The sequence below is a fragment of the Acomys minous genome (genome assembly GCF_964271855.1).
Source record: "Acomys minous genome assembly, chromosome: 6".
Taxonomy (NCBI): domain Eukaryota; kingdom Metazoa; phylum Chordata; class Mammalia; order Rodentia; family Muridae; genus Acomys; species Acomys minous.
Window position 1 is genome coordinate 120,468,176 of NC_140487.1, and position 72,089 is coordinate 120,540,264.

The 72,089-nt window shown below is 40.6% G+C and overlaps 3 protein-coding genes across 3 annotated transcripts in view; all 3 read right to left on the reverse strand.

Moving 5' to 3' along the window:
* Positions 1–3,943: 3,943 nt before the first annotated feature.
* Positions 3,944–13,879, reverse strand: LOC311600866 (arylacetamide deacetylase-like 4 family member 1). Its single transcript, XM_084787978.1, has 4 exons — positions 13,637–13,879; positions 10,220–10,436; positions 7,865–7,928; positions 3,944–4,887 (listed from the first exon to the last, which is right to left on the reverse strand). The coding sequence occupies exons 1-4, from the start codon at positions 13,799–13,801 to the stop codon at positions 4,113–4,115; spliced, it is 1,221 nt and encodes a 406-aa protein (XP_084644104.1). The 5' UTR covers positions 13,802–13,879; the 3' UTR covers positions 3,944–4,112.
* Positions 13,880–21,087: 7,208 nt separating this feature from the next.
* On the reverse strand, positions 21,088–21,935 carry LOC311599024 (transcription factor BTF3-like). The gene has a single exon (XM_084784719.1). The coding sequence runs from the start codon at positions 21,643–21,645 to the stop codon at positions 21,358–21,360; it is 288 nt and encodes a 95-aa protein (XP_084640845.1). The 5' UTR covers positions 21,646–21,935; the 3' UTR covers positions 21,088–21,357.
* A 42,827-nt stretch (positions 21,936–64,762) lies between these two features.
* The window catches only part of LOC311600695 (arylacetamide deacetylase-like 4), a 14,965-nt gene continuing 7,638 nt past the window's right edge, over positions 64,763–72,089 (reverse strand). The window contains exons 3-4 of the mRNA XM_084787698.1: positions 69,231–69,294; positions 64,763–66,981 (exon numbers count right to left, since the gene is read on the reverse strand). Of these exons, the coding sequence (XP_084643824.1) occupies positions 66,207–66,981; positions 69,231–69,294 (839 nt within the window). The 3' untranslated portion in view covers positions 64,763–66,206. The remainder of the gene's footprint in view (positions 66,982–69,230; positions 69,295–72,089) is intronic.

The window sequence follows — 72,089 nt, forward strand, 5'->3', positions numbered from 1 at the left end:
CACCAACTGCCCCCTGTTCACATGTAGTACATAGGCAGCACAGTCTCCACATGGGTCCCATAATATCAGGAATAGGGGTTGTGTCTGATATGGACTCTGTTGCCTACTCCTTTATCACTTCTCCCTCTATCACCACCCTATCTCTCAATTAATTTGCCACAGACTGTATTCTTGCTGAAAAGGGAGACATTTACGTTACTGCAAATGCCTTATATTTTGTTTACATTACTATTTCTAAAAACATTAAAATTTACCCTGAAAAGATGCAAGGATAGGTATCCTGGCCTCACCAATTATGCCCATAGCCCCTGGAGTAAACAACTGGTTTTAAAGAATGTTCTGGATTACTCAGAACATTTTATCTATGCTTATTTCCTGGACTACTAAAATCAATAAAGCCAATTTTTGCTGGTTGTATTCATTGCTTAATTTATAATAGGCATGTCTTAAAGATTTGGAACAAAAATAATCATCAAAGAAACTCCAAAGGTTGATACCACAGAGTGTGTTAGTTGCATGACTCCTATCATCCAAGGATAGAGAATTTCATGCCTCTAACTGGAGAGATACAGCTTCTTTCCACCTAACACACATAACTATTCTAACTTCAAAAGAATCATTTACACTCATTAATTTCCCCCCCCCAAGAATGGGGGATAAAATATCTCAAGGGGAAGAATTTGTTAGCAAGAGGTTTGCCGTAGACAAATAACAAGGTGCATGTGCGTGTTGGGGGTTAACTTTATATTAACTCAGCTTTGAGAGTCTCGCAGTTGTTCTTTCTTGGCTACAAGTAAAGTTTCTCAGGAAGGAGAAAGCCTTTCTGAGTACATGTGGAGCTCTAAAGGGCAGAGGGCAACCACATGATCCATTTAGACGACAAGAACCACCAATGCAAAACACACTAGAAGATATAACAAAGGTTGTTCTCTGTCACCTTGGCACAAGCTGAAATAATTCAGGACGAAGGACTCTCAACTGAGAAAACGCCTCCATCAGATTGTCCTATGGGTGAGTCCGTGTTACATTCTCTTGATTGAGAATTGATGTGGGAGAGCATAGCTTAACCATATGTGGTACCAGCTCTTGGCTGGTGGTCATGGGTGCTGAGAGAAAGCAAGTTGAGCAGGCCGTGGGGAGCAATCCAGTACATAGCATTCTTCCATGGCCTCTGCTTCAGTTCTTGACTCCATGTTCTTGACTTGAGTTCCTGCCCAGTGACTGAGTATGACATAAGTGCTGAAATAAACTGAAATAAACCTGTTTCTCCACACATTATTTTTGGTTACAATGTTTTAGTCACAGCAATAGAAACTCTAAGACAAAGGCAGTGGAGAGTGACTCAGTGATGAAGGAAAGTGAATGCAAATAGACAGCATCGTGGTAAAGAAGTAAGTCTGACCCAGAGAAGGAGTGGCATGTTTTCTGTCATATGTGGATGCAAAATAAAGAAAAGAGACTATAAGAGAAATAAGAAGGAACTGTTGGATGGGGAAGGAGCAGAATGGGAGAAGGCTATGAAAATTATTAAAGAACAATGTGTATGAGTACGGCCATGTCAACAATAAACTCCTTTTATTTACACAATCAACATTTGCATTAATAATTACAATGCATTTTTTTTCTGAGTCAGGGTTTCTCTATGTAGCCTTGGCTGTCCTGGACTCACTTTGAAGACCAGGCTGGCCTCGAACTCATAGCAATCCACTGCCTCCGCCTCCCGAGTGCTGGGGTTACAGGCATGCATGAAATGTTTTTTTAATGATGTTTTACAATTCTTGGCCAGGTCAGCCATGGCTCATCACTTGCTGCTTGCAGTTTCGTAGACAGAATCCTTGAGTAAATGTTACAGATGATCAGTTGAAGTTTGTCCCCAGAGTTGGCCATGGATTAATTGCAGTGGTTAATGAGAAGCATACTTGGGGGAAAGTTTGCCAGGAGACAAGATTGTGAAACTGTGAGAGGTGAACCCCCTTGGGAGACCAACTTCCTTGTAGCTCTCTTGTGCTTTCTGGAAACAGACAGTCATGGGTTTGATTCAGAGTATCTTTGCGAGGACAGCAGATGGTGCCATCTGTACAAGGGGTGCAAGGGACATCCTCCCCAGGGAGATGAAGTGTTCAAAGGGCCACTGTTGAGGCCAGCCTAAGGTAAAACACTAGTTACCAGAACCAGATATTATTATCTAGGCCAGAAAATAATGGAAGCAAGGTACGACTTTCACCTTGTAGTGTCTCTTCAGCAGCCACTACAGGGAAATCTTGATACTAGGACACCTTGCCATGGAGAAGTAAAAGGACCAATTATGTCTCCATGTATAAGATGACTGAGCTGGGTGTGATGGTGCATTCCTTTAATCCCAAGCACTCAACGAGGCAGAGGCATCTGGATCTCTGTGAGTTCCAGACCATCTATGGGGCCAGGTGCAAAGCTTCTGGGTTTTGGCAGAGACTGAAAACCTTAGCATGTATGAGGATTATTTCCCCTTTGTTTTGTTTTATTTTTTAATTTATCTTTTGGTTTGTTTTTGGCCTTGCCATATAAGCTAATATAGACTTGTAATTTATAAAGAAAAAAACTTTTATGTATACCTTTATATATATATATATTTTTGGAGCCTAGCAAGCCTGAAAAATCAAGACACAAGTCTCTGATAAGGAACATGTAGTTATACGGCCAACAGCCTGAACTATAGTACCAACCTCGGAATTTAGTAGAGTCCCAGTTTCCCATCATGAAGTAGCTGTTCAAGAAGAGGGAAGGACAATGGTGTGTGTGGCCTTGACCACTCTTCCCCAGCTCATCCCTGTGGCCTCTCGTGGGAGATCTTTACAGCCCAGAGCTGATCATGAAGAGTATACTGATGGTCAGAATCTCAGTGTGGCATCGAATTTTCCACTTTGTGTGGAGCAGATAATAGTCAGAATGAGATTCTACAGGTTCATGGAGGAGTTTCAGTTGGCTGGCTAGATGGTAAAAAAAACTTAAAGTAAACAAGAATAATATAATCTGAGGTTTAGACAACCATCTCAAAATGAAGTGAACTGTGATGAAAATTATATTCCATTGACTGTTCATCTACTATAGAAAACTTCAGGATGTTAATGATGCCAAGACATGTGATGCCTGCTTTAAAAAAAAATGCTACAGACAGGGGTGAAGCCAACTCAAGAGAGATCCTACATGTACTGTAAACAACAGAGATCAGAGATTTATTCTGCTGTCAGGAAATATCCTAACAAAAAGTAACAAAGTAAATTTGGGTTACAGGTCATTATTGTGGGAAATCAAGCACACCAAGCAGATGGTCATATCACACCCACAGTCAAAAGGAGAGAGAAATAAGTAAGTATATATTTATTTGTTTACTTGTGTTCTGCTCAATTTTAAGACTCTCTACCAAGGGAATGGTGCTGCCTACAGTAGGCGGACAGCTTAAGATGTACAGCCCAGTCCCCTTGGATCACAGTTGTATCAGCTTCTGTGTGAAAAACCCCAAGAAAACACTTTCATGGACACTTGCTTTCAAAGACAGAGAACCCATTTCCTTGAATGAATTAGGATTCCCACAAGATGATGCCTCTAATGGGTGAACTATGGCCTGTAGGATTGTCCTTTCTACTGTCCCAGTGTAGCACGTTCTGGATTCCAGTTCATCTCAGATACTCACAAGAGAGCCTTGACTTGAGACTGTGCCTCTTGCTAGATGAGCGTCTGCTCTTGAAGTTCCAATTAAGTCAAGGCAAGGCTCGCCACTCCTCACAAATGACACTTTCCTTCCATTACTCCCTTCTTTCTCATTCCCTGACGTCCTTTCCTACAAATGCCTATGAAAATTTCCCGTGATTTATCCTAAGGATACATGGGTCTACCACATATTTTTTTTCTTGTTTTTTCCGTTATGGGTTTTGTTTTTGTTTTGTTTGTTTTTGTTTTTTGTTTGTTTGTTTGTTTTTTGTTTTTTTGGTTTTTTTGTTTTTTGCTTTTTTTTCATTCAGCTTGTTTTCAATCTGTTTTTTTTATTGTTTCTTTAGAGTTATTTGTTTTCAGTACTAGAGTTTTAATTGTTTGTGCTAAGCAATTATTTAACTACTGGCTTCACCCTTAAGATTTCATATGCCCTTTATATAACTGACTGTAGAACTCATAAGATTACGTGAACAAGGAAAAGAAAAAATGCCCTTATCAAATAAAAGTATGCACCCATGAAAGCCATCTTCCAGATGGCACCAGGTCACGGGGACCCCTTGGTCCTCCAAGCGTTTCTTGTAGAGCAAGGTGTCATCGCGGAGAACGTCACTCTCACAGCTCACCATGAATGCTTCAGGAAGCTGAGCAATGATCTTGTCATCTGCCAGGAGAGGTGAAATTTCTGAACTGAAAAGATATTTGGTTTCCAAATAGGCAGACTCATTAAAAAGTCCAGGAAATTCGGGCTGTGGGCCTGGGCTCTTGAATCTTTGGGGGATGTTGTCAGAGCTGGCCCACTTCTTATACTTCTCCCAGTTGTCAGGGGAAATAAAAGTACCTTTTCCCATGGCATCAATCCAGGACACGTTAATGGCCAGATACTTACATACACAAGTCATCAAAAATTTCCGAGATAGAAATGGGGCATTTTGATTCTGCTGGTAAGATGGTAACTGAAAATTGATCGCCTGGGTGATTGGGTTAATCAGAACCTGAGCCCGAATTTTGGGAAGGTCTTGTCTGTCCAATAACACCTGGGCGATAATGGCTGCAGCCCCACCCCCAATGCTTTCTCCACTAACTACCACCCGGGCTGGATCTACCCCGTAGGTTTTCAGGTTTTTCAAAAAATGGATGGTGGCATTCAGGCAATCCTGGAAACCAGCAGGGTGATGGTGGTCAGGAAGCTTGCGATATCTAAGGAGGAAAAAAAAAAACATAGTATGCTAGCATTCAGTGGAGGTTATTCAAATAGTGATCTCTATGCTGAGAGGAGACAGAACCTCACTAAACCCTAAGAGTGACCCAAACAAATAAAGATGATGTCCTGGTTACCTTTAACTGCCAGTCTAATAGAGCCTGAAGGTATCTGAGAAGAAAGCTTCCAGTGAGGAACTTCCTACATCAAACATGCATCTGTGTGGGGGGGTGGTTACCTTGATTATTAATTGGTGCAAGAGGATCAATACCACTGTGGACAGCACCATTCCCTGAGCAGGTTGCCCTGGGCTTTTAAGCATGAGCTTACAAGCCACCAAGCAAGAAGCATCCTCCATGCTTCCTGTCATATTTGGTTATAAAGTGAGTTCCTTGGTTATAGATGACACTGTGTACTAGCAAGCAGGCCTACCTTCGAGCTCCTGCCTTGACATTCCTTAATGATTTACTGTGGCTCAGAGTTGTAAGCTAAAATGGACCTTTCTTCTCCTTATTTTGGTCATAGTGTTTTATCACAGAAAAACAAAACAACAGCAACAAAAACAACGCTTTCTACGTGACTTTGAAGAACCTACCTAGAGCAGGCTTTCTCCACTCAAATCCATAGGGATTAACAAACCCCATACAGGATTATGCAAGTTGAAAGCTAATTGCACTGAAAGTGGGAAAACAAAACAAGCAAGGACAGGGACAGAGCAAGATGTGGCAGGGGAGATGAGAGGAGAGGGGAGGGAAACAGGAGAGAAGAGGGGAGTGATGCTCTTGCGTTTCAGCCTCACTCCAGCATTTCCTCCAAGGCACTACTCACTGCAGTCTGGCAGCCCAAAGGCTCTTCTTTGGCTAAACAGAATCAGCTGCTGCCTCACAATAGCCAGGCCTACAGACCAGGACTTTGCAATTCCCCACAAAATATCATGATGCGTAGTTAGGAAGCTTGTGGCATGCACCCGAAGAGCAAAGAGAAATGCAGCACAATGATGAGCATATGCCAGTGGAGGTGTGTGTGTGTGTGTGTGTGCGTGTGTGTGTGTGTGTGTGTGTGTGTGTATGTGTGTATGTGTGTGTATGAGTGTGTATGTGTGTATGTGTGTGTATATGTGTGTGTATGTGTGTGTGTATGTGTGTATGTGTATGTATGTGTGTGTATATGTGTGTATGTGTGTATGTGTGTGTATGTGTGTATGTGTGTGTGTATGTGTGTGTATGTGTGTGTATGTGTGTGTATGTGTGTGTGTGTGTGTGAGTGCACTCATGCGTGTGTTTTCTGTGCTCTGAATGCAAGGGATCTTCAGTGTCTGCAAGGTCTTCTGAGATTTGGAGGTTCAGTTACCTTAGAAACAAGGTAGGAGGAGGTCCCTGAAGGATAGAATCTGAAAATTAGGCTGCTTTCCTCTTGCCTTCTGAGAGAGAGATACATAAATGTTTAATGTGATAGCTAATTATGCTTATAAACTTGACCATACCTAAACTCAACAAAAATTCAAGCAACGTGTACGAGGAGTTGTCTTGATTGGATCTGTTGAGGTAGGAAGACCTACCTCAACTTCGGGCCGCAGAAAAGGCCACAGAAAAGGAACGTCTGCATTTTGCCTACTTTCTCTCACTTTTGCTGACAAGCTTATCTATTCTGTTGCTGAGGCATTCCTTAGCTGGTATTGGAACCTACTTCTCTGAAATTCCAACATAGACTGAAGACTAGCCGCTCTCTAGGAATCTTTTGGGGGCTTCAGCACCAGATTGGGGCTGTTGAGACATCAAGCCTTAGTCTTTTCATTGGGAGACAGCTGGATCATAACCTGTAAGCCACTTGAACACATGCCATTTTTAATGTTTATTCATTCTATCAGTTCTGGTGCTCTAGAGAACCTGGACTTAATTTTCTCCAGTCACAGTATCTGCACTGTCTACCCATCCTGGAGGATGCTAAGGTAGAGGCAGCCTAACTGGGCAGTGTTGGCTTTCTCTCTACTTTCCTTTTAAAGTTTACTGTGCTCCATTTACTCGTGTTCTCTTAGAACAAGAAACATAATTGTAGTGAGCAGCCCCCTCTTCCCCGTCCACTCAAAAACCCCTTTTGTTTCCAGAAACTTAGAGTTGGGTTTTTAAGTCACTCTGCACCTTGCTTCCTGTACATCTGGCATTTGGGTAGGTGAGTCTTCTGACAGTGCACCCAGACCCTTCATAATATCATCCAAACATAACCTTGATCTTGGCCTGAGCCATCTTTCACTGCTCTATCTTGCTCCCCAGGCCAACGCCAGCCTGCTGAGAGGAAGGTTACTCTGTGCTCTGGTTTGAATGAGTACTTTCCCCCATAGGCTCAGATGTTTGAACATCTGGTTTCCAGTTGGTGGCACTGTCTAACAAGGTTGTAGAACCTTCCAGAGGTGGAGTCTTGTAGGAGGAGAAAGTATGTTGTATGTTACTGCAAGTGGGCTTTACGTGTCTATAACCTTGCCGACTTCCTGTCCACTCTCTGCTTTGTGCTTGTGGTCAAGGAGGTGAGCTCCCATCTACTCCAGCTGCCCTGCCTATTGCTAGCTGCTATGCTTCCTAGCCACAATGGACTCTTGTCCTCCTGGAAATACAGACTGAAATTAAATCTCTCTTCCTTAAGTTGTATCTGGTTGTAATGTTTTATTACAGCAAGAGATTCATCACTTTTTTCCAACTTCAATTTATTGTGTCTCTTGGTATTCACAGACTATGCCCTACTGATTTTTTACTCATTTTGAACTATAATAGAGAAGGTGTGGGGTTTGGATCAAGTTGCTGAGAAGTTTTATTTAATTTTTCACTGCCTCGATTCCTTCACGTCATGATGTACCTTCTTGTTTCATGTACTGAATGGCCATGGACTGGTCCAGAGCAGAGTAGGGCCATGTCATCTTGCATTCACTCTACCTCGACTCACCCAGGTACCTGGTGAAGCTGACATCCATTACCAGCTACTTACCCCACTGACAGCAGAACCGAATCTGTCTCCCGGGCCAAAAAGCTGCATATGTTGTGGAAACAATCTGTAAGACAAGAGCAGGTTTAATGCAGCCAATGAGGAGGAATCTAGAACTTTCTGCCACAGCCTTAGGACAGAAGCTTCTGCTGTAAGTAAGAAGGTGACATCTTTCCTGTGTTCTGATTCTTTCCACTTCTTACACTTCAGACACCTCTGGACGGATCTGCCAGGAAAAAGGCAGTCATCACTCTCAATCTTAGTGTCAAGGATTGAGAGGACTTTGTGGCTCATCTGTGGGGAAACTGAGGACTCAGAAGCCTGGAGAATCAAGACTGTGGTGTTTGGAGTGACATGCTGAGACTATTGATAATTGTATAATTTCATATTGAATAAAAAAAATACACAAAGGTTGAATGGGACATTTCATTGAGGAGGGCGGCACATCTGAAGTTCCAGAAGATGGAGCCTCTAAAATTACTGGGCTGCACATACAGGTACAGTGTGAGGCGCAGAACCTGAGAAATGCATCTTCTATGTAGCTGTGTCCAGACCTGGCTGCTGCCATACAGAGGCAGTGGGTAGTCTGTGCACATGTTCTGCTCAGGAGGCCCAAACCCACTGGACCGGCAACCCTGAAGTGGGAACTCAGGAACCAGGATTTTGTAAATGTTGCAAGTAGCGGGCAATTGATAAGTGGAAACAAGGATATGTTTTGGTAAGGATAGGATATGGCAAGAAGTGAAAACAAGTGCTGAGGCCAAAGCACTGAAGGGTCTCAGCTGAGGCAGGAAGCTAGCTCCTTTATTAAAGGCTCTGAACAATCGTGCTTTAGCCTTGCTGTATATTAGCATCTTTCAGGCTTTCTTAAGCACAGACATCTGGAACTGTCTGAGACAGGGACTGAATTGGCTAGCAGGAGAGGACTAGGCATGGGTGTGACAACTAATTGAAAGCCAATATGGAGTCCCTCTTAGTCACAACCTTGGCCCTTCCACCTTTCCTCCACTCTGTCCCACTCACATCCTTCCTCCTCTCAATAGCCTCACGTTGCTCCAGTTTCAGAGTTTTGTACCTGCCACTCACTCTGCTTGGAGTAAATAGAACAGGTGGTGCATCTCTGTGGACACTGAAGCAAAGGGGCACCAGGACATCAGCAACTCATATAAGTAAGATCTCCATGGATGTTTTTACACCATTGAAGAGCTTGTCAGTCTAGGTAGGAGGGGCTTCCAAGAACTTCTAGAATTGAAAAATGCTCCTGGACAGTGGTGGGACCCATACCTGGCTTCTAATCATAGTTAATTTGTGGACACCATAGGATCACCTTCAGTTGTAGAATAGCCATGGATATTTCTGCCACCTTCCATCTGTCCTTGTCTGCATCTATGTTTACTGCTAATTCAACCACTTGTTCCCTTGCAGATTTATCCTTTCACTCAACCACGAATAGATAATTATATCCATGTGTTTACACAGTCAGTCAAAAGTGCAAACAGTAAGGAAACACAGATTCTATAGGCCTTCTCTCCCTCTTAGTGTTCCCATTCTTACTTGGGGAAGAAAGACAGAAAACAAGGAAATATGGGCGTTGGGGAACCAAAGCAAGCTCAGATGGTGTCAAATTCCATAAAGATATTCAACAAAAAAGATGTCATGGCTGGAGTTGGAGTGGAGACCACTCTAGAAAGGCCATTTGTGAAAACATCCAAGATCAAGGGGGCATTCAAATATTCCAAGTCAATTATGGGGGGACACAGTGAAGGAGCATGCACAGAATGCTGAGAGTAATGAGCTCAGCATGTCTGCTGTGCTTAACAGTCTGTGCTGCTGCATAGCAAGGGAAGGAGGGGACAAAAACGTGACTGCATGGGAAAGAATACCAAAAGGCCAAAGAAGAGGCTAGGCTTCAGAAATGTTCTCTGAGGAATGTTTTAAGACCCTGGTGGTTCAGAAAGAGGAATAGTTTAAAACCTGAGAAGTGGAGAAGACGGCTACCATCACGATTTCCAACTGAAGGGCTGGGTAGGTACAGATTGACTGCACTGTGGTAGTCCAGCAGAGCTGAGGGATATGTGTAAGTTTTGGATCTCGGGTGAGCCAATGGCTTTGAGAATGAATGGAAGTCAGGAATCACACCAAGTACTTGACTGCTTGTGACACTGTGTCCCCCCCTGGACTAAGACTTATTATAGAAACATTTCCACGAAAACTGCCACCTTATTGACTGATAAGACCCTCAGATTCAATCTGGCTCCCTTTCTTCGGCTCCCTCCTAAGAATTCCCCCATGGGAATGTAGACATATCTAGTCTTGAGAGCTCCCTCTCCTTTCCAACGCCTCAGAGACATTTCTTACCCAGGCTACCGAACACACCACCTCCTCCATGGTAGAAGACGATGCCTCTCCGGAGGCCAGAGCAGGGTGCCTTGGGCTGGAACAGTCTCACGGGGATTGTTCCAAAATGCAAGTTCTTCACCAGCACACCGGGATTATTCTTTGATGACAGTAGGTCTTGTACAAAGCATACAAAGTGGGGCATGGCAGCGATTTTCATCTTCTCCAGTAAATTCCCCTGGGGAGAGATAGAGGAAAGGACCAGTTGGTTGCCTTCTATATCCATCCATTCCTCTTTACTGCTATTGCCCAATCTACTGTGTGGCTAAACTCAGGACTTTACCAAAGCTCCTTGTGGGTGTAATTGTTTCCTGTAAGCAAGGTATTGCCCCATTGTGAAGCTCTAGAAAATGAGGGACTCGAACTAGGAGAGAAAAGCTATTACACCTTGCCATTAGGATTTCCCAGTAGCCTTTGCCAAACACCAGTGGGTCCCATAGTTTTGGTTTATGCTACCTCTTAGCTCATTTCTTCCATCTGATACCTCCTTTCCTAGGTATATAGGTGCCTTTTTCCTCTTGCTCTACCCATTCTGAGCACATCCTGAGGCTGGGTGGTGGTGGTGCACATCTTTAACCCCAAAACTTGGGAGATGGAGGCAGGCAGATTTCTGTGAGTTTAATGTCAGTCTGGTCTACATAGTGTTTTCCAGGACAGCCAGAGCTACATAATAAGAGCCTGTCTTGAAGAAATAAGAACCGAAACAAGTACAAAGACACAAACAAAAAATTGAGGAAAGCCGCTATTTCCAGCCCCATGGTCACTTTATGACTCTCGTGATACATGTCACACACAGTTCACTGTAAAGTTGAGTGCTGTCCAAGGCCTACCACAGATGAAGTTTCTCTGTACAACCTTTGCAGCTATGAGGTCCAAATTATGTACCCTAAACTAGGTGACTCAGTAACAACTTTCCCCATAATTCCCTCATCCACAAAGCAGGATGAATTTCCATGTACGTCAGGACTTTCTGGGAACCATAAAGTGGATAGGTTATGAATATTACTAAACAATAAAGTTTGCCAATGGTGAGTCTTTTCCATGATACCCTGAGTATCAGCCATGTGCTTGTCAGAAAGTCTGTGGTGCTCTTTAAGTGTGAGGGACACTAAGCCTGAAGGCACTTTAGGTGCTTAGCAACTTCTCTGTTGACTAACTATCCTAGACACTGCCAAAACAACCTTTGAGGCAAGGGGCATAAACCACTTTTGTTGATAATCATTGGTCTGCACCTTGATATTTCTGACCCTCCCATATATCCTGCAGCCCAATGACGAGTCTGCCTTCTTATATGGCATAAAAGAACTATCCAGCCTAATCATGATGGGGCATGGTCTGTGATCAGGCTGCCTATCTACACCACACAAGGCAATAACTCCAGAGAAGTGACTAAATCTGCCAGAAGGTTGAACCAGATTTGGAAAAACTCAAAGAGGTAAAAACATGCAAAACTCTCCACCAAGAGATCTGTGGTGCTCTTGTGCCTTCATATTGGGCTACCTATAAAAATCTGATGTTTCAAGGGAATGGGTCATACCCCACCCTAAATATGACACTTTGGATAGGGAGTATTGAGAGATATCATATTAAAAGACTTTTTGCTTTCCCATTATTTGCTGAGAAGTAAAAATAAATAAGTTTCCTTTGAAAAATATATCTAAAAAAAAAAGGAACAGAGAAAATAAATCTAAACCCCCAAAACTGACTTTAAAAAAAGCCCAGCCCTTATTGCCCATAATTTCCCCCTAAACTTACTTTCTTATGGTGGGTTACCTATAAAAGTCTTAACATCTTTATTGACGTTATGACTCTTTATCAAAATAGATGATAAATCCTCAAGTCTAATCACTTTTTGTCGTTTGTACACAGTAGATAGCCAAATAAGGTGATTAATATAAAATACCGTCAATCTCCAGTTAATCTCTCTTTTGATTTCCAAAGCCCCAGAATAGACACCAAGAAGTAAAGTACAATACCTCTTGCTTCTTCCAAAATATTGAAATAATGACACAAATGTTATGGGAGTTATCAAGCATTTTCTGATTGGACGTAAAACCTGCTCCATGAAATAGACCCCTACATGGCACCGTTAATAAGGCCGAGAACATATGGTTAGATAAGTCATAGGCTCCAGGGGAGAACCTAAGACTGTTTTTGCTAGATGGACATAATGATAAAATGACTCCTGATAACTGTTGCTATACCCACAGATCAGTGTATTCAGCCCTCACCAGAGGGCTTCCCCTTCAAGTGGATGGCAATCGGCCAGAGATCCTCAACTGGTCAATGTGCAGAGAATTAAGAGACATTATTGCGTGTTCACCCCAAGGCCCAGAGGTCTTCACCAGAGAGAGGACAGAGAGATTATAAGAGCTAAAGGAAGTGAAAATTTTCATGAAAGCAATGGTCTGAGAACATACCAAGACACATACAATAGCACATATGAACTTCCAACAATGTGACACCATGTCCAATTCTTCCTCAAGCTCAAAGCAGACTAAAATCTCAGCATGAAAAGGATAAAGGTGGGCAAAAAAAATACCAGTACTATATGAGGGTCTATGGATATATGATCATGTTTGTGTGATGGAAAGCCAGTTTCTTAAATGATATGGCTCCTCATGGGTGGACAACACTCCAGAGCAGTCTAACTCCCAAGAACACAGGAACTTGACTTAATAAAATGAAAATAAAGACAAGAGAAATAAAAGTTTAATGAGTAAGGAGGTAAAAGGAGAGAGAGAGAGAGAGGCTGAAAAATAGCAGGAGTGAGAAGAGAGGTGAATGTTATCTAAATACATTATGTAAAGTTTCTCAAAGAAATTAAAAAAATATAAAAAAATTTAAGTGGAAACAACCCTGACGAAGAAGGTTTTAAGGATCCTGTACTGTAGTTTGAGACCACTGGTTCCAAACACTCAAAATATATCAATTACCACAGAGCCCAGGACATCACAGCATGTCAGACCCTCTCACACATAACCAAAATCTCTATTTGTACTAACAGAACAATAGGTCATGTTTTACCCAACTGGTTATGGACAGATCATTTTATGATAACCTACCAACATAGGACCACCACACACGATTCCTCCCCCAATGAGTCCTTCTCACCAGAAACCTTCTCCATGAATTCCTTCCCTGTTAACTTGTTCCATGCTAGTGCATGAGCTAAGAGAACACTTGGAGCTCATTTAATGGACATAATACAGGGGAGGCACCATATTTAAGAAGTCCTTATCGCGGTGTCTGTCATCATCGCTGACTGCTGTATATTATCAGGAGCTCTTAAATTAAATGAACCATTGTCTAATTCTCTCCCAGGGCTGGGATCCCATGTACCTCTGACAGGACTCAGTCATTAAACACAAAACTTACCAACGTTACTAAGAGATGGAAAAAGTAGTGTACAACGTGAAACTTCACTCGGTGGTGCATGGCAGAAGGGACACGAACAATGAAGATTTCTTCTATGAGAATCCATACATTAACCCCCAGGACCAGGAGGGACGCAGTGGTAAAGAGGATTATCACCAAGAACATGGTGGCCCTGTCCCTTCAGAATGATCTGGGGAAGACCGGCCACCTGGAAAGAGCTTGCAGAATTCTCTTCTTCTCAGGTCCGGGTGCTTTATAACCGACAGAGTGACTCAGGGCCTGCCCCTTCCACTACAGGCAGGTACGGCGCTTTGGAAACATCTTTCTGTAACGCTCAAGGGATTACATCAGATCTCCACCTGGAGAAGTTCCTGCCCAGTAGCAGAGGATTCCTGCCAACTTGTCCTCAGGGAAGGTTGGACCTTTATCATACCTCCTGGAGGCCCATCAGCAGGTTAGAAGAGTGACACCGTGAGGAAGCAGTTGCTGGAATATTATGTCAAAGTGTGGCTGCATCCATGGGAGACTTGAGAAACTTGCAGAAGTCATGTCAAGTGCTCTCTGGCTCTTCTCTCAAGAGCAAATGAGAGATGGCCTTGTGTACCAAATAACAATTGAGGAAAAACACAGAGGACTATATGGGAAAGTTTACCAACATATCGTCCTTTCTTCATGCTTGCCTGATGAGCTTGATATCCGAAATTAGCTTCACAATTACTCTTTGTCTTAGCTGCCTCTTAATTTTCTGCGTCTCACACACTGATATCTGTAGTATATCTGATGTCCCTGGGGATTAGTTAATTTAGAGACAGGGGGAAAAAACCTTATCTATGAGCACGCTTTCCCTGTATAAACCAAGACATGTAGGAGAAACACCATCTCTTTTTATTGGATTCTCAGTGCCAATATAAACAAGTATGGTGATTCTCCCAAATATCAGAGAGACTAGAGAGTGTACTCCAGTCTCTAAAAATAACACGTATGAGACAGAATCATAAGCAAGATGTAATAGGTAGTCAGTCTATGGCCTTTGCTATGAGTAGTAACGCATGCAACTGAGACTCTCTCTGTCTCTGTCTCTGTCTCTGTCTCTGTCTCTGTCTCTGTCTCTGTCTCTGTCTCTCTCTCTCTCTCTCTCTCTCTCTCTCTCTCTCTCTCTCTCTGTGTGTGTGTGTGTGTGTGTGTGTGTGTGTGTGAATTTAGTGGTCTCTCTGATCAACAAATTATAGGGAGATAACTTGTTAAAGACTATGAATGTAAACTGGGCGTGGTGGCGCACGCCTTTAATCCCAGCACTCAGGAGGCAGAGGCAGGTGGATCGCTGTGAGTTCGAGGCCAGCCTGATCTACAAAGCGAGTTCAGGACAGCCAAGGCTAACACAGAGAAACCCTGTCTTGAAAAACCAAAAAAAAAAAAAAGTATATTGTTAAGGTTAGAAAAGGTATTCCCAGGAACCACAAGATAGTTGGATGAAAATTTTAGTGCTGAGAATGAGTTATCTCCCTAAAATTTGTCAATGTGCAAGACAAGTAAATCTATACGACTACCACTACTACTACTACTACTAATAATAATAATAATACAGCAACAATAACTATTGCCAGTAATGTTGATTGCATATCAGACCTAGGAATTAAGATTCTATTGCCAAAGACACTTCACTTTGGTTACAGGTCCTAGAACTAGCTGGTGTTAAACTAGATTTTCTTTACCTGCTAGCTGCCTTTGTAGTACCAGAAGACATTTTGTAGACAACTGGAGGAGAAATGCCAATGGCTAGTCCTATTCCAATACATATTTTACATGCTACATTACCAACGTACCAGGCAGGATGTGCCTGCTGGTTCAACAGTAGTACAACAGCTGTGGGTACAACTAACTGATTTATGATTAGATTTTTTTTTTACATGCACATACACACATGTGCACTACTATCTACGGAGGTTGTAAACCCCTGTGGAGAAGTAATTAACATTGCATCACAAAATGAGTGTGATGTGGTTCTTAAATTGCTTTCTAAAAATGCATGTGTATATATCCACAGTAGAGTATTGCTACTGTCAGTTCCAGCCATGGAGGGAAACTTCAGTTGTTTGTTTCACATAAGCGAATGCTATTATAAAGGCATAGAGATGGTTCCCGAGGATAATTAACTACTGCCATGGAATTGTGGACCAATGCTCAGCCACACAATTCAATAAGATGCAATCAGATATTCATGATATTCCCTCCAAGGCTTAATAAGAAACATCACAGAAAGAAAAGACAGAGGAAGGAGTGGAGTGTTGTCTGGTCATTTCCCCTGAATTGGAACGTTCCCTTCAAGGAGAAAGGAGAGAAGCTCGTACGACATCCTGGACTCAGAAAGTCAACATATTTGCAAGGTTCTTCTCCAGGGCCATATAAACAGGAGCAGTGGGTAGGAGAGGAGGTGTGGCAGCTTACCAAGATGCTCGGGACATGGCTTTTATGAATTATATTTAGGCAGGGGTGAGATTTCCAGTGAGGCAGCTGCTTTTGGTTCAACCACACTTCTGTTAGTGACACCAATAAAGTAGTTCATTAAAGTAAACTTGGGTGAAATGGCTTCTTTGGCCCTACCATTGTGCTTTCCTAGGGTGAATAGATATTTGTTCATTTTCTCCAGGAAAAGTTGCACAACATGGTTGCTATTATTGTATGCCAAGGAAGAAGAAGGAAAAAAAACACATTTAGAGACACGGGAAAGAAAGAATATGAAGATGAAAGTTAGCTTAGTTTATCTACTTAGCAAGTTGATGTGATACTGGCCAAATGAAGGTGTGGGGGAAAAGTCTTGCTGGCCTTACACATCCCCACCAAAGTGTATCACTAAGAGAAGCCAGGGCAGAAAGCTGGAGACAGGAACAGAAGCAGAGGCCATGGGGGAATCCTATTTACTGACTTTATTATACAACCTAGGATCACTTGTCCAGCCATGGCACCCTCTACAGTGGGCTGAGCCCTCCTATATCAACCATCAATCAAAAAAAATGCTCCACAGACACACTCACAAGGCCACCGTAATGGAGGCAACTACTCAATTGAGAATCACTTTTCTGGGTGAAAACTAGGTTGTGTCAACACCAAAGTAGGAGAAGTAACAGTGCTACAAGACAAAGTAACCATGTCTATGCAGACCCAGATGAGGCCAAGAACATAACTCAATTCTAGAGCCTTCAGAGACAGCCTGGTGTCACTGGCACCTGCATTTCAGATGCTGGCCTAGACCAGTGAAAGAAAGTAATTCTGTCACTCCATCAATCCACTGTATTATGGTTTGTCATGTCTTTCTAGTGTTGGGATCTTTTCTTTGTATATCAGTTTAGTGCATTCTGATAAGCAATGATTTTTTTAACCCATGGCAAAGGAAGCTCTGGTGCTGCCAACAACCACATGCATGACCTAGAAAATTGATCCTCCCCCAGCTGAGCCTTAAGTAAACAGCTGCAGCTGTGCTGGCTTATACTCGCTCTCGCTGGGTGAGATCCTGAGTCAGAGGCACCTGGCTAGCTCGTGTCTGGGCTCATGACAAGTAGAATCTACAAGATACTCAAACCTGAAAACCACCACACTAGAAATATAATGATGTGACCAGTCCACTTAAAGTTGCACTCAGCAGTAGCCTGCATTTACTGACGTCGATAATGCTAGAATTTCCCGTTTTATTAGAACAAGAGAATCTCAAGGCTCATAGACACAGGAAACTGAATTCACCTTTGTTACAAGATCATTGATCCCAGAGACTGTGAACTGTAAAAAAAAAAAAAGGGTCTTTGATCTCATTGTGATCCCTGAGATTGTGAACTATAAAATTCTGTCTTTGAACTCACTGATCCCTGAGATCGAACTGTAAATCATTGTTTCTTGTGGTTGAGCTCTAACGTACTTTTAATCCAAGAACCTCCTGTTTATTGTAAACAAGTGGTTATGGTGTGGTTCAGCCAGCCTTCCACACACCTTTAATCCAAGAGCTATCTGCACACAGGATTTATTAAAGTTAACCCTAGGCCAATAAGGGAAGCAAGAAACCAGCTAAGATGGATGAAAGACTAAGAGGGACTTTGAGGAGACGGATATTTAAAACACCTCTTTAGCTCATGAGCTTTACTCGTAGGATTTTAGCTTCTAGCTCCTTAGCTCTGAGTTCTCTAGCTCGTGAGCTTCTAAGCTCCTTGGCTTTGGGACTTTTTGGGCTGTGGGCTAGCAGGCCTTTGGCCTTCTCCTCCTGGCCTTTCAGATGAACTAGTAAACCCTTTGGGCCTTTTCCACTGGGACATGAGCTGAGGAGGAAGGTTAGCTGGGTGCTTTCTCTGCCTCTTTGAGCTGGCAGGCTTTCTACTGCAACATCTGGCTCTTGAGTCTTTATTGGTAAATTAGAACGATCTGAGATTTTCAACTAAAACAACACACTTTCAGATATATAACCTGCAGCCATGCGCACCCCCCCTCTGCCGCCCCCATATAACTATACTCAGCAAGACATCACAAAACATATAGTTCATGAATAGGGGCAGAGGTAATGCCTAAACACGGAATGAAACTCTGCCTTGGGCGTTACTCTTTATAAGGCAGGGGAGACCATGGAGAAGGTGACAGAGACTCTTTGAATTTGCTCCTCCAGACAATATTATCTTGGAGCTATAGGGGCCATATGATGCACGTCACCATTCAAGTCAAGATGGTTACATGGCTCCATTCAATGTACAAATAAAAAGGCTGCACCAATGATCTGATTAGCCCATGGGATTCCGTGAGTGCTAGAATGTTCATTATCGAGCAGGGATGAGGCGGCTTCTAAGCCTATTACATGACATTTTTTTTGTATACTAATATACAGGAGAAAGAATGTTTCAAGTCCATAAACATTCAGGGGCAACCCAATGGAGTTATGACCCCTCGCCCAATTCCATAAACTATTACTTACCAAGCTAGGTCTCTTGACTAAAAGTAGTGACCAGGTTATTTTACTTTATCTTGTACTAAGTGTATAATTTATTTTTAACTTTTATATACTTATATTTTTTTTAAAAAAACCAAGATCTTACTTTGATACTTGGGCTGGCCTTCTATTCAAACTCTTCCTGGCTTAGCCTTATGATCAGCTGGATTATAGTTGTGTCATCCCACCCAGGTACAATGATGTATTTTAGCTCTTTTCCTGATCTCCCTGTAGGGTTTTTAGAGCAATTATCTACACTGACTCTGGGCAGAAGAAAATCTTTAGGACTAATATTGATGGCTTGTCCTGGGAAGTCAGCACTGGTGCTTCCTGACACCAGGTGATAGAAGACAACTTGCCTCAGTCCCATCCCTTGGCCTACAGACGTTCTTGTCTGCTATGGCTCCACTGCTGGGATATATATATCACAGTAGGTATAAAGTGAACTGGGCAGAGCCACAATGAATCTCTGATTCGCTGAGTCAGGGTCACATTGGTGGGAGGGTTGTATATGAAGGGTCTGCATCTTCCTCCCCTCACAGGACAGTAACGCAAAAGCAGTTCCATATCTCAGGAGCTACTACAGAAACAAAGGCTGCCATGGATGAATGAAAGGAGTGCCCATCACACAGATTGCATTCACCTGACTAGGATATGCAGAAGTATGTTAAGAGAATGAATGTGGATGATTCTGACATTACTCAGGCAGTTACTCTTTTTCTTTTTAAAAATATTTATTTATTTATTTATTATGTATGCAGTGTTCTGCTTCCATGTCCATCTGCATACCAGAAGAGGGCACCAGATCTCATTGTAGATGGTTGTGATCCACCATGTGGTTACTGGGAATTGAACTCAGGACCTTTGGAAGAGCAAACAGTGCTTTGATCCTCATAGCCATCTCTCCAGCTCCTCGGGCAGATTATCTTAATGAAGTTGCTCCCCAGATTCATATCCTTCTATGTCAGCAAGTAAACACACTTTCCATCCCAACTAGTAAGGACAGAAGGCCCCTTTTTCTACACGACAGGACCAGCTGTACACTGTCTCAGTCTTGCCTTGGGCTTTCCACTATAGTAACAGTATAATCACCGGACATCTTGTATGTTTTGACATTCTACAGAGAGCCATAGGAATTCATAATTTTGGTGGCATTTGTTTATAGTGTTTGACACTCATGAGTACATGGAGTACAGAACATCACAGAGAGCTCTATGGAGAATGGAGAACAGAAAGCCAACCCGTCTTGTGAACTGTGTACAGTTTACCCTTGTTCATTCAAATGCTGATTTCCCCATCCCACTTTCTGGGTCAAACCAGACATTGAATTGCAATGTTTATTCTAAGTATCTCCAGTTTCAAGTTCATGTAAACATGTCACCATTTGTTCTCTGTGCTGTCAATAAAAACAAACTAGCTAATGCTGAACCATAAGAGAGAATAGGGCGGGACATCCTGATCCAGCGAGGGGAAAAGAAAGAGAAGGAAGGAGAGGATGGAGCCACAAGGAGAGAACAGGAAACATCAAGAGAAATGAACAGGGCCTAGAAGACGATTTAAAAGCAAGTATACTGTGGGAAATCTGAACAGGAAGAAACTCTAAGAATGGAGGTTTAGAATGGAGTAATTATTGTGCAGCATTGTGCTGTGGGCTAAATAAATAGATCCTGGTCTCTCCGTGTGGTTGACGTGCCCTTGACGTGCTTCTCCTTTGTCACCTTGAACACAAAGTTTCTTGATGGAGGAGACAATGAAAATATTGGTAGACCAAGAGAGCAAACAGAAACCTACCCAACTGCCCCCCCCCCCAGAGGGAATGAGATGTCATTCTCTTAAGGTTTCTTCAGGCTGAATTGGGGCATATAATACCTTAGAAGGGGGTCCCCAAAAATTGGGGAAATTGGTTAAGCAAGCCAAGGATTGCATTTGTGGTCCAGTTTCTAAATGTTGAGAGATTCCAGGCTTAATAGGAGTCCTGTGTGGGACAGATTGAAATGCTGGACCAGTTGGGATCACAATCTTTCTACAATGCTGTCCGGGAAGCTGTCCAGGAAGCTGTCCAATTCTGATGGGTAACAAAAACAGAGGCGTCTGAGGCTGGAGCAAGAAGGATGCAGGAGGTCAGCGTGCAGCATGCTGAGAGGAATGGATCCTGTCAGGTCTAATTCAGCCTCAGTGTCCAGTTCTTTTGTTCTGAAAATGTAATTTCTCACAAGCATTATACAGTCCTAACATTATAATTGTATGAGGTGTGCGGGATGTACAGAGCAATTAAGGCTGATTCTCCACTCATCGTATGAGAAGAAGTATAACATCTGCAAATCTTACCTCAAGCCATACTAAGAATGGCCTCTAGTAATAAGTCACAGAGAATCTGTGGCCAACACAAAGCCTTGTCTATGCATTTACAATCATGTCTCTGCCAGTCTCAGAGCTATTCCCATGTAGTGGGATTAGCAATATAAGTTATCTTCTTGTTCTGCAGTTTGAATTCTTTTTATTTTTAACTGGGCAAAGAATTTTATTAACCTTTTCCAAACTTTATTCCCAGGCTTCTTCAGCTTAGTTTGCCCCAAAGAATGAATTGTGTATAAGCAAAAACTGAAAAGAGCTGCAATGTCCAGGGGGCTTGGGATTAAAAAAATATTAGAGATCTAGATTTTATCAGACCCATAAACAAAAGAATTTTTAGGAGCAGCCATGATATAAAATAGCAGCTCCTATAACTTCTGCAAGTGTCATCTTCAGAAGCTGCCTCAATTCAGTTTGCCTCGTTCTTAGAAGCCTCATCAAAATTCTCCACCAGATCTGGAACCGCATCATCATCATCCTCTCCAGTAGCAAGTGGTGCTTTTCCATCCACAGATTGTTTGGGCAGAGCTCCAGCCAGTCTCCTTAAACTAGTCAGACTGTCTGCACCAAGCTGGTTGAGGATGCTGGGGAGCATTTCTGTCTCAGCGTGGCCCGTAATAGTGAAGGTGTTTGCTGCCAGAGATGCCTGACCTTTAGGGTTGTTAAAATGGATCACTGTCCCTTGGTTTGAAAACATGTTCACCTCTTCAATACCAGAGATATTGTTTACCCCTAACTTCTTTAAGGAGAACTGCAGTTTTTAATCATCTGCTGTGGCTGTTCTGTGAACCACCTTCTTCTTTCTGTGAGCAGTTCCTTTCCCCCCCACAATGCGCACTTGTGCCTGAAGCGTGGGGAGTTTTTCCTGGTTCATGATCGTTTCTTTCATCTTGTCAGAGTGGAAATGGGGCCGCACGAGGGACTAGGGTTCGTGCTCAGGGGGTCTCGGGCAGACCAGCTGAGATAAGGCGCACACACGCGAGGACAAAAGATCCAGTTTGAATTCTTTACATCCCAGTTGTCACCCTCTCCTTCAACATCTCCCGATCCCACCTCTCCCTCGTCATCTCCCGATCCCACCTCTCCCTCGTCATCTCCCGATCCCACCTCTCCCTCGTCATCTCCCGATCCCACCTCTCCCTCGTCATCTCCCGATCCCACCTCTCCCTCATCATCTCCCGATCCCACCTCTCCCTCATCGTCTCCCGATCCCACCTCTCCCTCATCATCTCCCGATCCCACCTCTCCCTCGTCATCTCCCGATCCCACCTCTCCCTCATCGTCTCCCGATCCCACCTCTCCCTCGTCATCTCCCGATCCCACCTCTCCCTCATCATCTCCCGATCCCACCTCTCCCTCATCGTCTCCCGATCCCACCTCTCCCTCATCGTCTCCCGATCCCACCTCTCCCTCATCGTCTCCCGATCCCACCTCTCCCTCATCACCTCCCGATCCCACCTCTCCCTCATCATCTCCCGATCCCACCTCTCCCTCATCATCTCCCGATCCCACCTCTCCCTCATCGTCTCCCGATCCCACCTCTCCCTCATCATCTCCCGATCCCACCTCTCCCTCATCATCTCCCGATCCCACCTCTCCCTCGTCACCTCCCGATCCCACCTCTCCCTCATCATCTCCCGATCCCACCTCTCCCTCGTCATCTCCCGATCCCACCTCTCCCTCATCATCTCCCGATCCCACCTCTCCCTCGTCATCTCCCGATCCCACCTCTCCCTCGTCATCTCCCGATCCCACCTCTCCCTCGTCATCTCCCGATCCCACCTCTCCCTCGTCATCTCCCGATCCCATTCACCCCTCATGCCCTTTCCCTCCATCCCCTAGTCCTTAGAAAGGGCAGCCCCTCCTCCCCTAACATTTTCCCTCAGCTTATCTAGTGTCCCCTGTACTACATATAACCTCTTCCTGCGTGGTTTTCATCAGGAGGTGGTTATAAGTTATTATTGGTCTTATACAGAGAGAAAACTAGGATGAACTCAGGGGTGTCCCTCTTTTCCTTTATCTTTCGTCTGAAGGGCAGGAGATAGGAGCTGAAAAGAAAGGAAGTGGGATATAGAAATACAGAGGGAGGATAGAACAAAAGGTAGAGGATGGAACCTACTCCTTAACTCAAGGCCTTAATGTTACTCTCAAAGACGGTTATCTCTAAGTCATTGGGATAGAATTTTCTGTATCAATGCAAATTATAGTCATGTCAAATACTAGTCTGATTTAGGACAAGAATATATACCCTAAGTCTAACAGATAGATATGATTCTACAGACATATAAGGTAAAATAGTTAAATCAGGTATTCAAAAGCCCCAGAGACCCACAGACTATGGCATTTAAATATTATTTTTTTTTAAATTAACTGTATTACCTGTATTATCTGTAGGCCCGGCTAGCAATCAATCAAGACACAGACACTTGTTATATTTTAAAATAGCCTTAGTTAACCAGGGGCAGATATCAATCCTCTAAACTACCTCCCATAGTGGGGCAGGCATGGGATCCCTGTCTCAATCCCATGCCATCTGTTTCCAATAACTTTTATCAAGCTACCTCCCAAATACTAGCTAACAATCCCAAATACTTGCTAATGTTCTTCATCTGGGCTGGATTCTCCATCCACGCCACTGGCCATGTGTTTCTCCTCCATCTAACCCATGGCAGCCTTCCTCTCTTCGCTTCAGGTCTCTTGCCTTTCTCCTCATGGCAGCCTCTTTTCTTCCCAGAATTCCCCTCTCCACCTATCTCCTCTGCCCTGCCCAGGTGGGATGGCTTTTTATTAAGCAAAAAGTGGGTCACACAGACAGCAAGCAGCATCAAATACATCAGACCATCCCCCAATTTTTAAAGAGTTTTTTTTTTATTATTCTAAAGATTCTTTGATAACAAGACAAGTTAACTCCTGATAACACCCAATTGACCTCAAAGAAGATTATGAGCATCAAAGAACCTCCTTATGGAGTTGGCTTCAAATGTGGCAAACAAGCTACTGGGCAAAATGTCCTCATTTCTACCACAGACAGAATTCTGCCTAAAAATGGGCAAGATTAGATGTAGGCAGAGTTGACGGCCGAACTCTGCCAAGACAGGATAAGCAAGTCCTCAATAGCTCCTATCTTGTGAATAAATCTGGCAGAGATATTGGGCTAGAAGGCTGAAGATGAGGCTACAACATTATAGAGAGTGTTGAGTGATTGTTCAGGTAGTAAACTGTCTCAGGCTTTTTTTTTTTTTTTTCATTTTGGAAGCTGCTAACCTGCACTACCGGTTCACCCAGGCATTTATTCCTTCTCACGTCTCTGATGGGGGTTAAAGACCAGATAGTTTAGTCTTACAATCAAGTTTAGTTAGTTAGGGGATAAGATCTTTTTAGATCAAGATAAAGGAGCTAAGTTAATAGAGATGTGACAGGATAGATACTGAATTCCATTCAGAAATTTAGACCCAACAAGATAGGAAAGATGTTTATTTCTTTTTTTAATACATTTTTATTAATTTATACATATTACATCTCAGTTGTTAGCCCATCCCATGTATCCTCCCATTCCTCCCTTCCTCCCACTTCCCCCCTACTCCCCTCCCCTCCCCTAAGTCTGTGTCTGAGGGGGACCTCCTCCCCCTGAATATGCTCATACGGTATCAAGTCTCTCCTTGGTGACCTATTATCTTTCCTCTGAGTGCCACCAGGCATCTCCGTCCAAGGGACATGTTCAAATATGGGGCACCAGAGTTTGTGTGAAAGTTAGATCTCCTTCTCCACTCAACAGTGGAGAATGTCCATCGGCTAGTCCGGGTAGGGGTTCAAGGTTTTTACTGCCTATTTTTTCCTTGGCTGTTGCCACAGTTTGCGGAGGGCCCCAGGGCCCAGACTCGCCTGTAGTGTTCCAGGACCCACTGGATCCTTCCATTTCCTCTTTCTCCCAGGCTTCTCACACCTAAAGTTTCAATAGGATGTCCTCCCCTCTTACCCACTATTCTGGTAGGTACAGTTTTTCATGGGGACGTACACCTTGGACTAGTGTCTCGATATAAGTGAGTATATACCATTTAGCTCTTTTTGCTTCTGTGTGAACTCACTCATTATGACAATTTCTAGTTCAATCCATTTGTCCACAAATTTTGGAAATTCCTTGTTTTTAATAGCTGAGTAGTATTCCATAGTGTAAATGTACCACAGTTTCTTTATCCATTCTTGTATAGAGGGACACGTAGGTTGTTTCCAAGTTCTGGCTATTATGAATAAGGCAGCTATGAACATGGTTGAGCATATATCCCTGTTGTGTAGTAGTACATCCTCTGGGTATATTCCAAGGAGTGGAATAGCTGGGTCTTGAGGAAGCCCTATTCCCATTTTTCTGAGAAAGCACCAGATAGCTTTCCAAAGTGGTTGTACTAGTTTGCATTCCCACCAGAAATGCAGGAGTGTTCCTCTTTCTCCACACCCTCGCCAGCATGAGGTGTCAGTTGAGTTATTGATCTTAGCCATTCTGATGGGTGTAAGATGGAATCTCAGTGTCGTTTTGATTTGCATTTCTCTGATGACTAAGGAGGTCGAGCATTTCTTTAAGTGTTTCTCAGCCATTTGATATTCCTCTGTTGAGAATTCTCTGTTTAGCTCTGCGCCCCATTTCTCTATTGGGTTATTTGGTTTGGTGGTGTTTAATTTCTTAAGTTCTTTATATATTTTGGATATTAGACCTTTGTCAGATGAAGAGTCGGTGAAGATCTTTTCCCAGTCTGTAGGCTGTCGCTTTGTTCTCTTGACAGTGTCACCTGCCTTACAGAAGCTTCTCAGCCTCATGAGGTCCCATTTATTAATTGTTGATGTTAAGGCCTGGGCTGTTGGTGTTCTGTTCAGGAAGTTGTCTCCTGTGCCTATGAGTTCCAGACTCTTCCCCACTTTTTCCTCTAATTGGGTTAATGTCTGTGGTTTTAGGTTGAGGTCTTTAATCCACTTGGACTTGAGTTTTGTGCATGGTGACAAATATGGGTCTAATTTCATTTTTCTACATGTAGACATCCAGTTAGACCAGCAAGACCTGAAGATAAAAATGGAAGATATCATAAAAGAACGCACGGAAGAAAAACGTGATGGAGAAGCATCAGAAAAGAAAGCAAACATCTCAGAGATGGCCTTATCTAACAGATTGCAAGAAATGGAAGAACGAAGACGAAAGATGTTTATTTCAAGTTTGACAAATACAAATAGCCAAATCACTATGAATGTAACATTTATATAACTCATGATTGTCTCATGGTTCTCCCTGCTGTGTGCAGTTTGTTTTATTCATGTGTAATAAAATAAATATATATGTTAAAAATATTGGGAATGGAGGGCTCTTCCTTACTCTGGTGTGTTCCTCTGGCCAGACACCCTAGGCTCATAATTCTCTACACCAGCTTACAGCATTCAAGTTCTCCAACTCAAAGGGCCCACTACCAATGGGACTCACCCAACAGGCATCATCCTTGGGTATCATTATCTTCTCTTGGTACCACTCAGCTAGGTTTGCAACAAATCAATGGCAAGGTACATTCCATTGTACATCTAGCACTTAATGGAATGCTTTCAAGTTAGCTATGGCCATGTACTCCAACATAAAGTTTTTATGCAGAAGTAGTGTGTTTGCTTTTCATATCCATGAATTCTTTTTGCTCACTGTCTTCTTTTTAGTCCCTGACTACTGCACATCTAAAGTAGTATAAACAACCTTCTGGCCATATGATCCAACCAGCCCAAGACCATAAACAGAGAGGACCAGTGTGAGCTTATGACCACAGTATCAGCTTGCTATTGTAGAGTATAAAGAAAGCCAGACTTAGCCCTAAGACAAGACTCTAAAAGTGCACCACTGGCCCTCCCACACAGAGGCAGATGTTCCTGTCCTTACTAATTAAGAATGACAAAAAGGCATGTAACTGTCTGCTTACCAATGGTCTAACACTGTGTTTACTTATTCCGTTAAAGACACCCAACACATCTGCAGTCATTGAATGAGTAATTTCAGGATCATTGACAGTCATTCCCCCAAGGCCCACCTTGCATCTGAATATTTTAGATGGGGTAATGAAGTCAGGGTGTGAAGTTATTTTGGGTCTTATTCAGAGGCCTTGAGCTATGCCGCAGTCTGTGGGGCACAGTGCTTATTCTTCTTTACTATATTGACAGGAAGGAAGGTTCAGGGACTTCCACATGGCCCCCATCACAACAATGACCCTCCTCCTGTAGTCAGAGAGCAGGTGGGAGGTTTCTACCTGTTTCTCAGTGTACCTGTGCTGTATATCATTCTGGCACAGAGATGTAGGAATCATTTATTTGTGTTCCAGTGGGTCCATTCGAGGAAAGTTGTCAACTGTGTTAATTCAGAATATGCTTTAAAAAAAAAAACAACTAAAAAAACAAAAAAAAAACACACACAAAAAACAACAACTTTGGGGTGGGTGTGAAGGTTTCCTTTTCTTCTGAGCATACCTGACCTGTAAAATGATTGACAATCCCTTCTGGAAAAGATTTTAAGAAGTTCTGGAAAGAGTGCTCAGTAGGTAAAAGCTCCTGCTGTCAAATCTGATTGCCTGAGTTCTATTTCCAGGACCTATATAGGTTGTCCTCTGACCACCACACACATGCTATGACAAAATGTTCCTCCCCCTTAAATAAATAAAAGAAGTAGAACTATATATAGCATAGCATATTATAATTATATAGGGAAGGCGAAATTCAAGGCCCTTCCTCCAGGGGACACAGCTTCTACTTGAATCTAGAGGCTCCAGAACTATGAACAGAATTGGGTGAGAAGGCATGGCTCTTGACATCAGTGCCTTATTTTAAGCATCTGGCTAAGATGCTTTTCCTGTTATTCAGATGAAACAATTCTATAGTAAAGCCATTCATCCATTTTATCCCTGTGACATCATGGTAGATCAGCAATGGCAAGCCTTCTAGGAGCTGAATATTTCTCATTGAGAGAAGAGTCATTCTGCTTATGATTGAATGTACATCTTTGCTTTGCCTTGCTTTGCTATACTGGGGTTTTAGCAGACTGATTGACAGTCTGTGGACAGCCTTGACTTGTCCTTCATTTAAGTAGAATTGATTAAATTTCTCTCCATTTATTTTGATGTTGGCTATAGGCTTGCTGTATATTGCCTTTATTATGTTGAGGTATGTGCCTTGTATCCCTGCTCTCTCCAAGACTTTAAACATGAATGGGTGCTGGATTTTGTCAAATACTTTTTTGGCCTCTAAGGAGATGATCATGTAGTTATTTTCTTTCAGTTTTTTTTAATATGGTGGGTTAAACTGATGGATTTCCATATATTGAACCACCCCTGCATGCCTGGATGATATTTTTGATGTGTTCTCTTGGACTCGGTTTGCAAGTATTTTATTATTTTTGCATTAATGTTCATAAGAAAATTTGGTTGGAAATTCATTTTTGTGTGTGGAAACTTTTTGTAGTTTGGATATGAAGGTGACTGTGGCCTCATAGAATGATTTTTTTAATATTCTTTTTGTTTCTATTTTGTGGAATAGTTTAAAGAGTATTGTTATTAGTTCTTCTTTGAAAGTTTGAAGAATTCTGTGCTGAATCCATCAGGTCCTGGGCTTTTTTGGTTGGGAGACTTTTGGTGACTTCCTCAAATTCCTTAGGAGATATAGGACTATTTAACTTGTTTGCCTGATCATGATTCAATTTTGGTAGTTTGTATCTATCAAGAAAATTGTCCATTTCATTTAGGTTTTCAAATTTTGTGGTATATAGGCTTTTTAAGTAAGACCTAATGATTTTTTTTTATTTCCTCACTGTCTGTTGTTATGTCTCCCTTTTCATTTCTGATTTTATTATTGGAATACTCTCCCTTTGCCTTTTTGGCTAAAGATTTGTCTATCTTGTTGATTTTCTCAAAGAACCAGCTCTTGGTTTTGTTGATCCTTTGAGTTGTTTTCTTTGTTTTTATTTTATTGATTTCAGCCCAGAGTTTGATAATTTCCAGCTGTTTACTCCTCTTTGGTGAGTTTGGTTCTTTTTGTCCTAGAGATTTCAGATGTGAAGTTAAATTGGTTGTATGAGAACTCTCCAGTTTCTTTATAAAGCACTTAGGGCTCTGAACTCTCCTCTTAGCACCACTTTCACTGCTTCCCAGTTTGAGTATGTTGTTGATTCAGTTTCATTGAGTTGTAGGAAATTTTTAATCCCTTTTTAAAATTTTGTTCCTTACCCAGATATCATTGAGTAGGGAGTTGTTCAGTTTCAATGAGTTTGTAGGCTTTCTATTCTTTCTATTGTTGTTGTGGGTGAGTTCCAGCTTTAATCCATGGTGGTCTGATAAGATGCAAGGGATTGCTTTGATCATTTTGTATCTGTTGATGTTTGCTTTGTGACCAAGTATATGGTCAATTTTTGTTAAAGGTCCATGAGGTGCTGAGAAGAATGTGAATTCTTCCATGTTTGGGTGAAAAGTTCTGTATATATCAGTTAGGTCCATTTGATTCATGATGTCTATTAATTTCTTTGTCTCTCCATTTAGTTCCCACCGTGGTGATATATCTATTGGTGAGACTGGGGTGTTGAAATCTCCCACTATTAATGTGTGAGGTTCAATGTGTGATTTAAGCTTTAGTAGTGTTTCTGTTATGAATGAGGGTGCTCCTGTATTTGGGGCATAGATGTTCAGAATTGAGACATCACCTTGGTGTATTTTTCCTTTGATGAATGTGAAATGTTCTTCCTCATCTCTTTTGATTAGTTTTGGTTGAAAGTATATTTTATTAGATTCTAAGATGGCTACTCCAGCTTGTTTCTTTGGTCCATTTGCTTGGAATATATTTTTCCAGCCCTTTACTGTAAGGTAATGTTTATCTTTATTGATGAGATGTGTTTCTTTTATGCAGCAGAATGATGGGTCCTGTTTATACATCAACTCATTCGGGAGTTGAGACCATTGATGTTGAGAGATATTAATGACCAGTGGTTATTGTTTCTATTATTTTGATGTCAATATTTGTAGGGTGTGTGTGTGAGCTTCATTTCTTTTGTTTTTGTCGATGTGCTGTTATTTATTTTCTTTGTTTTACTGTGTAAATTTACCCTCCTTGGCTTGGAGGTTTCCTTCTAGTATCTCCTGTAAAGCTAGATTTGTGGTTAGATACTATTTGAACTTGGATTTGTCATGGAATATCTTGTTTTCTCCATCTATGGTGATTGAAAGTTTTGCTGGGTATAGTAGTCAGGGATGGCATCTGTAGTCTCTTAGAGTCTGCATGATATCTGTCCAGGACCTTCTGGCTTTCATAGTCTCCATTGAGAAGTCAGGTGTAATTCTGATAGGTTTGTCTTTATATCTGACTTGGCCTTTTTCTCTTGCAGCTTTTAATGTTCTTTCTGTGTTCTATACATTTAGCATTTTGATTATTATATGGTGGGAGGTTTTTCTTTTCTTTTCTGGTACAATCTATTTGGAGTTCTGTAGGCCTCTTGTTATATTTATGGACATTTATTTCTTTAATTTGGGGAAATTTTCTTCCATGATTTTGTTGAAAATGTTTTGTGGATCTTGCAGTCAGGAGTCTTCTTTTTCTTCCATCCCTATGAGCATTAGGTTTGGTCTTTTCATAGTATCCCAGATTTCATGGATATTTTGTGTTAGGAGCTTTTTAGATTTAACATTTTCTTTGACTGCTGTTACCATTTCTTCAGTCATATCTTCTATCCCTGATATTCTTTCTTTGATATCTTCAATTCTGCTGTTAATGTTTGTTTCTGTAGATCCTGTCCTCTTGCCTGGGTTTTCCAATTCTAGGATTATCTCAGATTGTGTTTTCTTTATAGCTTCTATCTCTATTTTTAGGCCTTGAAACCTTTCACTTATTTCATTCCCCTGTTTTATTGTAGTTTCCTGTATTTCACTAATTTCTTTAAGTGATTTGTTCAATTCTTCCCTCTCTTTCTTTGCTTATTCCTGTTGTAGTTTGAGGGATTTATTTTCCTCCTTTAAAGCCTCTATCATTTTTATAACCTCATATTTGAAATCTTTCTCTTGTGCCTTGGCTGTGATGGTATCTCCAGGGCTTGTTGATGTGGTGGGTCTGCAGATTTCTGGTGATGTCGAATGGTCCTGGGGATTGTTGCTTGTGTATGCAGACCTCTTCCCATTGTGATGTCTCTTGTTGGAGCTCTTGTTGGCTTCTTGAACACCCAGAGCTTTCTGTGGGTTTTCTGGGTGACCTGAGATCAGATCCACTTGTGTTCCAGATTGTACTGTCTGCTCAGGACTAGGACACACAGACTCTGGTGTTTTTGTGAGCCAAGGCTCTTTCTGCACCCTGGGAATTCAGAATTTGCCCTCCAGCCAGGGGTGTGCATGAGCTCTCTGGCTGTCCCTGCTAGCCAGATGTGTGGTGCTATCATTCAGACCCATGGAGATCTGTCTCTTTTCTTTGGCTTTTCTGGGTGTCTGCAGGTTGGACCCAACCATGCTCCACACAATTTGGAACCCTCCCACCTGTGGGTTACTCATGCTGGTATTTTGTGGGTCTTACATCAGTTCTTAGGTTGCTGAATGGTCACTGTTATCCTGCTGCTCAAACAAGGTGTGTGTTAGACTCCACCATCTTGGATTCCCTCTAGATGTTTAATTTCATTGGGAGTTGGTTATAAGTTATTATTGGTCTTATACAGAGACTAAACGAGGTTGGACTAAGGGATATCTCTCTCTTCCTTTATCTTTCTTTCTTAGGCTCGGAGATAGGGCCAAAAAAGAAAGAAATGAGAATATATAAATATATAGGGATGATAGGACAAAAAGTAGATTATTGAATTGACTCCTTAACTTAAGGCCTTAATTGTGCTCACAAGGTTATTTTTAATTCATTGGCATAGAAATTTGTATATTGATGAAAATAAGTTTAATTTGATTCATTGGCATAGAACTTAAATTTAAGATTATTCTACACACACACACACACACACACACACACACACACACACACACACACATATATATATATATATATATATGTTTCTACTCTAACATGAGGTATTGTATTCATATCACTCGAGTAGAATACAAGGTTTACCTCAAATACCTTGAAAGAGCTATTACAAGCTGTTTAGGGTAAGTAAGTTAGACAAGTTAATTGTCAAATCATGGTCATGTCATTTAGCAGTCTATTTATATCACAAGAATATACAACATAGGTGTAACGGATAGGTATAATTCTATAGACAGATAAGGCAAAATAGTTAGATAAGGTATTCAAAAAACCTTAGAGTCCTACAGAATATGGCATTTAAAGATGTCTTTATTGTTTTAAGGATTCTTTGACAATAAGACGGGTTAACTCCTGGTAATACTCAGCCTACCTAAAGAAAATGATGAACATAAAAAAAAAAAAAAAAAACATCCTTCTGGAGATGGTTTCAAATGTGGCAAACAAGCCACTGGGCAAAATGTCCTCATTTTGACCACTGACAGAAGTATGCCTAAAACAGGCAAGCTTGGATGCAGGCAGAACAGACGGGCAAACTCTTCCAATATAGGGTAAACATATCCTCAATAGTTCCTGCTCACAAATATGCATGTCAGATACATTGGGTCAGAAGGCTGAAGATGATGCTCCAAGATTATAGAGAGTTATGGGTGACTGTTCAGGCAGAACACTGTCACTGTCATTTTTTTTAATTGGAAGCTGCTAATCTGCCACTCCTATTTACTCAGGTAATTAATTATATTCCTTCTCAAGTCTTTGATGAGGTTGAAGACCAAGTAGTTTGGTCTTATAATCAAGCTTAGTTGTTTAGGGGTTAAGATGTTTTAAGGTCTAGACAGATGTTTTAAATTGATAGAGATGAGATATGATAGATATTGATTTACATTCAGAATTTTAGACTCATCAAGATAGAAAAATGTTTTCTTCAAGGTTGCCAAATACAAATAGCTAAAATACCATAACTGTAACATTAATATGATTCCTGATTGTTTCATGACTTTTCTTGCTCTGTGTAGTTTATTTTTTATATGTATAATAATATAAATATACATGTAAAAAATAAAAAATATTATTAAAGAAAAAAGATGGGAAGAAAAACAATCTATTCTTAAACAAATGCCTCATGCTTTCATCATTGTGCATTAGCCACATTTTGAAATTCTTTTGATGCATGAAGGAGGGTTTTTTTTGAGAATTAGTGGTTTTTTTGTTTTGTTTTTGCTTTTGTTTGTTTGTTTGTCTGTTTTAGCAAAATCTCAGTTGTTCAATTTTGCCAGTGAAGACTCAGGAGCCATGCGCTGGAGTGAAAGTCTGCTAGCTCAGAAAAGCAGAGCAAGCACCTAGCTGACATTTCTTTTCAGCCAGCATCCCAGAAGGAAAAGGTAAGTTCTCTGTCTCCACACTGTCTCAAAAACCCTCACACAGAAATGTTTCTTCTACTTTCTGTGTGTCTCTCTATCTTCCTCCTGATTTTCTCTTAATCTCTATGATTTTTTTCCTATGTTCACTCCATGCCAACTGCCTTTTGACCTATTGTTGACTTTATTTAATCCTGTCTTAAGTTAAACGTATGTGCTGGGGATTAGACAAGCTACAACTGTAAACAGGATTTTACAGTAAACAACACAATCTCATGGTTCACCCTGTAATCAAATATCCTAGCATATTTCCCCCATTTTTCTAAATAAAAAAGGAAAGATTTAACTCTAACACAGAAAAACTATTTATATTAATGAAGCTATTTCTGTCAAGCTTTCCACAATTCCAAACTTGATTGTATTTGGCAGTCTTAAGGTTAAGTATTTTTTCATTATTTTATTTATTTATTTTACGTTCTAATCAAAACCCCACCCCTTCCTCTTCTCTCAGCCCTAACCTCTCATCCATTTCCCCCATATCCCCCCCCCCACCTGGTACCAACCCACCCTGGCACATCAAGTGGCATCAGGACTAACTGCCTCCTCTTTCACTGTGGCAAGACAAGGCAGCCACGCTAGGGAAATGGGATCCAGAGGGAGGCAGCAGAGTCCAAGTCAGAGTGTAAGACCCCCTCCCCTGTGCACCCGCCATAGCAAGCATAGCAGCAGTAACGCTATCTTGCAAGGCAAGACTAGAATAATAGGTTCCCGGACCCCCTCCCCTGTGCACCCGCCATAGCAAGCATAGCAGCAGTAATGCTATCTTGCAAGGCAAGACTAAAATAATAGGTTCCCGGACCCCCTCCCCTGTGCACCCGCCATAGCAAGCATAGCAGCAGTAACGCTATCTTGCAAGGCAAGACTAGAATAATAGGTTCCCGGACCCCCTCCCCTGTGCACCCGGCATAGCAAGCATAGCAGCAGTAACGCTATCTTGCAAGGCAAGACTAAAATAATAGGTTCCCGGACCCCCTCCCCTGTGCACCCGGCATAGCAAGCATAGCAGCAGTAACGCTATCTTGCAAGGCAAGACTAGAATAATAGGTTCCCGGACCCCCTCCCCTGTGCACCCGGCATAGCAAGCATAGCAGCAGTAACGCTATCTTGCAAGGCAAGACTAGAATAATAGGTTCCCGGGATAAGATGAGGCCTGGGGCCTAGAGGAGAAAGATAAAAGCAGGCTGAGATAACAAAAACAGTTGTCCTTGTCAAACAAGATATTTATGGTCGGCCACCTGGCCCAGAGAACAGGTAAACTCCCCTGTTCCTAGAGCCCATCTGATAACCGGGCCATAACCTCGCCTCATTTAAATTTACCAATCAGAGCCCTGTAACTATGCTTCTCGCTTCTGTACCCGCGCTTCCCGCTAAAATCCCTATAAAAGGCCCCCGAAAGACTCGCTCGGCACGCCAGCCTCTCCAGAGACTGAGACGCCCGGGTACCCGTCCCCCTGCAATAAAGCCTCTTGCGTGTTGCAACCGAAACCTTGGTCTCGCTGGTTCTTGGTGGGGGTCTCCACGTTAAGACCACCGTGCTGGGGGTCTTACAAGAGACCGTCTCCACTCCAATTTAAAATAAAAAATGTCCTTAGGAGCCTGTTGAAGTGAGAACACATGCATAATCTCAGAACATGGAAGACAGAGGCAGAAGGATTTTGATTTCACCTTCAATAGAAAACAAGGCATCCTTAGTAAGCTATGGAGACACACACCTGTCATCCTGTAACTGAGGGGGAAGTAAGAGGATCATGAAGCCTGGGTTGGGCAGGAAGACTCCGTCATGACAAACTAAAATAAAGCAATGTTTGCTTATCCTTGCCTGTAGTCCCAGATCATAGGAGAGAGGCTTAGACAATAAGGTGACTACAAAGCCAAAGGCCAGCCCCAGATACAGGGACTTCGGGGCTAGCTTGAGTTACAGAGTGAGACCATGTCTCCAGACCCAATGAACTATGTTCAAGCTAGGAGCAATGGCTCAGTCCTACAATCCTAGTCCTGAGGAGGCTGAGGAATGAGGACCAGCCAGTGGATGCCTGCTTAAGCTATACATTGAGTTCAAGGTTAATCCGGGGAGTCACTGAGAACTTCTCTCCCTTTAAAAGTAGAAAAGCTAGAAACCAGGTATGGTGCTACATGCCTTTAAGCCTAGAACTTGAGAGTCAGAGGCAGGTTAATCTTTTCAGTTTCAGGCTCACCATGGCTACATAGTGGGTTCTTGTCAAAATAATTTTACTTAATAATAATAAAAATGTTCACACTAGAGATATTGTCTAGTTGTAGGGCGACTGCGAAGAATTTGCTTGGCTTAATCCCCAGTACTAAGAAAGCAAACCACACAGGAAACATTTAACAAGCCACCTTCACAGCCTGGTAACTAACTTCTAACACCTGGAGAATTGTCTCTGAGATGGAAGCCCTGACCCAAAGCTCATTCAGCTTTTTGTCAGCATGGCTCCTGCACCAGAACTGACTTCTTCCTTCTAGGAGAAGAAACAGTAGAAACCCTAGTTCTACTTGGGTACCACTTTTACCACAGTTGTCTGTAGATCAGGGAAACAGGGATGGTGTAGCACCTAAGAAACCCTGCCTTGACTAGTAGGATGTGATAATCAAAAACAAAAGTTGGTTGTGTGAAGCAGCTGACTGCCTTAGTATTAACACTAAGAAGCTGACTGTGTTACACCAAGATCCTGTGTCATAAAAATAAAAGAAAAGAAAAAAGAAAAAGAACATGACTGATTACTGTTCATGCCTATAATCCTAGTACTTTTAAGGCGGAGTTTGTTGTATCTCTATGAGATCCCAGCCAGCCACAAACCATCCATCTAGTGGCCAACTATCCATTATAAATGCTTCATAAGTAAATTTAAAAAAAAAAACAAAACAAAAACTGCCATGTGAAATATTGTACAGAATGTGTTTATTTGCAAATTGAGACAGGATTTATTTTCTTTCTTTTTAAAAATTCATTTGATGTACATTGGCATTTTGCTTGCATCCATCTGTGTGAGGGTGTCAGATCCCCTGTAACTGGGTTTGCAGACAGTTCTGAACTCTCTTGTGGGTGCTCAGAATTGAACTCTGGTCTTCTGGAAGAGCACCCAGCTCTATTAACCATTGATCCATATTCCCAGCCAAAGAGGGTTTCTTGTAGCTGGGAGAAGAGCGACTTGCCAGATCCACGTGCATTGGGAAGTAACCAATTCCCAGCATTCCCTGAGCAGGCTATACAACTGAAAATGACTTGAGATTTCTAACATTCATGCCTCTATCCTCGGAAGCATGGCATCCCACAACTAGTTGTATGCTGTGCTGAGAATCCAGCATATCTACTAGGCAGGCATTTTCAGAAGTGAGATATCAATCACAGCCTGAGAAGCTTTTATTTTTCACATAGTAGACATCTATTCTCATTCCTAGTTTATGCCTTCAAGTCCTGTGTGTTATTTTTAAACAAAATCTCAAGTGTTTGACTTTAATAATAGAGTCTTGGGAGCCAGATGAAAGGGGGAAAGCCTTCTAGCTCAGAGAGGCAGAGAAAGCACCCAGCTGACCTTCCTCCTCATCTGATACCCCTAAAGGAAGCTCTCCTCCCCCATAGTATTTCAAAACCCCCTCAGACTCAATGTCTCTCCTTTTTCCTTCCTGTGTGTCTCTCTATCCATCCTATTGACTTCCTTTTACTGTTTTTTTTTCCTACATTCACTCCTTGTCAATTGGCTGCTAGTTCCAACTCTTCATCTATCATTGACTTTATTTAATTCTGTTCAAGCCGAAACATTTCATATTAAAGGGCTGGGCTCTAGAACAAAAAGAATCAGACTAACCTAAGAGGAGTAGACTGCTGGAAATAATCAAACTCAGGGCTGAAATCAATAAAACTTTAAATCCCTACCCAGATCTAGCCAATGGTCAGAACATTCTCCACAGTTGAGAGGAGAGTGGGATATGACTTTCTCATGTACTCTGGTGCCTCACATTTGACCATGTCCCCTGGAGGGGGAGACCTGGTGGCACTCAGAGGAAGGACAGCAGGTTATCAAGAAGAGACTTGATACCTTATGAGCACATACAGGGGGAGGTAATCCCCCTCAAGAACAGCCATAGGGGAGGGGAATAAGGGAAAATGGGAGTGAGGGAAGAATGGGAGGATACAAGGGATGGGATAACCATTGAGATGTAACAAGAATAAATTAATTAAAAATGTCTCAAAAAAAGAGAAACATAGAAAATGATTCAAAGGATCAACAGAACCAGGAACTGGTTTTTTAAAAATAAAATCAATAAGATAAACAAATCCTTAGCCAAAATAACTAAAATGCAAAGGGAGAGTAATCAAATCAACAAAATCAGAAATGAAAAGGGAGAAATAACAACACACAGTGAAGAAATCCAAGAAATCATTGGGTCGTACTTCAAAGGCCTATATGCCACAAAATTTGAAAACCTAACTGAAACGGGCAATTTACTTGATAGATACTAACTACCAAAATTGAACCAAGATCAGATAAACAAATTAAATAGTCCTATATCTCCTAAGGAAATTGAGGAAGCACTCAAAAGACTCCCAACCAAAAAGAGCCCAGGGCCTGATGGATTCAGCACAGAATTCTACAAGACCTTCAAGCAGGGGTTAATAACAATATACTTTAAACTGTTTCACAAAATATAAACAGAAGGAATATTAGGAAACTCATTCTATGAGGCCACTGTCACCTTGATACCTAAACCTCAGAAAGACCCTACAAAGAAAGAGAATTACAAACCAATTTCTCTTATGAACATTGATGCAAAAAAAAACTCAATAAAATACTTGCAAACTGAATTCAAGAATCCATCAAAAATATTATTCACCATGACCAAGTAGGCTTCATACCAGGTATGCATGGGTGGCTCAATATATAGAAATCCATCAATGTAATCCATCATATAAGTAAACTAAAGAGAAAAAACACATGATCATCTCCTTAGATGCTGAAAAAGCAGTCAACAAAATCCAACACCCATTCTTCTTTAAAGTCTTGGAGAGAGTGGGAATACAGGACACATACCTCAACACAATAAAGACAATATACAGCAAGCCTATAGCCAACATCAAACTAAATGGAGAGAAACTTAAATCTACTTCACTGAAATCAGGGACAAGACAAGGCTGTCCACTCTCGCCATATCTCTTCAATATAGTACTTGAAGTTCTAGCTAGAGCAATAAGACAACTAAAGGAGACCAAAGGGATAACAATAGGAAAGGAAGAAGTCACTATTTGTGGATAACATGATAGTATACATAAGTGACTCTAAAAATTCCACCAAGGAACTTCTGCAGCTGATAAACACCTTCAGTAAAGTGGCTGGATACAAAGTCAACTCAAAAAATCAGTATCCCTGCTCTGTACAAACAACAAATGGGCTGAAGAAAAAAATTAAAGAAAATGTACCCTTCACAATAGTCACAAATGGTATAAAGTATATTGATGTAACTCTAACCAAACAAGTGAAAGACTTATATGAAAAAAACTTCAAGTCTCTAAAGAAAGAATTAGAAGAAGATATCAGAAGATGGAAAGACCTCCCATGTTCGTGGATTGGGGGAATCAACATAGTAAAAATGGCCATCTTACCAAAGACAATCTATAGATTCAATGCAATCACCATCAAATTTTCAAGACAATTCCTTACAGACCTTGAAAGATCAAATCTCAACTTCATATGGAAAACCCAGAATAGCTAAAACAATCCTGTGCAATAAAAAGTCTTCTGGCAGAATCTCCATAGTGGATCTCAAGCTGTACTATAGAGCAACAGTAATAAAAGTAGCATGGTACTGACATGGTAACAGGCTGATTGACCAGAGGAATTGAATAGATGACCCAGAAATAACACCACACATCTATGAGCATTTGAAATCCATACAATGGAGAAAAGATAGCATCTTCAACAAATGGTGCTGGTCTAACTGGATGGCTATATGTAGAAATATGCAAATAGACACATATTTATCATCATGCACAAAACTAAAGTCCAAATGAATTAAAGACCTCAACATAAAACCCGTACACCACAAATCTGTTAGAAGAAAAGGTGGGGAAGAGCTTTGAACTCATTGGTACTAGGAGACAACTTCCTGAACAGAACACCAACAGCCCAGACTCTAAGGTCAACAATTAATACACTAAAAAGCTTCTGTAAGGCAAAGGAGTAGGGACTACTTCTGACATGGATTCTACTCTGGTGGGGTGGCCTTGCCAGGCCACAGAGGAAGACATTACAGGTAGTTTAGAGACACTGGATAAACTGAGGTCAAATGTTAGGGGAGGAGGACTCCCCTTGCTAATGAATAGGGATGAGAAGGAAAGGGGATGAAGGAGGAGATGGGATCGGGAGGGGTTGAGAGACTGGGTGGGAGAGGGAGGTGATGAAGGAGGAGGCTTCAGTCTGGATGTAAAGAACTCAAACTGAAGAACAAGCAGGTAACTAATATTGTTAATCCCACTACATGGGAACAGCTCTGAGACTGGCTGAGATATGAAGGTTTATGCATAGACAAGGCTTCATGTTGCTCACAGATTCTCTGTGACTCACAATTAGGGACCATTCTTAGTGTGGCATGAAGGAAGATTTGCAGATGTCTTACCTCTGCTCATATAATGAACGGAGAACCAGCTGTAATTGCTCTGTACATCCTGCACACCTCATACATTCATAATTTTAGAACTGTATAATGCATGCGAGAAGTTATGTTTTCAGAACGAAAGAACTGGACACCAATGCTGGATCAGACCTGACAGGATTAAATCCTCTCAGCAAGCTGAATGCTGACATCCTGCACCCTCCATGTTTCAGCCCAGGTGTCTCAGTTGCTGCTACCCATTAGAACAGGACAGCTTCCAGGACAGTGTTGTAGAAAGTTTCTGATGCCAATTGGCCCAGCAGTTCAGACTGTCCCACACAGGACTCCTATTAAGCCTAGAATTTCACAACTTATGAAAAATGGTTCACAAATGCTATCACTGGCTTACTTAACCATTTTCCCCAATTTGGCAGTGGGGTGGGGGGGGGCTTCAAAGGAATTATTCGCCCTAAATCAGCCTGAAGAAACCTTAGGAGAACAATGCCCCATTTTCTCTAAGAAGGGTTGGATAAGTTTCTGGTTACTCTCTTGGTCTGCAGATGTTTGTTTTCATTTGGAGTTGGTTATAAGTATTATTGGCCTTTTACAGAGAAGAAACTAGGTTTGACTCAGGGATGTCTCTCTTTTTCTTTATCTTTCTTTTGTAGGTAAGGAGATAGGAGCTGAAAAGAAAGAAAGGGGAATATAGAAATACAGAGGGAAGACAGAACAAAAAGTAGAAGATTGAATCTACTTCTCATATCAAGACCCTAAATGTTACTCACAAATAAGGTTGTTTTTAATTCAATGGTATTGAATTTTGTATATTGATGCAAATCATGCTCATGTCAAAAGCTAGTCTAATTGTATCACAAGAATATATGCTCTAGGTCTAATAGATAGAAATGATTCCATAGATAGATAAGGTAAAATAATTAAATAAGGTCTTCAAAAACCTGAGACCTACAGAATATAACATTTAAAGATATTTTTATTATTCTGAAGATTCTCTGACAACATTACAAGTTAGTTCCTGACAACACCCAGCCTGCCTCAAAGAAGAAGATGACCATCAAAGAACTTCCTTATGGACCTGGCTTCAAATGTGGCAAACAAGCTACTGGGCAACATGTCTTCCTTTCTGCCACAGACAAAATTCTGCCTAAAAATAGGCAAGCTTAGATGCAGGCAAAGTCAATGGCCGAACTCTGCCAAGACAGGGTAAGCAACTCCTCAATAATTCCTGCCTCGCAAATGTGTCTGTCAGATATATTGGGTCAGAAGGCCGAAGATAATGCTCCAATGTTATAGTGTTGGGTCACTGCTCAGGCAGTAAACTGTCTCAGTCACTTTTTCATTTTGGAAGCTGCTAACCCAAACTATGGGTTCACTCAGTTATTTAAATGTTATCTCCTCTCAAGTCTCTTATGGGGTTGAAGGCCAGATAGTTTAGTCTTTCAATTAAGCTTAGTAGCTTAGGGGTTAAGATGCTTTTAGATCAAGATAGATGTTTTAAGTTAATAGAGATGAGATATTATAGATATTAATCTCCATTCAGAAATTTAGACCCAACAAGATAGGAAAGATGTTTATTCCAAGTTTACCAAATACAAATGGCCAAATCACTATGAATCTATATAATTCCTGATTGTCTCATGGTTCTTCCTGCTGTATGTAGTTTATTTTACTCATGTGTAATAATGTAAATGTATATGTTAAAAAATAAACATAATATTTTTTTCAAAAATAAAGAAAAGTTTTAAAGAGTCAAATGAAAACCAAAGGATCATGAGACTAGTGGCAATACAGTAGTCTCTTATTTTTTGTTTTCCTCTGTCCCATAGCAGGTGGCTCTTCTGATATCTGACAGAGATTTTAGAGTTTTCTTTAACAAGCATATATGGGTTTAGAAAAGGGAGAGCCACACTCAAACCCCAAAGCCAGCTTTAATTTTTTTATTAAATTGGGATAAAATAAATGTATAAAGTTATTGTGTAATTCAAATTCTATGCCTCCCATATCTGGTTGCAAGTCTTGTTCTGAGAATCTCTTGTCTCAAATTTGTGTAAACACTGTTCCTCAAATGGTCCCTCTGATATGTCAATAAAGCATCTTACAGCCAACCACTGAGCAGGGGAGAGAATAGGGCTTGACTTCCTGCCAAGCATGGGAGAAAGAGTTAGAAAAAGGAAGTAGGAGATTCAGCCACAAGCAGAGGTGCAAGAGAGATGAAGAAGATTCAGCCAGAGCAAAGAAAGAACTAAAAAAACAAGTAACTTAGGGATTTTGGCAAAGATGTAGTCAGGATAACATAGAGCATTAAGAACAGACTTAAACTGCTCAAGACTGGGTTGTAAAGCTCATTATAATCAAACATAAAAGAGTCTTGATTGTTGATGTGATAGCCCTTTTAAGAAAGAAACGAAGAGAAACAAACACAGTCATGCAAAAACAATTTTAACAAGGCTATTTGCTACTTATGTCTGTAGAGGGCAGCAGAAACAAGCTGGAGGTAAGAGATAACACTCGACCAATTTACTTTTTCTTGAGACATATTCTCTTGATGGTATTTTCTCTTTCTTCAGATCTTTCATTTGTCCTGTGGTTTCTAGATTTCTTAGAATACTTTCATTCTCATGGAAAGATAAAATCAAAATCCTGCAACAAACCCAATTCTGGGGAATTCCTTTTTTGGAAGGTTATATCTTTCCTATGGCAAAATGTTTTGTTTGTTTGGTTGGTTGTTGGTTGGATTTTTTTTTCAACATAAAAAGTTGCAAAAAAGTATTATTTTCAATATATGTTAAAAATATTCTTTTAAAATTTGAAACTAAATAAACTTTAATATGTATGGATAACTATACCTATATTACCCTTTCTCTTTACATATAAATTCAAGGTTTAAGTATATTTGTGTTTATATCATGAAGGACATTGACTATGAATTTCAGCCAGTCTTCTACAAGCAGCTTTTAAATGTAAAACATTGTAATTATTATGTACATGCCTCTGCCTCTCAAATGTTGGGATTTTAGGCATATGCTTCCCAAGTGCTGGGATTAAAGGTGTGAACTACTGCCTGGCTATGGATTCTTTTTAATAGTTTTTCTCATAAGGTTTTCATGGTTTAATTTGGCTTGCCATTTCTCCTTATTTTTTAGAGTTAGGATTAAACTTTCAAGTTTTAAAAATGTATCATCTATCATTCTTGCTGATTTATTCTGAATTTGTTTCCTGGAAAGTTTTAATATTCTAGTCTTAATAAAACATGATACAAATTGTCACTATTTCATTATTTTCATACATTTTGTCTATTTTGCTTGTACGAGCTACATAAGATTTGATATATATGCTAAGTTTTTGCCAGGTTTTTACATTTCTATCCATGCCTCCCATTAGTAGATATCTTTGCCATTATCTGAATGTTAGTGGTTTCCTAACGGAGGATATAGACTTCCCTTTTGCTCTCCTAGTTGTTTGTCTAATAGACAAGAGTGCTGCTGATTTTGTGGTTCTTTCCTCATTATTGGCCATTCCATCCTCCAGTCTATAGGCTGCAGCTTCCCATTAGTTCTTGGTTCTATCTGTAGTTAATGAACCAAACAATAAAACATGCATTAGCCAAATGCTGTGGCCATCCCATTGGTCCCCACTGTTTAATACATGCCTCTGTTGGGGTAGGGCTGAGCAGTTTATGGATGGGTATTATACATAACTGAGCAGTTTTCTTAATGTGGAAAGGCACATACCCCTTCACTACCACATCACGGTCACGGAGGAATTCAGATAGGTAGTAGTTCCACGGTAATACCTTTCCTTCCATGGCTAAACCTATGAGGGAGACTACCTTTGAATGGATCAATTCACCGGGGAGCCGATATGGTCACAGGGTGGATGGTAATAACTGAGTATAAGGTTCTCTATACTTCATAACATGTTCAGATTTGTTTCTCAAAAAAAGAATATTTCTCTCCATATATGGAAAGTGTTTGCAGTAGAAGCCAACAGGCAAATGTTGGTGGACTCTTTTTTGCTTCATGAAGAGTGCCTAGTTGTCAGTTCACCAATAAATATGGTATCTACAATTAGGGTATTACCAGGTTCAATATTAGTCAGGTTTGCATGAGCAGAGATGAGCTTACTGGCAGTCACATAAGCTGTCTTTTGATCCTGTCTCCATTGGAAATTAGCTGCCTTTCTATTAACCCTGTAGAGGATTTTTTTATAGTAATCTCTAAGTATAACATGTGATTTCTCTAGTGTGCTGTATCTGAGTTCTGTCTCTGGGTGGTGAGTTTAAAGGCATGTGCCACCACCACCACCACCTTGTTCACTGTAACTCCTGCATTTAGAAAACAATTAACTTAAAGAGACCTGCTTGGCTCTGCTGGGATTAAAGACATGGTCTACCACTGTGGAAAGATATATTTACTGTTCATAATTTTGGTGGCTGTGAAATCTAGCACCAAAGCTCAGACATCTATTGAAGGCCATCATGATTCATTATCCATGGGCAAAGGGGAAAGTCAAGAGAATCTGAAAGGATAAAGTACAACTAACAGCTTCAAGTGTTATCATTACTGAACCAACCCATTCATGAAGGTCAATCACTAAGGACCTCATTACATGTTGGCTCTGAGAGAGGAATTTGCTAGCGCATTCTGGAAATACACCTAGAGTGTATCAGAGGCTGAGCTCCTCCCCCCGCCCCATAAACTGTCACCTGGTCTGCCTGGCCTGGCTCTACAGTTGGGGACATACACTAATGTACTGATTATTCTTACATCATTGTGACCATATACCTGACAAAACAACTTAAGGGTGATGTTGGCTCTGAGTTTCAAAAGATTAGGGTTCATTAAAGTAGGTAATGTATAACAGAGGAACTCACTTTTTGGGTAGTAGATGTGTGATAGAAGCTGTTGACATCATAGTAAATTAGGAAGTAGAGACAGCAAGAAAGTGAGTCACCAGGAATAACAAAACCTGAAAATGAACAGCAGGTAAACTATATCTTCTGGCTAGATTCTCACTTCCAAAAGGTTCCTCAGCTTTTCAAGGTGCATATTAGGCTAGGTAATAAGTGTTTAAAACTTGAGTTACAGGGCAATTGTGGACTCAAGCAATAATATTCTATGCATTGTTCCCACAGGCATAATCACAAATGTGAAATGCATTTAATCCAACTTTAAGAGTCTTCAACATCTCCAGAGTTCCAACATTTTCCAGAAGCCAAGTCTAGAGTATCTACAGAGACTTAAGGCAAGATCTTTACTGTAAGCTCCTGAAAATTGAAATGAACTTTCATACTTTTTTTTCTGGTGGAATGTTTTAATTACATTTTTTTTAGATAGGCATCTATATTATTACACATAAGTAAAATAAATGACATACAGAAAGAAGGACCATGAAACAATCAAAAATTATGTAAAATTACATTCATGCTGATTTGGCTATTTGTATTTAGCAAACTTGAAGAAAACATCTTTTCAGTCTTGGTAAGTCTGAAACTCTGAATGTAAATCAATATCTATCATATCTCACTTCTATTAACTGAAAACACCTATCTAGACCTAAAAACTTCTTAATTCCTAAACACTTGAGCTTAATTATAAGACTAAACTGTCTGGCCTTCAACCCCATCAGAGATTTGAAAGAAATAACACTTAATTACCCTAGTGAATCTGAAGTGCAGGTTAGCAGCTTCCAAAATTAAAAAATTATAGAGACATTTTGCTGCCTGAACAGTCACCCAAAACTCTCTATAACGTTGGAGCACCATCTTCAGTTTTCTTGCCCAATATATCTGACAGACATATTTGTGAGGCAGGAACTACTGAGGACTTGCTTACCCTGTATTGGAAGAGTTTGGCTGTCAAATCTGCCTGCATCCAAGTTTGCCTATTTGTAGGCATACTTCTGTCAGTGGTCAAAATGAGGACATTTTGCCCCATGGCTGGTTTGCCACATTTGAAACCATTTCCATAAGGAGCCTCTTCTTTGAGGTAGGCTGGGTGTTTCCAGGTGTTAACCTGTCTTGTTGTCAAATAATCTTTAAGACAATAAAAACATCTTTAAATGCCATATTCTGTAGGTCTCTGAGACTTTTGAAGACCTTATCTAACTACTTTACCTTATATATGTATAGAATCATTCTATCTGATAAATCTAGGATATATATTCTTGTAATAAACATAGACTAGTATTTGATATGGCCATGATTTGATCAACTAACAATTACCTTGTATTACTTAATTATCCTAAACAGCCTACAATATCACTTTCAAGGTACTGGAAATAAACCTTGTATTCTACTTGAGTTGTATAGGCACAATATCTCATATTAGAATAGATATATATATATTGTGTGTGAAGAATAAACTTAAATTTGATTTCTATCTCAATGTATCAAAATTAAACTTATTTTGCATCAATATACAAAATTCTATACCAATGAGTTAAAAATTATCTTATTTGTGAGTAACAATTAAGTCTTTAATTGAAAAGTAGATTCAATAATCTACTTTTTGTCCTATCATCCTTATATATTTCTATATTCCCCCTTCTTTCTTTTCAACCCCTATCTCCATACCTATAAAAAAAAAATAAAGGAAAAGAGAGATATCCTTGAGACCAACCTCATTTTCTCTATATATAAGACCAATAAAAACGTATAACCAACTTCTGATGAAAATAAGCATCTGCAGCCCAAGAGAGCAAACAAAAACCTACCTAACTCCCCTTAAGGGAAGTGGGGAATCATTATCTTAAGGTTTCTTACAGCTGACTTGGGACGAATAATACACTTGTAGGGGCCCAAATAAAATTGGGAAAAAATGGTTAAACAAGCCAGGAATAGTATTTGTGGTCCAGTTTCTAAATGTTGGGAAATTCCAGGCTTAATGGGAGCTCTGTGTGGGACAGTCTGAAATGCTGGACTCATTGGGATTGGAAGCTTTCTTTGAGGCTGTCCCAGAAGCTGTCATGTTCCGATGAATAACAGCAACTGAAGCAGCTGGAGCTGGAACATGAAGGATGCAGGATGTCAGCATCCAGCATGCTGAGAGGACTGAATACTGTAAGGTCTCATCCAACTTCAGTGTCCAGTTCTTTTGTCTGAAAACATAGCACAAGCATTATACAGTTCCAAGATTATAAATGTATGAGGTGTGTGTGTGTGTGTGTGTGTGTGTGTGTGTGTGTGTGTGTGTGTGTGTGAGAGAGAGAGAGAGAGAGAGAGAGAGAGAGAGAGAGAGAGAGAGAGAGAGAGATGCATAGAACAATTAAGGCTCTTTCTCTGTTCTTTGTATGAGCAAAGGTAAGACCTCTGCACATATTTCTTTATGTCATACTAAGAATGATCTCTAATTATATGTCCCAGAGAATCTGTGAGCAACATGAAGCCTTGTCTATGTATAGACCTTCCTATCTCAGGCAGTCTCAGAGCTATTCCCATATAGTGGGATTAGCAGTATAAATTGCCTGCTTGTTCTGCAGTTTGAACTCTTTACATCCAGATTGCAGTCCCCTCCCTCACACCTCCTGATCCTATGCCCTGCCTCATCACCTCCTGACCAACTCCCCTCCCTCATCCCCTTTAACTCCTTCCCCTCGTCCTTAGAAAGGGGAGCCCTAATATCTGACCTCAGATTATCAAATGGCATGTGTACTACCTCTAACCTCTTCCACTGTGGCCTGGAAAGAGCCACCCTGCCATGGGGGAAGTGAACAACATTAGGAGGCCTGAGTCCTTGTCATAAGTAGTCCCTATTCCGGGGCTGGAGAGATGGCTCAGAGGTTAAGAGGCCTGGCTGCTCTTCCAGAGGTTCTGAGTTCAATACCCAGCAACCACATGGTGGCTCACAACTATCTATAATGTGATCTGATGCCCTCTTCCGGCCTGCAGGTGTATAAGCAGGCAGAGCACTGTATACATAATAAATAAATAAATAAATAAATAAATAAATAAATAAATAAATCTTAAAAAAAAAAAAACTCCATGCTCTTCCCAGCATGCTAAAAAAAAAAAATAAGTAGTCCCTATTCCCCATACTGTGGGACCCACAAGGAGACTGTGCTGTCTATCTCCTACATATGAGCAGGAGGTCTAAGTCCATATGCTACATGGGCCTGGGCTGGCACATAATTCTTTGTATTGTAATGTGGTTAACCTGAATTAAGTTGCTAACATCCACTTATCAGTGAGAATATGCCATGTGTGTCTACTTGGATCTGGGATACCACACTCAGGATGATCTTTTCTAGTTTCTTTGCAAATTTCATGATTTCCTTGTTTTTGATAGCTGAATAGTATCCATTGTGTAAATGAACCATAGTTTCCTTATCCATTTTTCAGTGAAAGGCCATCTAGCTTGTTTCCAGATTCTTGCTATGATGAACACGGCTTCTATGAACATAGTTGAGCAAATGTCCTTGTTTTATGGTGGACTCTCTTTAGGGTATATGCTCAGGAGTGGTATGGCTGGGTCTTGAGGTGGACTTAGTCCCAATTTCCTGAGATAACCAGATTGATTTACAAAGTAGTTGTACAAGTTTGCGCTCCCACCAGCAATGTAGGAGTGTTCCTCTTTCTCCTCATCATCCCAGCAGGTGCTGTCAGCTGAATTTTTGTTCTTAACCATTGGGATAGTTGTAAGATGGAATCTCAGAGCCATTTTGATTTGCATTTCCCTGAAGACTCGGGGTGGTGAGCATTTACTTAAGTGTTTCTCAGCCATTCAACATTCCTCTGTTGAGAATTCTCTGTTTCATTCTGAGCCCCATTTCTTAATTGGGTTATTTGGCTTGGTGGTGTTTAATTTCTTGAATTCTTTATATATTTTGGATATTAGACTATTGTCAGATGTAGGGTTGGTGAAGATCTTTTCCCAATCGGTAGGATGTCATTTTATTCTGTTGACTGTTTCTTTTGCCTTACAGAAGCTTCTTGGTGTCATGAGGTCCCATTTATTAATTGTTGACCTTAGAGCGTGGGCTGTTGGTGTTCTGTTCAGGAAGTTGTTTCCTGTGCCAAGCAGTTCAAGGCTCTTCCCCACCTTTTCTTCTAACAGATTTAGGGTATCCAGTTTTCATTTGGACTTTACTTTTGTGTATGGTGATAAATATGGGTCTATTTTTATTTTTATACATGTAGCCATCCAGTTAGACCAGCACCATTTGTTGAAGATGCTATCTCCCCCCAACCTCCATTTTATGGATTTAGCTTCTTTGTCAAAAATCAAATGCCCATAGTTGTATGAGTTTATTTCTGGGTCTTCTATTTGATTCCACTGGTAAATCAGCCTATCTCCATGCCAGTATGATGTTGTTTTTATTACTGTTGCTCTATAGTACAGCTTGAGATCTGGGATGGAGATCCTTTCAGAAGATCTTTAATGTACAGGATTATTTTAGCCATTCTAGATTGTTTTTTGTTTTTCCATATGAAGGTTAGATGTAATCTTTCAAGGTCTGTAAAGACTTATCTTAGAATTTTGATGGTAATTGCATTGAATCTATAGCTTGCCTTTGGTAAGATGGCCATTTTTACTATGTTGATTCTCCTGATCCACAAACATGAAAGGTCTCTTCATCTTTTGATAGCTTCTTCAATTTCTTTCTTTATAGACTTCAAGTTTTTTTTCATATAAGTCTTCCAGGGAAGAATTAATTGAGTCCCACAGGCAAGGGCCCTCGACCCATAATTGCTCACCAACAATCCACTCTCAAAGACCAGTGAAGGACACCAGAAGCTACCTCCCAACAGCAGAGACAACAAGATGACTAAAGGCTGGCATAAGAATGCAAACAACAAAAACCAAAACAAATTGGCATCTCCAAATCCCAAAGAAAGCAACCCTGAGAACTCAAACGCAATCAAAAATACAAGAAAATGAACTCAAGTCCTTAGTAATGAGGATGATAATGGAGGAAATGAATAAAATCCATAAACAAATGCAGGAAGATGCAGTCAAACAGGATGAAGACATAAAAAGGCCTACAGAGAGGCACTGGAAGAAATTCAGGAAAATATAATCAGATGAAGGAAATCAATAAAACTGTTCAAGATCTGAAGGCCTATAAAGAAGCACTGGAGGAAAATCAGGAATAGACAAACAACCATATGAAGTAAATCAATAAAATAATTATAAAAGCACAGACAGAAGAAAAACAGGAATAAGAGAACTTAGAGAAGAAAGCAAGCAACAAAGAAGTGAGCTTCTCTAATAGAATACAAGAGATGGAGGAATGAATCTTGAGACTAGAAGACACAATCATAGAACTTGAAGCAACCATCAAAGAAAATGCTAAATCTAAAAAAATTCCTGACATGAAACATCCAAGAAATCAATGACACCATGAAAAGATGAAACCTGAGGATAATAGGCATTGAGGAAAGAGAAGACCCAGAAAATATCTTCAACAAAATCACTCAACCAGTTCCTTCTAAAGACTGGTATACATTCATTCCCAAGCACTCACGACAGTCTTTCCTGTCACAATTACTCTAAAGTATCCAGCATTTTTCCATAAGACATTAATATCCTTTAAATCAGTGGTTCTCAACCTGTGGGTTTCATATGTGTATATATATACACATGAAGCTAGATTTTGAAGAGCAAAAGTGCTACTTTTATCCAAAGTAAGATTGTCTAGGTGCAAACTAATATATCATTTATGTTGTGAAGGAGGTTTCTCCAAGGTGAAACTTAAAGTATGATGGGTTTTTAGACTAGGACCATCCAGAACACCTGGGGTGTAGTAAGACAAACCAGGTAAGCATCTGGGTAACCTAGGTAAAAGGGGTCCAATTGTTGAAGGTAAATAGGGACTGAGAGTCTGAATATATTAAAGTACAAAAGAAGGCATCTTTGAAACCTAAAGTTGTAACCCAAAAGGTGTTGGATGATATCTGCTTCAAAAAAAAAGTTAGAGTTAGAATTTATAGGATTTTTAGAAACTACAACCTCACATGACCCTCAGGTGCTGTACCACTCCATGGAATCCATATGACTTTTTATAGCTACAGTAGCATTACTGCATAGAAAATCCCCAGGAGGAGCCAGTCATCTATCAGCATAAGTCTATAAGTTCTTTCATGCCACAGGCTTGAAGTCAGTGGCTCTCATGTTTCCTAATGCTGTGACCTTTCACTATAGTTCCTCATGTTGTGGTGACTCCCAACCGTAAAATTATTTAGATGCTATTTCATGTCTGTAATTTTGCTACCATTATGAATCATAATATAAATATCTGATATGTAACCCCCAAAGAGGTTACAACCCACAGGTTGAGAACCACTGATTTAAAGGATATTAATGTCTTATGGAAAAAATGCTGGATACTTTAGAGTAATTGTGACAGGAAAGACTGTCATGAGTTCTTGGGAGTGAATGTATACCAATCTTTAGAAGGAACTGGTTGAGTGATGCAAGGGGCCTATAATAGAAATTATAGGGATAGCAGTTTTTCAGTTTCAGACATCTCTCCACTATAGGGTAGAGGACTAGGTATAACAAATGCTACAGGGTCTCTAAGCTCTCAAAGAATCTTAAATGAGTCTTAAGTTAACATACGATGTCTCTACAAAGGAAGAGAATATGACAACTAGTTAGGATCAGAAAGGAATGAATGAAGGTATTTGTCTATTATAAAAACTTAAAAGGAGTACAGCTGACTGGTTGGGATTTGTCCTCAATATTGGTAAAAATGGATGGAGAGTGGAAATCTAACCAAAGAAAGTGTTAACTCCCATATCCCAAAGAAATATACATCTAGGGTTAATGGAGGCACATCCATGAGATGGAGAACACGAGACCATGTATAACTTCAGTGAAAAAAGTAGGGGAGAACTTTTCATTATTTGGTGCTCCACAGTTCAAGAACAACATCGGGAGACCTGGTTGTTTTCCAGGTTTGACCTTAGTCTGAAGTCTTTGGCTGGTGGCTGGTTTTCCCTCACAAAGAGAGTCCTTCTCACTTCTAGTGACCCCTCACTTTGCAGATGGGACATAGCCTAGGGGTTGGCTGACAGCTCAGTGGCTTTGAACACTTCCAGCTGAAATGTTCTAGGTGCAAGGATAGCAGAAAAGAGGCTTTGACTACAGGCTGGGTTAATCCTCTTAAACTGAATTGAGTGGCCATTACACGATCTGAGATCTAAGATGTCCTGCGATAGGCAAGAAAGAAATGGTTGCAAGGATCATTATTTAAGCTTGTCTCTTCTCTATTTCTTCCTCAGTTCTTCCTCATGGTTCATGGTTTTTGAAGACATGAAAGTTATGTCTAATGAAATTTTTAAAAGGCTCAAAGAGCTCAGGCCCAAGATTTTGTTTATTAGCTGGCTTAGAAAATATACAGTCATGATGGCTTGGCCCTCCAGGTTCTGGGAATCCATATAAGTGTGCTTGTACCTTGTTTCACCCAGCTGAGTCTTAAAAGAAAAGGGTTTTCTGGAAGCTTCCTATACTATTTATAATAACTTATGGTTAGTCAGTTTGATTACTGCATTTTTTTCATGTCCTTTAAGACAGGTACTCAGTTTCAGTGGGTCCTTCCCCACTCTACTCCCTTTATCAATTGCCCACTAGGAGAAGCAGACCTCTGTTAGGAGATATTGCTGTGGGATTGGGCCAAGTTATAGTTGAGTCCTATGAACATCATCAGCCCAGAAATACTTTTCTTAATCATGCAGCAAGTAGTCAAGGTGGCATAGACATTTTGATAAGCTTCAAAAGTTTCAGGAAGTCCCTGAAACTGACTAGATACATGGGCCCCTCCCTACTGCTGAGAGACAGTCTCATGCTAGCTGAACTGTCTAAAAGAGGCTCAAACCAAATGATTTGCTTGGAAAAGACACACTGCAACTTATCCAGATGCCTGTAAATCATGCAGGGAGCTCCAGTGTTCTAGTTTTTATGAGCTGTGTCACCCATGTTGGGGAGGGCTTTTGGTGATACAGCTGTCTTCGAGTCATTGCTGCTCCCATAAGTAACCCAAATAATATTCATTAGTCTACCAAGTTAGATTTTGTTAGTATCCTGACTTTGGTATGTTTTAGGTTCCCTGTCAGGGATGAACAGATATTTGTTCATATATATATATATATATATCACACAACAACTGCTGACCTCAACTTGTGAAAAGACACTAATTTTGTGATAACGTGCTGAAGCAGCCAAAAGAAAGGAAAGATACTAAGTATGGATTCGGGTTCTCTATCAAAGCAGACTGGCTTCTACTACTGACCAATGGTGATCTGTTTCCAGTAGAGACCTACATTATAGCTCAATGGCAGAACAGTTCTAGGCAAAGATCCATACATGGACCACAAGGTGGCGCTCTCCACACTCACCATAACCTACCAGGTGAAAGTGTGAGCAAGCCACTTAACCAACAAGGGCACTGAGCAGTGAATGAAACACATACCTTGTCAAAGACATGAAGCAGGAGAGTAGGGTGGAGAATGAGATTCAGGAGGCCTTAGCACAAAGTCTTACAAAACATGTGGAAAACGAGTTGATAAATGTGAAAGCTGAACTACCCCCATCTCCCTTTCCCCAGCCGAGGCTGACTAAATCTAGCTCACTGAGGCAATCACAAAACCATTTCAGATGAGTTACAGCTCATTACAAGGCTGAAACACATACCCCAGGATGGAGATCTTAGTTGACAATGGTTCTGGTGATACATGAGGTTGCATATAGAACAAGATGAGATTTAGCAAGTAGAAGAAAACTTACACTATGCAAATGAGCCAAACACCCTGTGTTATACAAATGAGTCCCAAACCCTGTGCTATGTGGCTAAAAGCTCCAATCCTTAACACAGAGGGACCATGGAGCTACTAAACCTTCTCTATTGCCCCAATCTGTGTCCTCCCCGAGAAGTGTGTCATTTCCTAATAAACTCTCCATGCCTCTTCTATGATCATCACTGGCCACTTCTTCATTCTAGAACTTAAGAATGAAATCCCCCTGGAGGTGTCCACTGAAACCTCATATCCGATTATATTGGTCAGCAAGCCAAACAAAGAGGTGAGGTTTATTTTTTTTTTAATTCCTAAAATTTCTAATCATTCCAGGGGTACCTGAGAGAAGCCATTACAAATGCAGGAATAATCCAGAAAGTTAAACATCACAGGGCACCCACCACTTGAAGACTCCTGTGGCAGGGATGATCTAGTCATGTGCCTAGGTTAAAAGTTTACCCTACTGAGGGAAAGAAAACTCATGCATCAAGCACACTGTAAAGTTATGCATCACATATGTTCCACAGCAGTGCCATGATAATCACTAAAAATCTCAAAGGGGCCAGGAATGACTTTCTCTTCTCTTTCTGGTCTTCTTCAGCAATCACTCTTTTTCCTTGTTTCTCCATCATGTTTCTTGCTTCCTCACTTCATTTCTTCCTTGTCCTTTCTTCAATTCCCCTTAGTTTTCCCTGAGGTCCTTGGGTATAGTACAAGTATGGCAGGAAAGGACCTGTCTGGGCATTTATTATTGGACACTGAGGTCCATGCCAGATGGCATCAGGAGTCCCAGGTGTGTAGACTCCATCTGGATGGCTCTGAGTAGTGACAATGCAGGGATCCCAGAGCTGAGATATATCCAGCCACAGATCTGCCACTTCATTGAGCTGCCCTGTAATGCTGGGACCTCATGTGCCTCTCTCCCTGTTCACACCATTCCTCGTTAACTTTGCTCTAAGCTGCATGTCTGTACTGCCATACCCCACTTACTTTAGATGTGCGTTGTTCCTTCTTCTCACTGTAGACTGTTCCATTCCAGAGGGCATGTACTTAAGAAGAAGGCTACCTACCCATTTGTGACTCTAACCTGGATGGTAACCTGGAGGGTCATCAGGGAGCCCAAAGCCATTTGTGTAGGCAAGTCTGTAGAGAGCAAGAGAAGTCCTGAGTGACTGACTGTGAATTGTTTGAAATGAACACTGCCATGTCAAAAGCCACAATGCCTCAGACTCAGGGGAGTGGCAGAGCCTTCCCCAGGTGAGGCTCTGGGGGATGGCAACACCTTCCTGTGGGTCATGTTAGAATGTTGATAGTGTGTACAAAAATAAGCCCACCTTCACTTTATTCTCACCCCCACGTGTACTGTCTGAAGACAGCTCACCTACAGAGATTGCTCCTACTAAGATTAAAGTGGCCTCTTTGTTCAGCTGTACATAACAACCCTGCTTCCTTGTTTACATGTTTGTACTAATCCCACTAATCCTTGTTCAACTGTAAGTAATAAACATGCTGAGTTTCCAGAACTCTGTGGCTTCTCCATAAGAAAGCCTAGTTTACCTGATGCAAGCTTTTCTGCATGTTTGTCCTTTTGCCATTCCTTCAGTACTCAAGTCAAGTCAATCACTGGAACCATGCACAGTATATCACAAGCCTGTTGCAGGCTATTTGATCATACTGGGAACCCCTAAATTGTGTTGTTTCCTGGGGAAAAAAACCTGTTTCTAGTTGTGGTGTGCCTCAACCCTAATACACACCTTTAATCCAAGAGCATTCTGCTTGAGTGTTGTTGTAAATAGGATTAAATAAAGTTAACTCTAGGTCAGGAAGTAGAGCAAGCAACCAGTTGACAGGAAGTGACATGGGGAAAAAAGAAGAGAGTAAAGAGGAAGTCAGGGGGATGGATAGGGAGAGGCATGAAAAGCAGAAGGTAAGAACATTCAGTTTTGATGGATTTTTTTTAAGAAGGCATGGGAAAGGAGGTTGCCTTTTCCTACTGGGACACTAGCTGAGTAGGAAGGTCAGCTCAGTGCTTTTTCTGCCTCTTTGAGCTAGCAAGCTTTCACCTCAGCATCCAGCTTCTGAGTCTTTATTAGTAAAATTGAACATTTGGGATTTTGTTTAAAAAACAACAGAAATCCTGTCTTCGTTGAACCTAGACAGTTGGATCTTCTAAGAGCCTCTTTGGAGAAAAATCTTTTTCCGTATTGATAAAATAAATATCTTCAGAGATGCCCGCAGTAGGGACTTGCAGCCCAGTGTCTAGTGATCCTCAAAGAAATGATACTAACATTCTAACCTTCTATAGGCTACTCTTGGTTTACCAAAACTGCCAGAGAGTGTGATGAGGGTGTGAATGGTGCAGCCTCTCATGTCTTCTAAGTTCCTTAATTGTACACTACTGAATTTGGGGACGCTCTAACCCATGAGGTCTTCTTGAGGATTGTGCATACAGAGCAGAGAGATAGACTTCCTCCCACTCCAGAGGGCTTTGTTTTGGGCCTTCCTCACTTAGAAAGTTTATTTCCTCAGCTCCTCATCTATATATAATTCATCCTCAAAAGCTAAAATCAGCCTAATTCTGGTAAGCTCAAGAAATAATTAAAGGCTTACTGTAACGCTATCTGGCTTCAATGTAGCCTGAGCCATCAATAAGTCACAAAGTATGGAAGAACCTATACTTGGCCCTGGGTACTTGTACCTCTGAGGGGATACAAAGACTCTACATGTGCAGTTCAAAATTACTCAGTGTCCCAATGTCAAGTGTGTGTCCTCCCAGGTCACTCTCTGCTCAGGATTTCACCACCACAGCAGGGACCTGTAGACTCAGGCGGATAACGAAAAGCCTTCTTGGCAGCAATGGAAAGTCACATTAAGAAACTCACCAATTGTGATAAGATCAAAGAAATTACTCAATAAAGAAATGCTCTACTTTCTCAACAGGTTAGTCTGTACCTTCAGAAAATAAGGGTTACTTCAGTTTGCCCTCCTCTGACTTTTATGTCTTGAACCTAAGGCTGCACGAAATATAGCTATGTGACATTTCCACTTTGCTGTACTAAGAATGCACACAACTTTCATGTAATTGTGTCCTGTCTGTTTGTGGACATTGTTTTAAGTGTTGCTTTGAGTCTAAAACATCATGGGACAAAAGTCAATCTGCTCCTTAGAATCCCTGAAGGTAGCTGAGTAGCAAAAATCTGTAACCTCTTCACCTTTACATCCATTGCACTTATTGATGCAAAAAGTAATATTTTGGGTCATGCCTAATTTAAGTGTGTGTGTGTGTGTGTGTGTGTGTGTGTGTGTGTGTGTGTGTGTAAATACAAGCCTTTCAGGATGATTTTAACCTCTAATTGTGGCATAAAGATATAGGAGATAGTGTTCATCTGTTTGTTTCTTTTTGCAAAATATGATTTTTTTTCAAAATCCTTATCTTAGCCAAGTTGGCTAGAGAAAAAAGGTGGTCAATTAAAAATTTTAGATTTATTTTATGTGTATGAGTGTTTTGCCTGTTTATATGTATGCATACCACATGCATGCTTGATGCCTACAGAGGTCAAATGCGCACATCAGATCCCCCAGAACTGGAACTGCAAACAGTTGTCAACTCCTAAATGATTGTTGGGGGTTGAATCCAGGTCTTCTGTAAAAGTAGCTAGAGTTCTGAACCTCTGAGCCATTTTTACAGCACCCAAAAGTTGTCATTTTAAAACCAAGTCATTGCTTACTGCTCAGCCAGCTTAAAGGCTATGTGTCAAAAGAAAATTCCACATCTCCATGCTTTAATGTGCTTATGTGCAGAGAGAAGCAAGTAACCCAAGAGAGGAAGATGAAAAAATAAACAAAAGCAAGGGAGCCAGACTTTTATCCTGCCTTTGGTTAAAGAAAAAATAGTCTTAAGAACCGTTTCCATATTTTGCCTCGGTTCTGACTATAGCTTCTGGTGTTTTTATGGGGAGATAAGCAATTACATTAAAAAGAACTGTATTCTCAGAGGACATCTATGTTGGGATAATATCCACTTATACATGAGTATATACCATGCGTGTCTTTCTGGGTCTGGATTATCTCACTTAGGATGATTATTTCTAGTTCCAGCCATTTGCCTTCAAATTTCAAAATTTTCTTGTTTTCAATAGCTGAATAATATTCCATTGTGTAAACGAACTACAATTTCTTTATCCATTCTTTGATTGAGGGACATCTAGGTTGTTTCCAGTTTCTGGCTATTACAAATAAAGCTGCTGTGAACATAGTTGAACAAATGTCCTTGTTGTGTGGTGGAACACTTTTTGGGTATATGCCCAAGAGTGGTATAGCTGGGTCTTGACGTAGAACTTTTCCCAATTTTCTGAGACTGTGCCAGATTGATTTCCAAAGTGGTTGTACAAGTTCACACTCCCACCAGCAGTGGAGGCGTGTGCCCCTTTCTCCACATCCTCACCACTATGTCTTGTCACTTGAGTTTTTTATCCTCGCCATTCAATAGGTGTAATATGGAATTACAGAATTGTTTTGATGCCTAGGGATGTTGAGCATGTCTAAGTGTTTCTTAGTCATTTGATATTCCTCTGTTGAGAATTCTCTGTTTAGCTCTGTACCCAATTTTTAATCAGATTATTTGGTTTGGTGATATTTAATTTCTTGAGTTCTTTATATATTTCAGATATTAGCCCTATGTCGGATGTAGGGTTGGTGAGGATCTTTTGACAATCTGCAGGTTGTAGCTTTGTTCTGTTGACAGTGTCCTTTTCCCTTTTCATGAGGTCCCATTTATTAATTGTTCATCTTAGAGCCTGAGCTGTTTTATTTCTGTTCAAGAAGTTGTCTCCTGTGCCAATGAGTTCTGTGCTCTTTCCTACTTTTTCTTCCAACAGATCCAGCATTTCAGACTGTCACACACAGGACTTCTATTAAGCCTGGGATTTCTCAACATTTAGAAACTGGACTACAAATGCTATTTCTAGCTTGTTTAATCATTTTCCCAATATTATTTGGGCCCCTACAAAGGTATTGTTCATCCCAAATCAGCAAGGAGAAACCTTAAAAGAAGGATTCCACATTCCCTTAAGGAGGATTGGGTAGGTTTTTGGTTGCTTTTTTGGGATATAGACTTTTCCCCCATTGGGAGTTGGTTGTAAGTTACTATTGGTCTTATTCAGAGAGAAAACAAGGTTAGACTCAGCGATGTTTCTTTTTTCTTTTTTTTTCCTTTATTAATTTATTCTTGTTACATCTCAATGGTTATCCCATCCCTTGTATCCTCCCATTCTTCCCTCCCTCCCATTTTCCCCTTATTCCCCTCCCCTATGACTGTTCCTGAGGGGGATTACCTCCCCCTGTATATGATCATAGGGTATCAAGTCTCTTCTTGGTAACCTGCTGTCCTTCCTCTGAGTGCCACCAGGTCTCCCCCTCCAGGGGACATGGTCAAAGGTGAGGCACCAGAGTATGTGAGAAAGTAATATCCCACTCTCCACTCTACTGTGGAGAATGTTCTGTCCATTGGCTAGATCTGGGTAGGGGTTTAAGGTTTACTGCCTGTATTGTCCTTGGTTGGTGCCTTAGTTTGAGCAGGACCACTGGGCCCAAATCTGCCTATCATAATGTTCTACTTGTAGGTTTCTAGGACCCTCTGGATCCTTCTACTTTGCCATTCTCCCATGCTTCTCTCATCTAGAGTCCCAGTAGAATGTCTTTTTTCTTTTATCTTTCTTTCTTAGGTTTAGAGATAGGGGCTGAAAATAAAGAAGGGAGAATATTGAAATATATAGTGATGATAGAACAAAAAGATTATTGAGTTGACTCATCAACTTAAGGCCTTAATTGTGCTCAGAAGGTTATTTTTAATTCATTGGTATAGAAGTTTGTAGATTGATGCAAAATAAGTTTAATTTTGATACATTGGGATAGAATTCAAATGTAAGATTGTCACAAACATTGTATATGTTTCTACTCTAATATGAGGTATTGTACCCATACCTCTCAAGTAGAATACAAGGTTTACCTGCAATACTTTGAAAGTGCTATTGCAGGTTATTTAAGATAGTAAATTATGTAAGTTAATTGTCAGTTGATCAAGTCAAGGTCATGTCAATTACTAGTCTATTTTTATCACAAGTACATACATCCAAGGTGTAACAGGTATGATTCTATAGATAGATAAGGTAAAGTAGTTAGATAAGGTCTTCAAAAACCTCAGAGTCCTACAGAATATGGCATTTACAGATGTTTTTTATTGTTTTATGGATTCTTTGACAATAACACAGGTTAACTCCTGGTAAAAACCAGCCTACCTCAAAGAAGATGATGGTTAGAGTTACAACAAAATACTTTATACCCCTTGTGGCTATCATGAAGGGTACTGTTTCCTTAATTTCTTTCTCATCCCATTTGTTATTTATATAGACCAGGGCTACTGATTTTTTTTGACTTGACTTTGTATCCAGCCACTTTCTGAAGGTGTTTATCAGCTGCAGAATTTCCTTAGTGCATTATTTAGGGTCACTTATGTATATTATCATGTCATCTACACATAGTGATGGTTTGACTTCATCCTTTCCTATTGTTATCCCCCTTGATCTCCTTTAGTTGTCTTATTGCTCTAGCTAGAACTTCAAGTACTATATTGAAGAGCTATGGAGAGAGTGGACAGCCTTGTCTTGTCCCTGATTTCAGTGGAATAGATTTAAGTTTCTCTCCATTTAGTTTGATGTTGGCTATAGGCTAGCTGTATATTGCCTTTATTATGTTGGGCTATGTGCCTTGTATTCCTGCTTTCTCCAAGACTCTAAGCATGAATGAGTGTTGGATTTTGTTGACTGCTTTTTCAGCATCTAAGGAGATGATCATGTGGATTGTTTTTCCTTCAGTTTGCTTATATGATGGATTACATTGATGGGTTTCTGTATATTGAACCACCCCTGCATACCTGGTATGAAGCCTACTTGGTCATGGCGAATAATATTTTTTATGTGTTCTTGGATTGGGTTTGCAAGTAAGAACCAGCTATTCCACTCCCTTGGAATACACCCAAAAGATGCTCTACCACACAACAAAGACATATACTCAACCATGTTCATAGCAGCCTTATTCATAATAGCCAGAATCTGGAAACAACCTAGATGCCCCTCAGTCAAAGAATGGATAAAGAAACGGTGCTACATTTACACTATGGAATAGTACTCAGCTATTAAAAACAAAGAAACCTTGAAATTTGCAGGCAAATGGATGGAAGTAGAGACATTCATCCTGAGTGTCCAGACAGATACACTCATACTCTCCCTCATAAGTGGGTGTTAGCCACTTAATTCAGGTTAACCACATTACAATACAGAGACTGATGTGCCAACCAAGGTCCATGTGGGATGTGGACCTAGACCTCCTGCTCAGACATCCTGCTCAGATGTAGTAGACAGGCATTACAGTCTCCATGTGGTTCCCACAATATGTGGAGTAGAAACTACTTCTGACATGGATTCAGGCCCCCTAATATTGTTCACATTTACCCTGGCCAGGTGGCCTTGCCAGGCCACAGAGGAAGACGTTACAAGTAGTACTGAGGACACTGGATAAGCTGAGGTCAGACGTCAGGGGAGGACGGCTCCCCTTGCTAATGACCAGGGGAAGGAGGGAAACGGGATGAGGGAGGGGATGGGATTGGGAGGTGATGAAGGATAGGGCTTCAGTCGGGATGTAAAGCATTCAAACTGCAGAACAAGCAGGTAACTAATATTGCTAATCCCAAAAGAAATATATAAATAATAATAAAAAAGAAGATGATGAGCATCAAAGAACCTCCTTATGGAGTTGGCTTCAAATGTGGTAAACCAGCACTGGGGAAAATGTCCTTGTTTTGACCACTAACAGAATTCTGCCTGAAAACAGGCAAGCTTGGATGCAGGCAGAGTTGATGCCAAACTCTGCCAAGACAGAATAAGCAAGTCCTCAATAGTTCCTGCCCATCAAATATGTCTGTCGGATATATTGAGCCAGAATGCTGAAGATGATGCTCCAACATTATAGAGAGCTATGGCTGACTGTTCAGTCAGCAAACTGTATCTGTCATTTTTTTTCCATTTGGAAGCTGCTAACCTTCACTCCCTGTTTACACGTGTAATTAATTTTATTCCTTTTCAAGTCCCTGATGGGGTTGAAGACCAAATAGTGTAGTCTTACAATTAAGCTTAGTTGTTTAGGGGCTAAGATGTTTTTAAGTCTAGATAGGTGTTTTAAGTTGGTAGAGATGAGATATGATAAATATTGATTTACATTCAGAATTTTAGACTCACAAAGATAAGAAAGATATTTTCTTCAAGGTTGCCAAATACAAATAGTCAAAACACTATGAATGTAGCATTAATATAATTCCTGATTGTTTGGTGGTTCTTCTGGCTGTGTTTATTTTATTTTATATATGTGTAATAATATAAATGTATATGTAAAAGTATTAAAATAATTAAAAAATTTAAGAAAGAAATTATAACTCTAGGTTGAAAAGTATTAAAGATTATAAACTAATCTTTCTTTGGCTCTGATATGTCTCTTTACGAGAAGCTAAAATAAAAAAAAAATTTGTCTCTGACCCAAAAAAACTGTATTCTAAACAAAATATGACCAAAGAAACCACCAACTAGGAAAAAAAAGATATAAAAAGTCACAAATAAAAAATGTATTTTTTTTTGCTAGAAAAGGTTAAAGAGAAAAAGAAATACTGGATGATGAAAGACTGTGGTGGAATAGATTTTTGTCCTAAAGTTAAAGGATTATCCCAAAAATGGAAGCAGAAAAACATGAGGCCCAAACTTCAAAGTTTAATAATGTAGTAGGGCCAGGTGTGGTGTCACACACCTTTAATCCCAGGACTGGGGAAACACAGGCAGGCAGATCTCTGCAAGTTTCAGGTTAGCCTGATCTACAGAGCTAGTTCTGAAAGAGCCAGGGCTCCACACAGAGAAACCCTGTTTCAGAAACCAAAAATAATGGGATAACAATTGAGTTGTAATCTGAATAAATTAATAAAATAAAAAACTTGAAAAAAATAAATATCATAAAGGAATAATAAAAAAAGAAAAACCAAAAATAAGTAAGTAAGTAAGTAAGTAAGTAAACATAGTAGAAGGCCTGAGTGTGCCACAAAAATACCTGTAAAAGGTAAAATGTCAAGACGGCGTGCATATGGTTATGTTTACTAGAAATAAAGTTCTTTCTGTAACTTAAAGCCATGGACTACCAGATAGTTACTCCATCAGTCAGTTTACTTTAGACATTTGGAAGGAACTGAGAAAACAGACAGTGAACTCCAGGGGCCACAAACCAGCCTTTGAATTTGCTTTTTGGCGAATGGGTAAAAGAAATGGGTTGCATACAAACAATGGCATTTTCTTCAGCCATAAATGAAACTGGAGTCACAACGACTGCAACTGCTGACTGCAACACTTGCATTTCATTCATACAGATAATGATACGTCCATATAGACCTCTATCTTCTCCCTCTGGATCCTCCTAATACTTCCATTCCCAAAAGATATGTACTTTGTTGTTGTTATTGTAAGCCCAACCAGTGGTACAAAGATGTACACGGATACAGGGCCATCAATTAGAGCATGGGAAAACTACTAGTGCCTACACTCTCAAAGAAGAGCTATCTGTCTATCAAGTAGCTATCAAATTGCCCATCAGCTCCTTATAAAGGGTGGGTCCGAATGATCATCCATCTATGTTGGAACATTTGGCTGGCTTAGTATTTTGTGGGGTTTGTGTGGGTAACAACAGCTGGCATGTGTTTATGAGCACTGCCATTGCGTTGTGTCAATAAGACTGAATCTTACAGTACCCTTCAGCATTCTCCAGCTCTTCATTATTTATGCCTCTTCTTCCAGGATAATCCTGTGAGTCTTTATTACTGAGATAGGGTCTCTCTGTGTAGTCCTGGCTATCCTGGAACTTACTCTGTAGACCAGGCTGGCCTCCAACTCAGAGATCCACCTTACTCTGCCTCCTGAGTGCTTATATTAAAGGCATATAAGCAAAAGGAGTTCAAAAGACTAGGGTGCCAATAGAGATCTGGACAGAAAAGAATGTGGCTATGAGTTATCCAGTAAGACTTGAACTAGTGCCTTCTACTGTCATATTCTTACCAAATATGTGGCTATGTTTTGCCTATGTCCTAAATGTCTAAGTGATGCTTGATTTAAAACTGATAGACTAGAGCTAGGTGTGGTGGTTTATGTCTTTAATCCCAGCATTCAGGAGTCAGAGACAGGTGGATATTTGTGAGTTCGAAGACGATTCTGTCTACATCAAGAGCTCCAGGCTAGCTAGGGCAACATAGTGATATCTGTTCTCAAAAAAAAAAAATGAACTAATTTATATTTAAGAGAACATAACATTGAAGGTGTGGAGTTGTTGTTACTTACTTCTAGCCAGGTATTTAGTGACAATTAAGAGAAAAATTCTAAAGAATGAAAATCTGAAAACATGCAGTTTGGCTAAGGAAAGATTTGCCTTTACTGTGGACACAGAAAATACTGACAATGAGCTGTTATGGTGAAAGATTTTAGCGCTATTATAGAGAAGCCATACACTGCTCTGACATAATGGAAAATGCCCCTTGATGGCAAGCCATTTACTGTCAAAGGATCCAGGGAATACAAATGCAAATGCATTTTCAGTATGACCACTGAAGAAGATACAGACAAACAGGTGTCCTGCTCGGGGGGGAAAAGCCACGTAGTGAAGAGTTGTTGTTGCTGCTGCTGCTCAGCCATTTGGAGACCCTTGCACCCACATCTAGAAGCCTGCTCCCTAAGCTGACTGAAGAAAAGAAACTTGAAGGTGAAACCCACCTCCGTTTCCTCTATTTCTTGTCCTACCGTGACATGAGACATCTCTACTACAGGCTTCTAACCACTGTCACCTCCACTGTGCCTGTCCCACCATCATGTACTGAAATCCTTACAAAACAATGAAGGCAGTTAAGCATTTGCTTCCCTGATTTATTGTGTCAGTATTTAGTCATAGCAATACAAACATAAATATTAGCAAGGACTTATACTTTATTATTCAGTTAACCCCACCACCACGACCAGGAGATCAAGGCACTGTTCATAGTGCTTTGTCGTTTTGAGTCACTTGACTCTGATGCTGCAAAGTGGTACTGTAAGCCATATTCATTTTATAGATGTGAAAGGGGATACACTCAAGATGTGAAGCACCTCACAATGATGACATAAACAATGAGTGGGATTACAAGATGTGACCCAAGATGTCTAGATTCAATGTCCTCTAGTTGAACCACATGTCCATATGACACATGTCTTATGACACCTTGGACACTTCATTGGATTTGGGGATCAGTTTACTGCCTGAACACATGGTACTTCTGTCCTCGTATTTTCAATCTATGATCACCGTTGTCATTCTAGCCCTCTCTGCCGTGTTCAGTTAAGTGAAGTTTGACAAGACTGTTTGTTGTTTGGGGGGGGCTTTTTTGTTTCTTGTTTGTTTAGTTGGTTGGTTGGTTTTTAGCTTTTCAAGACAAGGTTTCTCTGTGTTGACATGGATGGGCCTGGACTTGCTTTGTAGACCAGGGTGGCCCCTGAACTCAAATGATCCACCTGCCCCTGTTTCCCTGAGTGCTGGGATAAAAGGCTAGTTTTGTTTGTGTGTATAGTTGTTTGTTTTTACCTTTAGTTACTCCTTTCTAGAGGTGAGGAAACAGGTGCATGTTGTTGAATTTTAACTGACCATCAATTCTTTGTGGAATGTTTTCCCACCTTATTACCAGAGATTCTTGCCAAAGTGAGTATGTAATACATTAGCAAAGAGCTGTGATTCTGAGAACATATCTCATAACAGATTGTGATCTGAGTTAGGAATTTCATGGAAAATGTGATCCCAGGGGAAAACTCATGGCATCCCAAAACTCATTCATCCCTATTCATTGATTTCTCCTCTACTTCTATTTCTTGAATGCTCCCACTGACACCATGCCAAATCAGCACAAGAGTCACAATATTAGGAGGGTGTCTATGAAACTACATTCCTCAGAACAGACTGAAGCAATTGTCACAAATGGATGTTGGGACAAGTGATGTTGGGACTCAGGTCTCTGGAAAAACAATAACAAAAAGAACCTTTCTCCATATCATTATGTTTAGGGTTCAACCAGTGATGATGTGAGCAGATAATGGCATCCACTGTGCACAACCACTTGGTGAAGGCTTTCAGACAATTTGAAAGATACTCTTTTCCACTTTGACATTTATTTCAAGTGAGTGAGGCAGTAGAAAATGTTGCTGGTTGAAATACTGGGTGTTGTTGGTTGTAGAAAGACTAACAACTCTAGCTTCCACCTAGCCTTTCCTTCTTGGAGCAGGCATGGCTTCAGCATCTCCTTAACCAATAAAACCAAAGCAGGAAAAAAAAAGTCACAGAACAGGCAGTTCTCACCTTGTTCCACACTCAAGAACAAAGTGAATGTCATATGTCATTTATATAACTAACTAGAGCATTTACAATTTTTATGGAGCAGGGGAAAGAGAAAGGATGCTTATCAAACAACACTATGCATCCATGAAAGCCGTCCTCCACATGGTACCAAGTCACGGGGACCCCCTGGTCCTCCAAGCGCTTCTTGTAGAGCAAGGTATGATCGCGGAGGGGGTCATACTCACAGCTCACCAGGAACGCCTTTGGGAGCTGAGCAATGATCTTGTCATCTACTAGGAGAGGTGACATCTCTGCTTCTAAAATATGATTGGTTTCTAGATAGGCAGCCTCATTGAAAGGTCCCGGAAACTCAGGCAGAAGGTTTTTGCTCATGAACCTTCTGGGGATGTTATCAGAGCTGATCCATTTCCTATACTTCTTCCAGATGTCTGGGGGTATGCAAGTGCCATTAATTATTGCATCTTTCCAGGACGAGTCAATGTCCAGGTACTTACAGAAAGCCATCATGAGTATGTCTTCGGTGAGTAGTGGGACGTTTTGGTGTTGCTGGTGTGAAGGTAAGAGTAAATTTAAAGCCTGTATACCTGGAGTAATAAGCACCTGAGCACAGACCTGGGGGAGACTTGGGAAGCTGAGCAAGGCCTGGATGACAACGGCCACAGCCCCACCTCCAATACTTTCTCCACAGACTACCACTCGGGAGGGGTCTACCCCATAGGTTTTTAGGCCCTTCATGAAGTGAATGGAGGCATTCAGGCAGTCCTTAGAAAGAGAAGGGTGATGATGGTCAGGAAGCTTGCGGTACCTAAAAAATAAATAAATAAACAAATAAACAAATATATAAATAAATAAATAAAACCCAGCACAATGATATACACATGGGCCACTGGAGTCCATTTGAATAGCATCCTCTACTTTCATATGAAAAAATAAATAAAAGAACCTGATTAAATCCTCAAATTTACCATAGCAAGTAAAGATGGCTATTTTTTAACTATGTGGAACATGAGTAACCTACCAGACTCAGAGAAGCCAGGGTTCTCTATTCCAGTGCAAGATTCTCTATTCCAACCCACCTTATGCTTCCCATAGGTTACTGAGGCCCACAAAGGATCAGGAAGCCTTAGAACACAGGAAAACCAGCAAATATCCAGAGATGGTGATTGAAGTTCTGCTGGTACCACAGAGATACATAAGGGTGTGGGATCTACCTGATGTTTCAGGCATCCATAGAGCATTGACAAATCCGCTGTTCTTATATTTTTATATTAATAATATGGACTATTAATAAAACAACAACAACAACAACAACAATAATAATAATAATAATAATAATAATAATAATAATAGTTTAATGTAAGTGTATCATCTGCTGTTTATTTTCTTGGTAATGAATGAAAGTGTTAGGGGATGGGGCAATTGAAATCCCAAACTGAAAATTCTAAGGTTCTTCTCCAGTGCACTGTGTGATTTGAGAAAATGACTATTACACAGGCAGTCATCTGGAATACCCTTATGCCAGTACTTGTCAGTTTGAAGAACACGTTTAACCTTGAGAAACCTACAAGCCACATAACAACAGCAACCACTTGTTGATACACTCTAGCTCTTACACTTGCAACCCACCCAATACTTCAAACAGATTTCTCCAGACTTTCTCTGTCACCTTCCCACGAAGACCCTGGTCACACAGAAGAGATAATGTTAAGCTGGCCATAGGAAGGAGAGTGGCAAAATCCTCACGGATGCAATGATCTAGTTACAGGCATGAAGGGCATGGTGGCAGTGGTGACAGCAGGAGCAGAAGAACTCCATCAGGTCCAGAAGCAAGAGAATACCATGTTGTGACACCAGTGGTGTCAGAGAGACAAAGAGCATTGGGCACCTTGGCAGTGGGAATTGTTAGTCCTTAGAAGACCTAGAATCCTTAACAACACGGAAACTACAAAGTGACCTTGGAGCATAAGAAGTGAAGCATCAAGAGTTGCAGCAGAGATAAGAAGTGAAGACACATTGGCAACAACTGCAGCAGGAGACAACAGCAGACCATAAAGGAGACGGGCAGCAGAAGCCACAGTGTGGGAAATGCAAACAACAGAGGCAGTAACTGCTGCCCTAAGGGCCAAGGGCTTTGCACACCCTTCCCTGGGAACTAGAACATAGGTGTTGTAAAGGTCGGGAAAGCAGTGACTTCACAGATGCACAAAGGAGTGGTAACACTCAGCATCATTGGGTTAAAAGTCCTGTTACCAGAAGCAAGAACCAGGGCAGTGACTCCAGAGGTGGCACCTGTTGTGGCTCCTAGTTCTCTGATGCCACCATTTATTTCAGAGGCCAAGGGCTATGAAGCCATAAAGGACCAGTAGGAAGAACTCATCACCTATGTCAAATTTCCACCCTGATGGAAGGAAAGGGCCCCAGGGATATGATTGAGAGCACCAACCACTGTATGTCAATAGAAGCACAGAGACTTCATTTAGGTCCAAGGGATATTGCTTCCATTAGGGAAAGAGCAAGAGGGGAAAAGAAAAGGAGAAAAGGGGAAGTAAGGGAGGGACAGGAAGGAGTCCAGGAGGAGGGGCTAAGGATGGAGAGAGGGGTATCTAAAGGGATGGCTGAGTATATATGGCTGCTAGTTTCAGCAGCTTAGCTCACAACAGCTCTCTGGCAGTCCCAATCTGTGTGTATCTTAGAAAGTGTTCTTTTGACTTTAATAAATTTAGCGTTGCAAATAGGACATCAAGGGTTAATTCTTATTTTAAACTACCTGAGTTCCTTCACACCACGGTGTGCCCTTCCTAGTTCTATACTATATGTCTCTATAACTAAACTACAGTGTTATCTTCCTTCTGTCACAGTTTACCAATGTGCTTCCAAAGAATAGATAAATTTCTATGCTTACATTGTTTTGAAAGTGCTGTAGCCATGTTAATGGGAGCATGCTCAAGAGACTATCTGAAATCAGAAACCTTTCTGCGGCCTAGATTCACCAAAATCTGAACTTCAAAATGCAGTGGCACACAGATAATATATCAACAGTCTCAGGCCACTCACCCCACTGACAGCACCACAGAATCCGTCTTCTGGGCCAGGAAGCTGCACAGGTTGTGGTAAAAGTCTGCAAAAGAAACCCAGGGGTTAATCAGTGTGACAAGAGCCCAGCATTGTCTGCTACAGTTCCAGGAATAGCAGCTGTTGTGCTGGACATGACAATGACATACTCTCTATGGTCCTCTGAGGTGACTTTAGCCAGCCTTGCCTAGGCAAGTCCAGACATCATTCCTAAGTTCCTGAATATCAAGAATAAGGCTTCCTCAAGACCCAGCTATTCCACTCCTTGGAATATACCCAGAAGATGCTCCAGCACACAACAAGAAAATTTGCTCAACCATGTTCATAGCAGCCTTATTCATAATAGCCAGAACATGGAAACAGCCTAAGTGTCCCTCAATAGAAGAATGGATAAAGAAACTGTGGTACCAAACGCAAAGGAGTATACCTTTTTCTCAGCACCCCATGGAACGTTCTCTAAAATTGATCACATAGTTGGTCACGAAGCAAACCTCAACAGATACAAGAAGATTGAAATAATACCTTGTATCTTATCAGATCACCATGGTCTAAGGCTGGACTTCAACAACAATAGAAATAACAAAAAGCATACCAACACGTGGAAACTAAACAACTTTCTACTTAATGACACATGGGTCACGGAAGAAATAAGGGAAGAAATAAAAGACTTCCTGAAATTCAATGAAAATGATGGAACAACATACCCAAATTTGTGGGACACATTGAAAGCAGTGCTAAGAGGAAAATTCATAGCACTAAGTGCCTTTAAAAAGAAAATGGAGTCATCCCACATAAACAACCTAACAACACATCTGGAAGCCCTAGAAAAAAAAGAAGCAGAAACACCCAAGAGGAGTAGACGCCTGGAAATAATCAAACTCAGAGCTGAAATCAATAAATTAGAAACAAAGACAACAATCCAAAGAATCAACAAAACCAAGAGCTGGTTCTTTGAGAAAATTAACAAGATAGACAAACCGTTAGCCAATCTAACTAAAAGACAAAGAAAAGCTATCCAAATTAACAAAATCAGAAATGAAAAGGGAGACATAACAACAGACACCGAAGAAATACAAAGAATCGTAAGGACCTACTTCAAAGACATTTATGCCACAAAATTTGAAAATTTAAGGGAAATGGACAAATTTCTCGACCGATTCCATTTACCAAAATTGAACCAAGACCAGATAAACAAATTAAATAGCCCTATTTCGCCTATAGAAATAGAAGCAACCATTGATAGTCTTCCAACCAAAAAAAGCCCAGGGCCAGATGGTTTCAGCGCAGAATTCTACCAGTCCTTCAAAGAGGAGCTAATACCGATACTATTCAAGCTATTCCGAAAGATAGAAATGGATGGAATATTACCAAACTCCTTTTATGAGGCCACAGTCACATTGATACCTAAACCCCACAAAGACCCAACAAAAAAAGAGAATTTCAGACCAATTTCTCTTATGAACATTGATGCAAAAATACTCAACAAAATACTCGCAAAGCGAATACAACAGCATATCAAAGACATCATTCACCATGACCAGGTAGGCTTCATTCCAGGAATGCAGGGATGGTTTAACATACGGAAATCCATCAATGTAATCCACCATATAAACAAACTGAAAGAGAAAAACCATATGATCATCTCTTTAGATGCAGAAAAAGCATTTGACAAAATCCAACACCCATTTATGTTTAAAGTTCTGGAGAGATCGGGAATACAAGGCACTTTTCTAAACACAATAAAGGCTATATATAGCAAACCAATAGCCAACATTAAATTAAATGGAGAGATACTCAAGGAAATCCCTCTAAAATCAGGGACCAGACAAGGCTGCCCACTTTCCCCATACCTCTTTAATATAGTTCTTGAAGTTCTAGCCAGAGCAATAAGACATCAAAAGGAGATCAAGGGGATCCAAATGGGAAAGGAAGAAGTAAAATTATCCCTATTTGCAGATGATATGATAGTGTATATAAGTGACCCCCAAAATTCCACCAGAGAACTCCTACAGCTGATAAACACCTTCAGCAAATTGGCAGGATACAAAATAAACTCAAAAAAGTCAGTAGCTTTCCTATATACAAATGACAAACAGGCAGAGGAAGAAATTAGAAAAATTACTCCCTTCACGATAGCCACAAGCAATATAAAATATCTAGGAATAACCCTAACCAAGCAAGTGAAGGATTTATTTGAAAAAAACTTTAAACCTCTGAAGAAAGAGATTGAAAATGACATCAGAAGATGGCGGGATCTACCATGTTCGTGGATTGGAAGAATCAACATAGTAAAAATGGCCATCTTACCAAAAGCAATTTACAGATTCAATGCAATCCCTATCAGAATACCTACTAAATATTTTGTAGATATTGAAAGAACAATTCTCAACTTCATATGGAGAAACAAAAAGCCCAGAATAGCAAAAACAATCCTTTACAATAAAAGATCCGCTGGAGGAATCTCCATACCTGATCTCAAGCTGTACTATAGAGCAACAGTAATTAAAACAGCATGGTACTGGCACAGCAATAGGCTAGTGGATCAATGGAATCGAACTGAAGACCCAGAGATGAATCCACACACATTTGCTCACCTGATTTTCGACAAAGAAGCCAAATCCATTCAATGGAAAAACGACAGCATCTTCAACAAATGGTGCTGGTCTAACTGGATGTCTACATGTAGAAAAATGCAATTAGACCCCTATTTGTCACCATGCACAAAACTCAAGTCCAAGTGGATTAAAGACCTCAACTTAAAACCACAGACATTAACCCAGTTAGAGGAAAAAGTGGGGAAGAGTCTGGAACTCATAGGCACAGGAGACAACTTCCTGAACA

Excerpts from the sequence above, each read along its gene's own strand:
- LOC311600866 (XM_084787978.1), bottom strand. The coding sequence starts at position 13,801 with ATGTTCTTGGTGATAATCCTCTTTACCACTGCGTCCCTCCTGGTCCTG. Across the intron at positions 10,437-13,636 it reads TCCATCTCTTAGTAACGTTG|GGGAATTTACTGGAGAAGAT; the intron begins GTAAGTTTTGTG and ends ATCTCTCCCCAG. Across the intron at positions 4,888-7,864 it reads TCGGTTCTGCTGTCAGTGGG|ATATCGCAAGCTTCCTGACC; the intron begins GTAAGTAGCTGG and ends TTTCCTCCTTAG.
- LOC311599024 (XM_084784719.1), bottom strand. The coding sequence starts at position 21,645 with ATGTTTTCAAACCAAGGGACAGTGATCCATTTTAACAACCCTAAAGGT.